This window comes from Lactuca virosa, chromosome 5 (genome assembly GCF_052849685.1).
Source record: "Lactuca virosa cultivar CGN04683 chromosome 5, Lactuca_virosa_CGN04683_v6, whole genome shotgun sequence".
Lineage (NCBI taxonomy): Eukaryota > Viridiplantae > Streptophyta > Magnoliopsida > Asterales > Asteraceae > Lactuca > Lactuca virosa.
In genome coordinates this window covers 436,494,232-436,566,320 of record NC_136430.1, presented here as the reverse complement: position 1 = coordinate 436,566,320, position 72,089 = coordinate 436,494,232, and the positions used below count along the sequence as shown (strand labels likewise).

At 36.5% G+C, this 72,089-nt stretch overlaps 2 protein-coding genes, 1 long non-coding RNA gene and 1 other non-coding gene across 4 annotated transcripts; 1 reads left to right on the top strand and 3 right to left on the bottom strand.

The window, feature by feature from the left end:
* Positions 1–5,546: 5,546 nt before the first annotated feature.
* LOC145113642 (uncharacterized) lies at positions 5,547–7,908 on the bottom strand. The gene is made up of 2 exons (XR_013710820.1): positions 7,578–7,908; positions 5,547–5,823 (listed from the first exon to the last, which is right to left on the bottom strand). It is a non-coding gene; the product is annotated as an uncharacterized LOC145113642 (long non-coding RNA).
* On the bottom strand, positions 7,741–7,843 carry LOC145118244 (U6 spliceosomal RNA). Its single transcript, XR_013713204.1, has one exon. It is a non-coding gene; the product is annotated as a U6 spliceosomal RNA (small nuclear RNA).
* Positions 7,909–10,953: 3,045 nt separating the features above from the next.
* On the bottom strand, positions 10,954–16,889 carry LOC145113641 (B3 domain-containing transcription repressor VAL2-like). The gene is made up of 13 exons (XM_079049709.1): positions 16,619–16,889; positions 16,251–16,418; positions 15,518–15,599; positions 15,325–15,435; positions 14,522–15,093; positions 13,894–13,996; positions 13,618–13,792; positions 13,376–13,515; positions 13,049–13,246; positions 12,621–12,670; positions 12,063–12,176; positions 11,922–11,983; positions 10,954–11,743 (listed from the first exon to the last, which is right to left on the bottom strand). Exons 2-13 carry the CDS (start codon positions 16,367–16,369, stop codon positions 11,142–11,144), a joined length of 2,328 nt encoding a protein of 775 aa, XP_078905835.1. The 5' UTR covers positions 16,370–16,418; positions 16,619–16,889; the 3' UTR covers positions 10,954–11,141.
* A 24,664-nt stretch (positions 16,890–41,553) lies between these two features.
* On the top strand, positions 41,554–42,873 carry LOC145113637 (small ribosomal subunit protein eS26y-like). Its single transcript, XM_079049707.1, has 5 exons — positions 41,554–41,694; positions 41,774–41,866; positions 42,206–42,290; positions 42,392–42,525; positions 42,661–42,873. The coding sequence occupies exons 1-5, from the start codon at positions 41,692–41,694 to the stop codon at positions 42,736–42,738; spliced, it is 393 nt and encodes a 130-aa protein (XP_078905833.1). The 5' UTR covers positions 41,554–41,691; the 3' UTR covers positions 42,739–42,873.
* Positions 42,874–72,089: the final 29,216 nt, after the last annotated feature.

Genomic DNA, 72,089 nt, shown 5'->3' with positions numbered 1-72,089 from the left:
TATTAATAAAAAACATTTCCATTTGAAAAAATCATCCCAATTAGAACATTGCACTTTTTAAGATTTTTTTTCTATTACAATATTTTTACTTTCAAATATTTTTTTATCAAGACATTTTATTAAAAATTCTTGTTAGCGCATTTTATTTCAAAAAAATTTCCATCTATATTATTGCACGTTTTTGCTATCAATGCATTTTATCGTATCAAGTCACTTTACTTGTAAAAATCTATCTAATTTTTTTACTTTGAAAAAATAATAATTCTTTTCTCATCAAGGCATGTTATTTTGAAATTTTCATTGAAATTTTTTTCGTATCTACAGATTTTATTTTGAAGAAACTATTTTTTTTTTCTTTCACAGCATTTTATAGCATTACATTTTGCAGTTTTCTTTTTGTTCAACATTAGTACTTTTATATTTTATTTTATCAAAGTCTAAAAGGTCTATCAACTTTTTTCTTATCACGAGATTTTATTTTAGACAATTTATCTTGGTTTTTTGCTCATCAAAGCACTTTATTTTTTTGAACAATCCATAATTACAACTTTTTACTTAGAAAAATCTACCAATTCCAAGTCTAAAAAGTCTTACCAAATCTTTTTACTCTAAAAGTCTTTATCAACTTTTCGCATTTTATTTTATCAAGTCTAAAAAGTCTTATCAAATCTTTTTACTTGAAAATTTTATCATTTTTTTATAAAGGAAATTTCCTTTGAAAAATCTATCAATTATAAGCACATGTCTCTTTGAAAAATCAACTCAATTGTTTTCTTTTAGTTACAACATTACAACTTTTTTTTTAATCTTATTAAATGTAACGCCCACAGATTCGGGCTAGTTAATTTAGAGACAATACGCGTCAAAAACGACTTTTTGATAGAAGATTATTTACAATAAATAATCTTAACTAAGTTATAGTATATGTCACAAGGATTCTGTACATATAAAGAACACTAAAATCCGAGTTATAACGAAGAAGTTATGACCTGACGAAATTTTACGGCAAAATCGGTACGACATCGGGAATTGTAAAAAGTGAGTTTACGATAAAGTACTTTTTAGCCTTAGTGATCTAAACGAAAGTTGTAGAGTACGTCTCCACCTACGTGTGGATATAAAGAACGTCAAACACGGAGTTCGTATGCAAAAGTTATGAGCTTCCGAAGATGTAGCTGTCTGAGGGCATGACACATGGCAGAAACCCTAGCCGCGTTAAGTCCACGACGTGAAACTAGTCAAGGACACTAATCGAGGCTAGAAAACACGTGGTAAGGCTACGGGATGACTCATGGAAGTTCACGACGTGAACATAGGTATTTCACGACGTGAATGGGCCAGAACAGCCTATAGATAGCAAGTTCGACCCTTTCATTCCTTACACCAAACCTTCTTTCTTTCTCTCATTTGCTGAAGCATTCCTTATCCTAAGCCCGACGATCACAAACCGCTGACCGTTTCTAGTTAGATTCTATCAAATCACGCTACTAAGGTGATTTCATAGTTACTTTCATCTTACACATAGATATGAAGTATTTAATATAAATTACGTGCTATGTGTGTATATTATGTGTTCTTGATATCTATGTTGGATGAACGATTTATACATGTTTTAAATGATTTAAACTGTATATGTATTTTATATCTACGAAAATGTTGGGTAAAACATGGGTAGATGAAATAGTTGATGTGTGATAAAATGATGAGAGGTCTCGATGTTTACGATGATCCAGTCATCTAGCGGAGTATAGATAACGACCACAGACTATTCTAGACAGTCCATTGGAGCGCTAGCAGGCTCGCAACCTGTAGGTGTTTTTGAACTAATTGTTCACCAGATGTACTCTAAATATCCTGGCAGCTGCGCCTAAAGGATAATATTGGCAGTTGTGCCTAACCTTTGAACTACGTGTTCACCAGTTGTAATTTAAAAAACCTGGCAGCTATGGATTTAGTGCCTGTTAGATAAACCCTGGCAGCGATGGACTTCGTGCTCATTTCCTTAGGAAGATCCTTAGGAATGAATGAATGAATGATAGATGATTCTTAGGGTAGATCCTTAATATTAAAGAAGACAATGGGGATGGGTAATTGGGTTGATTGTTTGATGATTAAACATAATAATTATATTATTATGGGTTGAAAACCCCATGTACTCACCAGGTTTCCCAACCTGACCCACTTAGTTTATTTGTTTATTTGTATCACAGGTATTGATACGAAGACACATTACACTGTAAGTTTAAAGGAGATGTAAATCACTAGTGTAAATGAATGTAAGGTCTGTTTATGCTTATGTTTCTGTATTGACGATGACATCCCAAAGTTTTAATATAATGAAAATACATTTTTTCGGAAATGCTTTGATAAAATATTTATCATATTTTTGGGAACAAATTCCGCAACCTTTTCTTTAAAATGATACTCTGATTTTCAAATAAAGCATAAACAAATCGGTTTTTTCTGGCCGTGAAATTGGGGATGTCACATTAAGTCATTTTACTTTAATCTATCAAATTTTTTTTATTATCAAGGCATTTTACTTTGAAAAATCTAACAATTATAGCATTGTATTTACAGTTTTTTTTCTTATAAGAACATTTACCCTTGAAAACTCAACTCATTTATAGCATTGCTTTTTTCTTAATGTTACAACATTAAAACATTCAAAAAATTTCATTATCAAGTCATTTTACTTTGAAAAATCTATCAGTTGTAGCATTGTACTTTCACTTTTCTTATTTTAAGCACATATCCTGTTGAAAAATCAACCCCATTTTAGCGTTGCACTTTCAATATGTTTCTTTTTACCACAACTTTGAAAAATCTATGAATTATTGCATTGCATTTTCAGTTTTATTATTATAAGTATATTTACCTTTGAAAAATCAACATGTTTATAGCATCGCACTTTTCAATTTTCTTTCTGTTATTGCATTGTAACTTGCATTTTTTTTTCTTATAATGTCATGTTACTTTGAAAAATCTATCAATTTTTTCTAATAAAGGCATGTTACTTGAAAAATCTACGATTTATAGCATTGCATTCTACATCATTTTATTTTGAAAAATCTTCTAATTAGACGTGGCAAAAACTGACACGACACAAAACCCGACACGAAATTGACACAAAATAAACGGGTTTGGGAAAGATATTTCAACCCGTTTAATTAAACGGGTTGACACGACACGACACGAAAAATAAACGGGTAAAGTTAGGGTTAAGAATTTCAACTCGAATATGACTCGAAAATGACCCGTTTATATGTAAGTTTTCTGAATATTTTAAATAAACTAGAATGACCAAAAACCAAAACAATATGTAAAAGAAAACATTTGGGTTGACTCGTTTTGTAACGTGGAATACACTTAACCGTCTTAGGCAAGGCTTTCATTTCAATTTTGCTGTTAGCGTCCAAATTACACAGTCCCCTTAACCATTCCCTCCTCCTCATGATCTCTTACTTCTCCTTCCAACTCATATTAATTCCATTTTGCTCACTAAACTTACCATAAATTTAGCCATTCTGCCTCCCAACTATTACATTTCCTTTCCACCTATCCAAATCATTTTCTTTCAATATGTTTAATGTTTTAATTTTACATGTCACGACATATTTTAAGGTATACCCCTAACCCGAAACCTGACACAAACTCGACACGAAAATAAATGGGTTGACACCAATGGCGGAGCCAAAACGAAATGTCATGGGTAGCACACGTAAATTTTTGGGGTAGCACATCGAAAAAACTGCACTACACCAAAAAAATCTCAAAAAAATTCCACTTTGCGTGAAAAATTGAGGGGTACCATGGGCTACAATGACGTCATTTTGGAGTCTGAAATGTTATGTTTCAAAGTTTTGCTCTACAATGACGTCATTTTTGTTTCTCTGCTTTTTATAATTTCATAAGACCTTATTGAGTCCCTCTCTTGGACAGTGGCGGAGCCAGAACGAAATGTCATGAGTAGCACCCGTAAATTTTCGAGGTAGCACATCAAAAAAACTGCACTACACCAAAAAAAATCTCAAAAATATTCATATGTGCCTGAAAATTTGAGGGGTACCATGGGCTACCCCTGGCACCTACATAGATCCTCCCCTGGTTAACACGACATGACACGTTAATTTCGGTTTTCTTTTTGTTACAACATTGTAAATGTCAAAAAAATTCTTACCATGGCATTTTAGTTTGAAAAATCTATCAAAGCACATTTCTTTTGAAAATTCATCCCATTTAAAGAGATTGCACCTTTTTAGTTTTTTTTTTTTTTCGTATTACAACAATTTTACATTCAAATAGTCTTTTATAGACATTTATACAAAAATCATCCCAATTAAAGCATTACATTTTTTTTAGTTTTTTTACTATTCAAACATTTTTAGTTTCAAATATTCTTTTGTCAATATATTTTTTACAAAAATCATCACATTTTTTAATTATCTAGGCATTTCACTTTAAATTTTCTTCTTAAAAGCACATTTGTTTTTTTAAAAAATCATCTCAATTAAAGCATTGCATTTTTTTTAGTTTTGTTTTACTATTACAATATTTTTACATTCAAATATTCTTTTATCAAGAAATTTTTTACCAAAATCTTTACATATTTTACTTATCTAGACATTTTACTTTGAAAAATTTACCAATTATAGAATTGTACTTTCAATTTTTCTTATTAAAAGAAAATTTCTTTTGAAAAATCATCTCAATTATGCTTTTTTTTTTCTTTTTTACGATTGCAGCCTTTTTGTTTTAAAATATTCTTTTATCAAGACATTATTTATAAATTTTTTTAAGAATTTTACTTTGAAAAATTTACCAATTAGAGCATTGTACTTTCAGTTTTCTTATTAAAAACACATTTGTTATGAAAAATTATCCTAACTAAAGCATTGCATTTTTATAGTTTTTTTTCTACTATTACCACAGTTTTACTTTAAAATATTTTTTTATAAAGACATCTTTTTACAGAAATATTTACATTTTTTACTTATCTAGGCATTTTCCTTTGAATAATTTACCAATTAGAACATTGTACTTTCAATTTCCTTATTAAAAGCAAATTTCTTTTGAAAATTCATCTCTATTAAAGCATATGTTATGGCAATCTTTCATGTTGTGGCTGCACTAAGAGTTCATTTGAAGGAAAAAAGTGGCCGAAGAATCTGCTCTCAACCCTAATGGTAACATCATGTTTCTTTTACTATATGCTGGAATTGGAATCAGAGATTTCGTTCTATGGCATTCGGTTTAATAAATTTTACTTTTGGATTAATTGGATGTTATGTTTATAAAATAAATAAACAAAATATACTAAAATGCATAAAAAAGAATTTTCTACAAAATAAGACCAACATCGATACATTTTTTGATAAATGACAATCTTTTTTAAAATGTTTTACAATCCATTCCAAAATTCAATTTTATGCTTTAAAAATAACTAAAAAAAATGTTTTTTTTTATTAGTATTTATTTTGGTTTTAATGAGTTTTTATTATGTTTAGCTTTTTATTTTGAAAAACAAATATTTCTTTAATCATATATTCACATAATAGTAGAGTTAACACTCTACATATATTTAAATATAACTTCAATTTTCCATTTAAAACTCAACAACTTGCATTTCTACATGCCAGCCAAATAGGATCATGGAATGTAATGAGTCGTTACATTATCTTTGCTCGTTTCATTACCGTGTCCATTCCATTCCATCCGATCAAAGCGATCATTAGATTCCAATTCCTTTGACAGATTTCATTCCTTCCAAACAACAACTTACGTTTCTATTTTTTATTTTTTACCAGGGTTGATTTTGGTTGCCTGCAAAGTCACATACACTTCTGTCAATGTGGAATTTAACAAGAATAGAAGTTAGACCTTGCAACATGTTGTCTTCCAAGCAATATGACTATTTTAGGAACCAATAATTCAAAAATCAACTATACTCTAATAAAATATTTCTTTTATTAATATAATCATAATTAAAGTTTGTAAAAAGTTTTAAAACCTCAGTTAAATAAGTTTTACCTTAGAAAGTTAACTAATTTCATCAGTTAAACTTGCTCGAATTACACATAAACATAGTTACATACCTACACACAAAGCAAACAATATATATAATGATACACATATTAAATTTAAAGCAAATTGACCAATATGCCCTTGCACTGTTTCTTTATGAAATTAAAGTTGCTCGAATTTTCTATAAACACATAGTTTCATGCGTACACATAGTTTCATGTGTACACATTAAAAAAAACAGCATGGAATGATGTCAAAACAGCATAGCAAATAGACGAATATGCCCCTGCACATATAAACGCAGTTACTGTGCTGCCATTATTGACCATCTGCACATAGCATGATGTCAAAACTGGAATGATAACTCTCCATGCTTTATGTATTTACATCCGTCTACTAAAGTTGTGAGTCTGGTGTCTGTTATGTTAGTGCAACCCTGTAGACCTAATTCTTCCAATTTGTGATAGCTTTTTGAGAGGGATTTTAGTAGGGTAGCAAGGTGTAACTAACAAAGGACTTCAATTTCAGCTAATCCTATCGTGTCATGCATAGTTTTCAAAAGAATCTATCTACTCACGACAAGGGCAGTTTCTTAATGAAACAATGTTTGTTTGGAATGAGTTCATAACTAACAGATTATGGACATTTATGCCCTTGGTTCCATTTTTCACAGATTCCAGACAAATTTATTATCATTATGGATCAAGCATATTTTGCATCAATTAATAGATTTTTAACTAATAGGTGGTATATTTTGAAATAACAATGTACTTTTCCCATCTGTTTTGTATGGTCTTGTTGAAGTCGTGAAAGAAGTCTTGTCAATTTTAAGAAGCGTTTCAGTGGGTAAGTAGTGGACACATGTGAAAAAGGGGAAACAAAAATACAAAGGTCAACAAAACATGCAGATTAAAGATGGAAACCATCATTACATCAAAACCATCAACAAAACTTCGCTAATTTACTCAATAACATTTAATTAAGCAATAAAATTAAGCACATTTAATTAAGCACATTTAATTAAGCAATAAAATTGAGTACATACATGATTGAACAACATCTAAACCTAATTATTCCTGTCATTATTTTGTTAACAACCAATATGAATGAACCCACAAATATAGACAAAAGGTTGCAGGAAAATGGAGTAAAACCCATCACTACAGAAAACATAAACCTATCAAATTCAAATGAAGGTATAATAGAACAAGCATTAACAAACTACGTTGAGGGTTAAGAGATCAATTACTTTTGCACTGATCAATCCATTAACAAACCCCCAAGATCAAGATTCAAGAACCAAACCAGATAATTTCAAGACCAATATATATGTAGTTACAGTAAAGCGAGAAGAATATCGAAGCAACAACAAAACACTAGACATGAAGTATAATGAAATATGCTAAATTCTTTCAAGCTGTGTCGACCAGATTCATGAAACAGCTTAAACTTAACAAAAGTAACATTATCATAACATGCAGTTTACTTGATAAAACAACTTCAAATACCCATAGTTTCCGAAGACTCGACTCGACTCGAATTTTGATGCGTACCTCATCAAATCCGTAAATGGCCGCTTCCCTGGTGTTTTCGTCAATACGATGTTGTAGTTCAACAAAAAGTAATCAGACAAAAACGTCCAAACCGCAAACTCCGGTTGAAATCACTGTCAGATTAGACTGGAAATTAGGGTTTCGGCGAAGAAGGGGTAGGAAAAAAAATTTGGACCATTTCTCGATTTGTGCGTGTCATCCTTGCGCAGGGGCCATGCTAATCTTCTCTGTATCGTTCCAATTTTATCGGATGTCCCCGAAGGGACGATAATGCTTGCAGAGCTTCACTATATAAACGACAATCAGGTTCTTCACCTGGTCGATATGGGATGACGCGAGTTCAAAACTAACTATAGATTATTACTATTCCTGCTTTTGTATTTTCACCGATCAAATAAAGTGTTACTTTTATATTTACAAATTTATATAATTACAAAATGAATAGCTTTTCTTAAATATATAAATATATCTTTAATTTTCTTTTTTAAATAACTTAAATTTTATTATTGAATTCTAACCTATATCTTTATTTTATTTTTGTTTTATATAATTTGTTAAATTTATGTTATTGAAATATTAAAACCATATTTTACAAAATATATAATTATAAATATTTTACTGACACATGGGTATTAAAAGTAACAGCATATATTTGTTAATTTATTATTAATATTCATTGATAATTAACACTAATAAAAATTTCAATTAATGTATTTTGTTAAATAATAAGAAGATATATATGACATGATATATACATAAACAACTCTTAGAAGCGATCTATCCATTTGTTGATACATAATTAAAGCATTCAACAAGAAATCTTTTAATATTATGATGAGAATAAAGTACAAAAATATAACCAACTTAAAAACTCAAATACGATAGACATAAATTAGGGATGTTAAAGATTAAGTTTGAAAATTGTTTATTGATTGTCATAATCTTTTTATTGGCTTTGACATAAACACGTCTTATATCACCCATCGTTATAATTTATTTATAACTTTCGACTTAAACCTATTTTAGAGGATTAATGTTCAACTCACTAGATGTAGGAACCAATGTGTTAAACATGAGATAGCATTGGTTTTGAATTACGATGTGTTTTATATTTACCTACTACTTGTTTTAATTAAATTAAAGATGCATAAAGTTCATGCTTGAAATAATGTACTTAGTTTTCAAATGATGTAAGAAATTTTATGGCATATTTACAAAAGTGGTCATTAGGAACGAAATCATGACCCAAAATGACCAAAATTTTCATGTTTGAAAAAGGACAGCGAATTTTGGAACATCTTGTTTTGGACTCTTTCTTTTTGTATCGACGGTGACATAAAATAATTTGGAAAATGACATGTCAGGTGAAGGTACATCATGAATTGTCCTTTATTTTGAATTAATATTTCACACAAATTAATTTATGCCAGATTTAAGGCATAATCATAAGTTGCATCTCAATATATCATTCTATTAATGAAAGAAAAAAAATCACCATTGGTCCATATGGAGTTACAACCAATACCAACCACTCCTTGAATGGTGACAGTGAACAACTTTGTCTAGGGTTTATAATAATATTTACGATGGTAAATCCAGATATATAAGTCTTAGACACGCTTGTATGAAACAAATAATTTCTGATGAAATTATTATTGTTGTTTATATACGCTCTTGTAGAAATTTAACAAATATGTTTACAAAAGGTCTTTTCAAAAAACATGATCTTTGGTACTACAAGATATATATATATATATATATATATATATATATATATATATATATATATATATATATATATATATATATATATATATATATATAAACCCATTTTTCACTTAGACTTATATCTATTTAAAGGTTCAATGTTGTAAACACAAGTTATTGATCACTAATTTGGACATTAGTTTGTAAACTAATGAGTAATCATTTGAGTGTAAGCTATATACTCTTAATGAAGTACTCATTTGGTAATTAAACGGGTTTCACCTATGGAGACACCAAGAGTGGTGTCGCTCTAGCATGAGCAAATGTTTACTTTGCTTTGGTAGGTGTCCATGAAATTGGGACTAAAGCATGACCATAAAAGTGCACCCTTGTTCATGAACATGGATTGACTAGTCATGTATGTTATTTCTTGGAATCTAACTTATAGAATCATTGCTTAAATGTTTTAAGCTACCATTGATTTTGTTAGGCTTCTTGAAAAGTATGCACTAGTTGATGTTCAAAGCGAAAGCTACCTTAATCTAAGCTTAATTAGTCGTATGCTGGTGATAAATCATAAGAGGGGGATATAGTATTTATCACATAATTTGAAGTGCGGTTGTTATCTTGTTTTATCAATGAGTTCCACATATGTATGTAAAGAAAGCTTTTGTGAGTTTTATTAGTTCAAGTCTCATTCAAATAGTTGAAAAGTAATTTTGTTCTAGAGTTTTTTTAAAGAAGAAAAAGGGAGGACATGAGAGAAAATGAGTGTTCTTGAATTGTTTTTTTAAGGAGGGGGAAGGGAAGGAAATGAGAGGAAATATGTGTTCTTGATTTGTTTAAGAAGGGGATGAGAATGAAAGGAAAGGAAAGAAAAGGAAGGATGTTCTCAAGTTTCATTTAAGAAAAGAAAGGGAAAGAAATAAAGAGATTGGGAAGGGCAGAAAAAACTTATTCTTTAAGATTTCTTTCATTTTATTTTTGGGATGATTGCAGGGAAATGGAGAGGAGGAAAAAAAAAGTTAGGAGAATGAAAGGAAAGGTTAGTATTCCTTCATTCCTTTCCTTTCTAAAAAAACTAGAGAAGAGGGTCTAAGGGTCTTGGCAATTGCTATATAGTTGTGGGATTATACTATTAATCAAAGACTAGCATTTAAAAAACTATTCATTTTTTGTCCTAGAATTTAACGGACAACTAATTTTCTATTAAATTTGGGTTGACAATTTTCCAGTTAGTTTTGGAGGGAAAACCGGATTGTGGTTTTTTTGGTTAACTATGAACCATTGCAACTTTTGGAACTTGTGCTATAAATACATGACTAATGCCTTCATTTTCGTTTATTATTGTTCCATCTTCTTCACAAATGAATGCATTTTGTCATGTTTATTAGAGAAGAGTGTAGGATCATTGCCTACATCTTCTAGATTCAAGGAGGTCCTTGGAGGGTTTTAGAACCTATCAACGAAATAATGGAAGCTAATTATCCTTAAGAACCCAACAACGATGTAGTGTAAGCTAATTATCCTTAAGGATAGTGTTTTTCACACGTCCTTGATTGTGTTTAGTTATTTCCAACTAATTGCATAAACGGGATAAACTAAATTTGCTTTTTTGTTTCCTTTTAAAAATAACCCGTAAAAAAATAAATTACAAGGCAACGAGCAATCAACTTAAAGAGAATATATATACTTATAAAGTGTTACGTCACTCATATAGAAGCAAGAAGAAAAGGGAAAAGCCAACTGATTCTTGTTTCATAAAAGCTCTAGATGTCCTACTACTGTAGGGTAAAATGGTAAAATAAACAAATATTTAGGAAAACCGATTTCAAAAACTAAACCCAAGAACCAGAATCAACTACCTTCAATGACCTTGTTGGTTGTTATAATAGGCTCCTCTTTCATGTCGGTTGTACCTTTGGGTACAAGTTTTGCAAGCATGTCATGCCACTCTGTTGGGATGTCAGAAGCACTGGCAGTAAAAGCTAGCATCATCTCTTCTTCCTTTGGGTCACAATTCAGATCCAATTCTTGACCTTTATTGCTACTCTCGCTAATCACCTCGGTTCCAATTCCAGTTCCGGTTCCAATTCCAATTCCAATCCCTTCGCCTGATTCCATTCCGATGTTAACCGGAACGGCTGATTTCCGGGCCTGATCGGATTCCTGTTCCAATAGGCGTTTCCGCTTACGTAACATTAGGGTTTTGAAACGCCGCCTTACTGTGGAACAGACATTGCAAATGCAGTTTGGTTTGTGGTTTCCTTTTCCACTTGGGGGTTGAATGCATACGATGCAACTGCAACCGGGTCGATGTCGCGGGTGTCTTGTGGTGGCGCACGCTTCATTAGGGTTTGCTCCTAATACTGCAACCGTGGCTAACGCGTCCAATCCGGTAGGCTCTACTTTCGGTTCTTGGGTCCCACAATTTTCCGCAACTTTTCGCTTCTTAGATTCTGTAAAAGAATAAGTAAAAATCAAAAGTTTCAAAGATTAGGATATAGTGTTTGTTATAAATAAGCTTTCTAGGGTTGTATTTGCAATTTTTGACCTATTTGGTCCGGTGCATGCCAAACACAGTACAATTTGTTTTGTCATGTCATGTACAGTGTAAAAGAGTAGTAGGATTTGTACCCTTGCCAAATCTCAAGATTCGGTTCAAATCTCCTCTCTCCTCAGGGGCTGAACAGGAACACCTGGAACACATATTATCCATTGTTGGAATCCATAGATGATATTTAAAAAATTAAAAGGACAAATAAGATAGATACATACCTGTTTGGATCAGAAACATTATCAGAGCATGTCCATTTGGAAGGAATAAGAACATCTGAAGGTAGCTTTCTCCATTTGGAGCAACTATCACACTGAACCCATTGTTCTTGTAGCCTAGAGAACGATTATGATTAATTAATTCCAAAAAGAAATATATATATATTATATACTTAAAAAGATGGGTAAATTGCTTATTTATGCAAGATGAAGTTAAACTTGTTAACCAATTTATTCAACAAAGTGGCTCTTATGCAACCATTTTTAATTTAATAACAATTTAAGCATTATTTTACCAATTTGGTTGTAAAAATTGGTAACAAGTAAAAATACATAAATTGGTCAGAAATCTACTCAGCTGCATAAACTGGTGAAAAAGGGTAACTTTGTTGCATAACTAATACACCATTCTTTACAGAAAAACTGTTAAATGTTGACTTTGGGAGTCAAATGTGTTACTTTGAACGTCAATTTTGACTTTGGGAGTCAAATGCTAACCATATTTTATACCATGCTTGTTAATAGTTTTCAACTGCTCTAAATAATAAAAGAACACGTTACCGGGATGCATTTGTTGTGAATATGGTCTTCTTGCCAAAAACTGGTGGCTCCTGAATGAAGCCACACACCATTAACCCAAAACATAAAACAGCTGAAAAATCTAAAAAGGTTAAAAGAAAGAAATAGCAACGTACTTTCATTGATTTGTTTATTACAGCATCATACTTTTATTTCTTCCTATTACAACTTTAAACTTTAAAAAAAATGCACCCGATTATAGCAATATCATCCAAATACAAGGCAATTTTCGCTCCTATAACTGGATAGATTTTTCAAAGCATAATGTCCTAACAAGAAAAAAAATGAAATACAATTTTCTAATAAAAATAAATGAAAGTAGAATGCTATAATACACAAATAAATGAAAGTACATTGCTATTTCTTGCATTTACCCCGATCTAAAATACGACTTTATGTGAAATACTTACATTGTATTCTTCCAATTCACAATTTTCTATCATGACAACTGTTGGGTTAATAGAAGGAGGTGGCCTGAGGAATTCCTGCATTTCTTCCCATGTAAACTTGAGCTCCATTGCATCTTCACAATGCATGTGCAGCCTCTTGCTTTTTGACCCTATATTTCGTGCCTTCTTTTTCTCATGAATCACTTCCTGCTCGATATTCTTTGCCAAAAAAAAAGGTAAATTTCAATAAGCAAAAGTGAAGTAAAACGAACAGAAAGATCCTTTTCAAATGAAAGTATGATGCTACAAGAGACCAAAAATGAAAAAAGGACTAGTGTAAGCACTTACTGTTGATAAGTTTTCATTCCCTGTAGATATAAGAGCTCCATCATTAACAGTATTAGGAATAGCTATTGATTCAGCATAAATTGGTGCCTTTCGAAATCCTATTATGAGTTTATCATCTGGTTCTAACCGACTAAATATCACTACAAAAAATTAAATTAAATTAATGAGAATAATGAATATCTGTAATTGCATAAAGATAATAATAAATTAACTATAGAATACAGATAACTGAAAAAGGATACCAGTGTCGCCAGCTTGCAATTGCATGTTTTGTATGCAGGGGGTTACGCCCTCTAAAACATACATTCGACTGTTGTTATTGGGCCAAAATCTGAACTGAAATGTCCACTCTTTCCCTTTTATATCCCGGATCTTTATCGGTAAACCTTCCGATTGATCTATAGCCGGAAAATACGCCTGCAACAACATTTCATTATCAGTAACTTTGAGCTTACAATACAATCAGATAATAGAAATTTAAGGAAAAATTAAAAGAAGAATCAAGAATGTAAACCCACTTCAGCACATGCTTTTGGTAGAACCAAGCGACCAATTCGACCAGCATCACTTGCACTCAGAACCTTCTCGAATAACGGAGTAACAGTGCAGTTTGAATTCAAGCTAACACAATCTCATTAAGGAAACAAAAAAATACTTCTTTTTTACATATCTCCACACAAGAATCTTCAGAGACCTCGTTTGTTACACTGGGATTGATGTCAATGGGACAAGAATTGCAATCTTTTTGTCCTCCCACCCGAAAAGGTTGAACGAGGTGAGACATAGACTTGCTCTCGATCTCTCGTTTGTCAAAAGACGAAAACGCCCTCCTCGTCCGCATCATCAAAAAAAAAACCCTAGAAAACTTGTCTAGTCCCGTTCCATCCCATCAATTTATGTGTAACAAACGCACTGCGTTTGTTACACATTTCATGATGGAACAGGACTGCACAGGCTTTCTAGGGCTTTTTTTATGATAGGGACGAGGAGGGTGTTTTCGTCTTTTGACAAATGAGAGATCGGGAGCGATTCTATCTCTCACCTCGTTCCACCTTTTTGGGTGGGGCAAAAAGATTGCAATTCTTGTCCCATTAACATCAATGCATGTATGTATGTGTGAATATTAAGAATATTAAGAAAGGATACTCTCCAGATATTTGCAAAAGTTCTTGGTCAGTGATCTTTGGCCAGTACCTCGGAAGCAACTGACCGCGTCCCCGTCCTTCAGCCGGTGGTCTAGCAACTAGATTATCCGCACCCATCCCCCCTTTGTTTGGCTGTGACTTTACACTAACCCCTGATTTTGATGGTTTTGGACGAGGTTTTTGCTCTTGTTTCACCAAACCAACTTTTTCTTGTACTGCAGCCCCATTATAAGTAGGGAGTATGGAACTAATGGAAGAACTCAAAGCAAACCCCAAAGATTGTTCATATGTCGATTTCAACCCTAAATTTGGTTTGTTGTTATCAGGTAATTGGGTTGGAAAGATGGAAGGCAAAGTTAATGGTTTCAGAAAGCTTGAGCCAACATCTTTACTAGAAGAGGGTGTCTTTTCATCTTGTCTAAATTGAAGACCAATGGTTGAAGTGGAAGATGTGTGTTGATGCTTCTCTAACCCTTCCCTTGTTAACTGTGTGAGCTTTCCTTTATCAAAGATGGAGGGTTGCCAGGTGGCAGAAAACCGAGCAAAGCCATTTGGAATCTCGTTAACAATCGACTGAAAGATTTGAGACATCAAGTACAAAACTTTAGATTTTCACAAATTGGGTTCATTTGGGTTAAATCGTATCTTCAAGGGGTCAAATAGGTAAACTTTAGAAACTTAAAGGTGTTTCAGATGTTTAGAGAACATCATATTGTTGCAAACTGGCAGAAGATGTTATTGTGTTTGATATTTATATAATGTGTATCAATGCATGATAATTTAGGTTGTTGAAGAAAAGATTACCTGCTTTATGGGTTGGATTGCCTTGGCTCTTAAGCATTTTATACACAATATCCCTCCCAAATCAAGGCATTCATGAAGATATTTTGAAACAACGCATCCACAATGAACAGGCTACAATGAAAGAATTGGTGAGTAGAACAGATAATCAGTATGTAGGCTTATAGATTTCAAGAATTGTGGAATCTGAAATTACCTTATCACAAGAATTGCATTCTCTCCAACCAGGTTCATTAAGGTGGAAACGTTCACAGTAGCGTACGTTATCATATGCAGTGCTGTACTCCACATAGATCACATCAAAGAAAAATATAATCCACAAACAATTGATGTAAACAAAACCAGATGTATAAATGAATAGACAAAGACCATAGGGACAACTTCTTGATACAAGATTAGACCATGTTATAAATCTCATGTCATTATATACCTTAACCCAAACAAAATCATTTTTTTATTATCTATAGAAATTATGATTGTATAAAGATAAAGATCAACAAGAACATAGTCTTGATCCAAAGTATTTGTCATAGGGCATCAATACAAGCAAGAAAAGATAAGAAAATGTCCACCTTCAGATATGAATCATGAACGTAAATACAATTATGAAAACTATATTGGGGTGATTTTCGGCGAAAATTATTGCAAAAATGAGTAATTTTGGACATTATTGAAAATGTGAATGCAGAAACAACAATCTTTTTGGCATCTTTTGTTAGAAATGGATTTCGTATCATTTTGCAAGAAAGATGATTTGTTTGCAACGTAGAACAAGTTCAATGCTTTGAAAAGTGAGCTCAGTTCTTTATTAGGGATTTTTAACATCTGAATTCCTTCATGACTGTGAATTATGTCAACACCTGTACATAACGCTGATCGTATAAATTTGGGAAAAGGTGAAGGGTAAAATTGGGATAAAAAGTGCATACCCGCAGGCGCAGCAGAGAGTAGCAAAACCGCCGGCTTTCATGGGCCAACCTCTCTTCCATTGAGAAGTCGTCGTTGCCCCGCACAATCCGTTCATGCAGATCCTCGCCGCCGACGACATTTGACCCTCAAATATCTCTAATCCAAATCTCCAGATCTTCTTCTAATATCTATCCATGCAAAAACCCCAATTTAAAACCCTAATAAAATTCATCAATCGGGAAAAAAATCCCAATTCCCTTGACAACAAATATATCACAAAAAGCACTGAAAACCATCGAAGTTCCAAAACCGGAGCTGATCGACTAAATAAAAATGCACCCTTTCATACACGCACACACATAATAGTAACAGATTCTGAAAGACCTACTGTGAATTTGACGGTTGCTTGATGAACTATAGAGAGAAACAATTTGAGTTGGTAGAGGCATGCACAAAATGCATGCACGACAGTTTGATGAAAGAAGGCTTGGGATGAACTTGATCAGGGGAAAAGACTTCTACAGTAATTTAAAATTGGGGGTTTGTTGTAATTGAATGTTCATGGCAATTCATGAAGTATTCAAATTCATGGCATGTTATTATTATAAGAGCAAGCGAGGATTTCGTGGATTTTTATGAAACTTTTCTTTTCCATCTTTCGTATTAATTTCATTTGATGAGTTAGAATAATAAATACATACAATCTATATTATAATAAAAGAATAGTTTTTTTTTTGTCACTCTGATACAAATTTTAATTAATATTAACTCTGATACAAATTTTAATTAATATTATGTCATGTGTCACTTTATTCTTTCTCAATTTTAAATTTGCCCCCAATAAATCAACAATAAATATAGCTGATGAAAGGGATAATGACTTAAAAGGGTAATATATTTTTCGATTTGTACACATTTGGTCACTGAGTTTTTTTTTCGTCTACATTTACCCCTTCAACTTGTTAAACTGTATACATTCAGTCCTTATGACCGGCTACTCCAGGTTACCCGGTAAAAATGACTTAATAGGGTAATATATTTCTCACTTTGTACACATTTAGTCATTAATATTTTTGTACACATTTAGTCTTCTTGTTTTTTTTTTTTTTTTGCAAAATAAGTCATTTTTTTGTACTCATTCAGTACTTATGAATGGTTTTTTAGTTTTTTCTCACAAAATCTTACGTGGGGCATTCATTAATGATGTGTATGGGGCTTTTGATGCTTATATCCATCGCGATCTCGACTACTTGGTTGCTTAGGTCATGTGTTCTGAACGTCATAACTTCTTCATATGATCTTAGATTTTAACGATCTTTATATCCATGTGTTCGTATTTTAGTCTGCTACAACTTTCATTTAGATTACTCCCATTAAAAAATAATATATTTTTACTTACGATTTTTATATCTATACGCGGTGGCGGATTTAGTATGGTCCCGGTGTTGCACCGACAACACCTTTTTTTCCGTTCGCAGTGGAAAATTTTTCGCTTTATTTTTTACGTTTATACCTATTTTCCATGTATCGGCAACACCTATTTCATCTCGGCAACACCTACTATGTATTACTGCGTCTTCCCCTGTCCATACGTTTTTTATGAATGCATGTATGTATGTTTTTTTTATAAAATCGTTAGTAAAAATATATTACATTTTAACGGGGATAATCTTAATGAAAGTTGTAGTAGACTCAAAAAATGAACACGTGGATAAAGATCCTTAAAATCTGATATCGTATGAAGAAGTTACGATGTTCAAAATACAAGACCTAAGCCAAACCACAAGACTTACGCAACCAAGCGGTCTAGATCACATTGGACATAAACATCAACAACCCCAAGCACCTCATCAATGATTGTCTCACGTAAGATGTCGTGAAAAAAACCTAAAGAAATCATTCATAAGTACTGAATGAGTACAAAAAAAGGACTTATTTTGAAACAAAAAAAAATGTTAAGGACTAAATATGTACAAAAATGTTAAGGACTAAATGTGTACAAAATGAAAAATATATTACCCTATCAAGTCATTTTTCCCGGCTAACCTGGAGTAACAGGTCATAAGGACTGAATGTGTACAGTTTAACAAGTTTAAGGGGTAAATGTGAACGAAAAAAAAAACTCAGTGACCAAATGTGTACAAATCGAATAATATGTTACCCTTTTAAGTCATTATCCCCTCACGAAATCATGTTATAATCCCATAAAATCAAGGGTTAATGACCTAGAAAGGTAACGAACTTTGGTCTTTGTCCACATTTAGATAACCATGTTTTTTTCGTTCACATTTGACCATTGAACTTGTTTGACCTGTTCAAAATAGGGTAATATGACCGGTAATTAGCGGTAACATTACCCTATTATGTACAGGTCAAACAAGTTTACTGGTCAATTGTGTACGAAAAAAATATGGTTACCTAAATATGGACAAAAACCAAAGTTCCTTACCTATTTTGGTAATATTAGGTTCTTTATGTTAAGTGCAAGTAGTCATAAGATCCATTGATGTGAAATAAAATTGGGTTGTCCGGTCTTGTGTATGAGGAGATGGTTAAGTCTTGGACCAACTCGGTTTAGGCCCAGCTAGTTAGGGGTTAGGTTGTATACGCTTAAGGGGTTAGGTTGTATGTGTTTTAAAGACCAAGCAACACAGCCTAGCTCATGACTAGCCAGGACTAAACTGGGTTAGACCAAGCCTAACCTAATTGTTCATTGACTGTCGGAGCCTGATCCCAGGGCACACAGTCCCTAAGATGGTTCTTGTCCAATATTACCAAGACGGGTAAGAAACTTTGGTTTTTGTTCGTATTTAGGTAACCATATTTTTTTCGTACACATTTGACCAATAAACTTGTTTGACTTGTTCATAATAGGGTAATATTACCGTAATTAACAGTCATATTACCCTATTTTGAACAGGTCAAACAAGTTCAATGGTCAAATGTGAACGAAAAAAACATGGTTACCTAAGTGTGGACAAAGACAAAAGTTCGTTACCTGTCTAGGTCATTAACCCTACAATCAACATTCCGTTCTCAAAATTCTATAAATAAACAACTGTTGAAAACCTAATCAAGTTAAATGCTTTAAATTATTAGATACGTACACTGTACAAATTATGTAAAAAAAATATTTGTTTGCATGATTAATGATTGTTATTCTTATAGTCTTTATGTTGTTTTATTAATGTCAACCAATCGTGTAGTACACTGGTTATCACCTAGTTATATAATATATTAAAATCCGTCTCGACTTATTAACAATATTTTTAAGCCGATTTTTATTTTTGTTTGTCACCTTTAGAGCTGGGCAAATTCCGTCCATGTAACAACACATGTGTTTCCTTAGTGCTTCATTGGAAAATGATTCATCATCTCCTAGTTTTTATCTTGACGACACACGTCTATCTTACATCGTTGAAAGTTTTTATTGTGTAAAGTACGTATTTCCCCAAATTCTCTCATGCTTCAATCCTTTCACCTATGTCAGTCGTGAGCCCTAAAACACCACCCTTCATCGGTTTTAGGGATGCAAAAGCTATCCGTCGCAGTATATTGATCACTAGGCGAATATTCGCGCGTTGCGCAGAATAGAATTATATAGTTAAGATTTTTATAATCATCTGTTATTGAAAATAAGATATAGTGCAAAATTTAAACGGATAGAAAACACCATATTATTATTTTTATTAACATAAGAAAGGTTCTGATACAATATAATGTTATACAATTAAGTATTTAATATTATTCATTTAATTGAGTAAAAGCAATTTAAGTATTTCAACCTTATATAATTGAGTACCATAAAAATGTCAAAAACTTTTAAATTCTAGCGATTAAATGCTAAAATAGGTGAATATTCGTACGTTGCACGAAATAAAATTATATAATTATTTTTTTGGTAATCATATGTTATTGAAAATATTTATGTCATTAATATTAACTATAAAATAATAATTATAACATTTAGTTGATGTAAAATTATAATTAATTTGAACAATTGATAAAATAACACTTATTAAAATCAAATCATTTAATGATCTCTACGCACGCTTTATTTGTGCATAAAATTAATTATATTTCTTAACTACTTTAATTACTTTTATGATTTATTAATTAAAAAAATTGATGATGTTTTTATTTCACCATTATGATTATTTAAATTATCAACCACAGTTTATATATAACATAATCGAACTTATAACTTTATGTTATTTTTAACTATTGTTATTATAAATTATTTTGAAAACAACTTAATTAAATTTTAGTTATTATAAAAAATAGTTTTTGGGCATCTTTTAGTTATTTCGACTTTCAGATTTAGGTTGTTTTACATTTATCGTATTTAACATTTTCCTTTTAACTATTTAAAAATATATATATTTAAAGCTTTTTTTGATATTATATTTTAAGTTTTAAATTTTACACTATATTTTAAATTTTATTTAGTATATTAGTATATGTTATGTGTTGCGCAAAATACAACAATATATTTGAAATATTTACAAATATACGTTTTTTACATATATCAATGATGTTGTTGTTAGCTCTTATATAATAAATCTTATATTAAGTTGGTATGAATATTATTTGTTTTGAATTATATGATAATATATATCTTTTAAAATTTTGTAATCTTAATGACCTCTATCTACAGGTTACTCATTATAAAACTAAATATTATATATGGTTTAATGATATTTATAGTTGTTGTTATGATTAACTAATTTTTTAAATTTTTTTGCTTAAAATTTTTAATTTCTATCATTGTCATTATTTAAAAAATTAAACATTGTTTTTGTTTTTAAAGGTAACAATATAATTTTTGTATATAATATTGCTTTTAAATGTTGTTGTTGTAAGTTATTTAAAAGAATGTATTTATAAACTCTTAATTATATTACTCTGGTTTCAGAAATTTAGCTTTTTAAAAATTTATTTGATGAATATTGTTAGTTTTTTTATTGTAATAATTTAAAACAACAAACATTGTTTTTATTTTTAAAGATAACATTATAATTTTTTTATATAATATTATTTTTAATGTAACAACATAATTTTTCAACCAAAAAGTTAATTTTTAATTTCATAAAAACACTGGTACCACTGCCTCCCGGGTTGTGGCGCGTACCCATCATGATGTCTCTGAAACACAACATAAAATCATCAAAGACTCGCTCGAGTATACTCACACTCGATCACTCGCCCCTACTTTCTCCTTAGCATCCTAAGGATTCTTACTTGGGCTGTTTACTGATCCGGTGCTTTCAGTAGTACTGGCCCAATACTACCTTCCACACTGCATCAACACCCACCCCAAGTCCTCCTCCTAGGATTCCATATTGCAATTACTCTATGCCTTTCCAGGCAAAGGCCACTCTCTAGTAGACCTCTCATAAGCTCCTCTATGCTACCTACTCGCACTCAAACAACTCACGGTAGCAGTAACTCCTAGGCTAAGGCATCACAAATCAGGCCACTCTAGACCTAAGATATGAAATACCTAGCCTACTCTCTAGCATTCATAATATCTCATAATCATCTCATAGATATTTCTTGACACATAAAGTAAGGGTATTTTGGGAAATCACCGTTCGGGCGCTGGCTGATTGTACACATTGCTCTTTTCAGCTTTTCTCTTAGAAACTCTTACTTGTTTTTAGAAAAATCGTTTTTCTTGAAAAAATTTCTCAAATCCTCAGTTTGAGTCTAGACATACCCGAAGGTGCATCCGAATCCCTCAAACCAAGGCTCTGATACCAACTTGTAACAACATAATTTTTCAACCAAAAACTTCATTTTTAATTTCATAAAAACACATGTCACATTATCAAAACTCCAATATCAGTCAACAACCTTTTCAAAAACATTATGTCAAATCCAGGATCCACAAACATAACTCCATCTCCACTGTGTGTGTACAATCATGCCGGTGCCTTCCCGCGATCCTCTGAAGTACCTGAAACAAATAACACATAACACGGTAAGCATGCATGCTTAGTGAGTTCCCCAAAATACCACACACAAATAATTAGCCACTCGAGGCTATAGCTCTGCAAGACCTTCCGGTCAATGTGTCTCAGTGGGACCTTCCCGTCCCACAACTCTGGTGGACCTTCCGGTCCTACCATGATGACCTTCCAGCCCTAACTATGTAGACCTTTCGGTCCTACTCTATTGACCTTCCGGTCCAAACTCTGATATTCAAGACATAGCATATACATATCACATAGATAACATACATCTCATAACCCTTATAACCACATAAGACCTTCCGGTCACACATAATTACCCCTCTAGGTAAGGTATAGTGAGAAAACTCACCTCGTAAGATAACTAGTAAGATCTCGTGCTCGGAAGTCCTCGTTCTAGCTTCCGCCTATGACAAGGATAACATTTCTAATTAATATTCTTCTTACACTCTTAGCCCTATAATTGGGTAAAAGACCATCATGCCCCTCACTGATCTCCCTTACTCATCTCGACCAGACTCTAAGGTCAACAAAAGTCAAACTATAGTCAACAGTCCAATTTGACCAGACTCGCCGAGTGCACTTGTGTGACTCGTCGAGTCCCATCGATTCTCAGTAACCTCAGGAAGATCCAACTCGTTAAGTTATCGCATGACTCAGCTAATCAGGAAAACCCTAGACTACTCGTCGAGTCAGCTACTCGACTCGGCGAGTCTATCCAGACTCATTTTCATTCAGACGATTTTAATGCAAGATGCTTTCCCAAACTCTAGATCCATACACTTATGGCTCATATATCACGTAAAGTCATGGACTTTACGTCCATGCATGGCACTTTGGGCAAGAAATGCCAAAAACACAACCTAATTGGGTTTTTCTCTCTAAGATTCCATTAAGGCTGGTTAAAGAAAGATCCATGAGGTATTAGGGACCTCCTAGGGTTCAGATCTGGAGTTCAAACCTCCTTATGAACGCTAAATCCTCAAAGTCCCAAAAATCTAAGGAAAATGAGCCCTAATCTTCCATAATAAGAGATATACTCAAACAAAAGGGAAACTTCGGACTTGATACCTCCAGTAGAAGCTCTTTGAGTGAATAATCACAGATCTAGAAACCTCATTGTGCCCTCTTGCTTGAAACCTTCTTCTTCCTTGCAAAATCACACTAACTTGTTCAAGATAACTCTCTATTACTCTCTTTATGCGTTCAAGACTCGCTTAGGGTTGCTCTCAGGAAGGGTAGCCGCAATAGGAGGCCATAAGTGCCTTTATATAGGCCACATGCCCATTAGATTAGGGTTTCTTTCAACAGCGCTGACTCGTCGAGTCGGCTCATTAATCCACGTCACCGATTCGCGACTCTACTCGACGAGTTGATGCACCAACTCGTCGAGTCACTCCATCAAATTCAAAATAAATAATTAAATAATGTACCTGGAAAACCGGATGTTATAATTCTCCCCCACTAGAATCAGACTTCACCCTCGAAGTCATGCTCCGCAAATAGCTCAGGATGCTGCTACCGCATCTCTGACTCCGGCTCCCAAGTCAAATCGGACCCCCTCCGATGTTGCCACTGGACCTAAACCAGGGTCACTTCCTTATTCCTCAGAACCTTCACCTTTCGATCTAAAATCGCAATCGGCATCTAAATATAATTCAGGCTCGCATCAACCTGAATGTCCTCCAGTGGTACTATTGTCGTCTCATCGGCCACACACTTCCTCAACTGAGACACGTGGAAGGTGTTATGGATCTGGCTCAACTCTGCAGGTAGATCCAACTGGTATGCTACCCTACCTACTCTGGCGGTCACCCTGAAAGGTCCGATGTATCAGGGTCCCAACTTGCCCCGCTTCCTGAACCAGATCACCCCTTTCCATGGGGAAACCTTCAGGAGTACAAAATCTCCGACCTGAAACTCTAGCTCGGATCGTCGCCTGTCCGCGTAACTCTTCTGGCGACTCTGGGCCGTCAGTAACCTCTGTCTGACTTGTTGAATCTGTTCGGTCGTCTTCAGCACTATCTCAGTGCCGCCCATAACTCTTTGCCCCACCTCTCCCCAACAGATGGGAGTACGACACCTCCTCCCGTACAGGATCTCGAAGGGAGGCATACCAATGCTCGAATGGTGGTTGTTGTTGTAAGAGAACTCAGCCAATGGTATGTAGGTGTCCCAACTTCCCCCGAAGTCCATGACACATGCACACAACATATCCTCGAGCGTCTGAATCGTCCGCTCGCTCTGTCTATTTGTCTGTAGTGTTGGATTAATGTCTAAGTCCATAACTATATTTGGTATGTACTTGACCCGACCCGGCATGGTCCATTTGGGTTGCACTTCACCGACACAATTTATATGGATAGTCTTTTGAGAATAGTATATTTATGATTTATATTAATATATTATAAGTTCTAATATATTAATATGGAATCATATTATTTAATTAGTATTGATCAAGAATTAATTTAGAATTAATTAAGTGATCAAAAAGAACTAATTAAATATGGACTCTTATATATATGGAATGAGCCAAGTTCATTTAGGTTGGGCTAAGCTTTCATGGATGGTCCATGGAGCTTTTAACCCATGGATCCTATGTAAATGAAAGGTCATGGGTATTAGGGTTTACATGGATGTAACCCTAATCCTCCATAATATATAAAGGGGTCATTGGCTCACAAAATTGGCACAAGTGTGTGAAAATAAGAGTGGGCCGATTTTAGTGTGCATACATATTCTCTCAAGTTCTTCCAAGGTGTTTTGGTGATTTGTGATTCCATTTGAGGCTTCCGCACTATTGGGGTTAAGCTCTTAAAGCTTGAAGACATCAAACTACATCAAAAGGTATGTCATCTAACTAGAACTTTGTAGTATAGGTGCTTCATAATATGCTAGTTAGGATGAAACCTTGGAATAGTTAATATTTGCATGTATAATAGAGAAAATATAGATCCAAGGTTTATAGGGTTGCATGTACACCATAGGAGTGTTAGAATGCTCAAAACCCAACAGTTGTATCAGAGCCATGGGTTGTTTTCTGTTATATTGATGCAAATGTTTTATTTTCAAGTTGAAAAAAAAAAGGAAAAAAACATGACGTTTGTCAAATTTTAAGATAATTACTTGTTTTATGAAAAACGAATTATTTGTAAAATTTGAATCATTTGTTATATGAGTTGAATTAGGTCAAATTTAGTAAAAGATAAAATGATATGATTATTTTATTAGTTTTAAAAGTTTGATCTAAATGTTTTAAGGAGTTACATATTTTGTCATAAAATTTTGGAGCTCAAAAGTTTTTTTTGAAGTTGTGATCTTAAGGGTTTTTGAAACTTCCATAAGTTATGGATATGAAAGTTTTTAAAAAAAAAATTGATTCAAAGTTTTTATGGAGTCACAAAATTTGGTGTTAATGTTTTAAATAATTCCATAACTTGTTCTTAAGTTATGGAACATGGAAAGTTTCATCATAAAACACCATTAATTCCATAAGTTATGGAATCCAAAGGTTTTCAAGAATTACAAAACTTGCCCTCAAGTTTTGGAATTTGAGAAAAGTTTTTTATGAAGAAAAGAATTGAATTCTAAAACTCTTGGGTTCATAACTTAAACAATTAATTAAATGGTTTTAATTTTGAGTTTAATAATTGGAATTATGATGTTTTGTTGAATAGTTCAAATTAACTCTTATGGACTTTATTAATAGTTAATTAAAGCGTTTAATTAAAAGAGTATTATTAATCCATAAATATATGGTTTGAGTTTAATTAAATTAAAAGTCTAGTTTAATTAATAGATTAAACCACCAAGTATTTTAAATGTTTAAAATACACCCTTATACTATTATAATATTAAAAGTTTAATATATTATATGTATAAGAGCAAGTCGTCTTACCATTAGTAGGTCTCACTCACGAAGCCGGTCTATAAGGGGGGTATAAGGTTACTGCCTATAAAATGGCAGTTTAATGGGTGTCCACTCTCACTCACCGCTTCCTTGACCGGTGGAGGGTCGTTAGCCGAACAGGTAGGACAAGGACTATAATTCTCCCTTCATTATAAGTATAATGATAAATACTAAGTAACTAAACACTTATAAATTCCCAATGTTAGTTACTTAAGAAAATGTGAATAAGGTGTTAATCCATGAAATTACACTTTGCACTTTGTTTAAGCTGTTAGTGGAGCGTGTGTGGTTAACCGGCATACTAACCTGGACTTAACAAGGTAGGCAAAGGGTAACTTAATGTTTATCATAGTATCATTGGAGCTTGTGTGGTTAACCGGCACATCGATTGAGGGGTAAATATTAAGGGTACCAAGTATATTTGCATGGTTACTTCACACCTTGTTTTGTGATCCTCGGCATCCCAGTCACAAAACCTGAAGGGCACACTCGAGATTGAAACATGCCATTGAAAAGTTCAATGAATCTCAAAAGAATCTAGGAGTTTCAAAACCAAATAAAACCTAATAATACATTTCGTTTATCTTGGTGGAAATTGGTGAATCGTCATTCACCTACCTTCAAATATTTTATAGCTCGGATTACGGCATCCCTCTTCCAAGTTATAAAATAGTTTGTTGGGTCCTAGCCTTAATATATCATATTGGGTGTTATATTAAGGACTTAAATCAACTTTACGTGAATTTCTCCCATTGTTGATGTCTGGTTTAGGCAACAATGATCTTCCCAAACCAAGCTTTCCTAATGAATATGACTTCCCGAGTTTGGCTCATGGAAGTCATACTTCTCTTTCTCCACCTCCTCCAATTATTCTCCCTAACCCACAAGTTCAAGGTCACTCAAGCCCTAATGGCAAGCAAGGTCTATGTGTGATCACATCTTAGAGATGAAGTCACATATTGACAAGCCGGGAGAGTTGGGTGTCAAAGTCTTGAGAAAGTTGGATGTTCAATCACTTTCTAAGTCACATAATGAGTTCCTTTGGGACTACTATGAAACAGACTATGACATGAACCTTAATGATCATATCTATTTGCTTGGTGGTGCTGAATCAGCAATGATTTGGAACGATAGTAAAGCAAATTTGATTAGAAGATCAACTTCCCAAAAACTTTATGGACAGTGACAATGGTGACACTGGAAATCCAGAAAAAGCATTCTCTTCACAATGGAAAGGGATTGGCCATAGTCAACCCGGTTGACCAAATGGTAAAGAGAAAGGCTAAGTCTGAGATAGTCCCATTACCAAAGGGTCCATATGTTTATTTTGCCAAAAGAAGGGGCGTTGATTGCAAAGCTGCTAAATTTACCTAAGGATGTTAAAGTCAATAAGTTTGACTCTACATCAGGTAGAGCCCATTATCTAACTCTGTTAAGTTCTATTCTGAGATCCTCATTACATGATGTGACTGGGTCACATGTTGATGTTTTAAGAATCAAAGAATAGAGAGAAATCTTAAAGGAAGTATATGCTGATTCTGATCGCGAAGGTGGATTTCGATCGCATCAGAATTTTGAGCAGTTGCTTAAGAAGTTATGATATATTGCTAAGGAATAGATAACAACAATTTTCCATGTGGATTGTAAGGATAAGTTTTCCCGCAAAGTTTTAAAATAAAAGAAAATTGTTTAATTTTATTTATTTCAAGTATCCTTACAATGGCATTTGTGGAAAATTGTTGCTTATATGATTCCACTGACAGCAATATTGGAAAATGGATTTGATTCTTTCATTTGTGGTAGTGTCTAAATTTACCAAATCAGGAAAGTTCCTCATCACCCAAGTTTCAATTGGACCGAAACTTGGAATCATGCAAGTTGAATAGTATGATGAATGAGAAATTTCAAGCATTGGAAAATCAAGACTAATTACTTGTTCACATGGATGTGTGAGTCAAGTAAAGGACTAAAGGGATCGAGTACACATTCTTGTGCACTGGTCATGTCCACCACAAAGCTCGTTAAGGCTATTTGATTTACTAAAGTTTAGTAAATATGGTTATACTTACAAGTTTAAGTATAATTCTGAAACATTGGAAAAGTCTCAATGTATGGCAGAACGAATAGGAAGAATCAAATTAGGCAGAAAGATAAAAGTTTCTCAAATCTGAAAAGATGGGAGAGTACTTTAGTATCATGTTTGTGATCATCTTAATGATTTAGAAATCATATCACAATTAGTCCTCTAAAGGTCATCTTAGTGCATTCTTATGACTAAGAAGAGGAGTCATGAATTGTTGAAATGGTTAAATCAAGAAGATGAGTCATACTTCGTTTCAAAACAAGTCTTAGAGTCATACTCCAAGACTATAAGTTGAGTGACATATCTTAAAGAAAGGTTTATAACACTTGTCAAATGTAAGAGTAAAAGTGTCCTACTCTTGTACATTTGAAATTGGTAAGTTGTGATGTTTTGGATAAAACAAAGACCAACTAAGGCCAATTGTGTGAAGTGTTTGTCTTGATAAAGAATCCGCACTATCTCTTGAATATTTGGCAAGATAGTCTTATATGTCAAGAGGATAGTGGGAGTTTTAAAGATCCTAAAAAGAATTTCAAGAACTAATCAAGAATAAAACATGAGGTTCTTCACTAGCACACGACTTGAGGTTTATAACCTATCGTGTTGACATATTATGTGCCCATTCCAGTTAAAGTTGGCTTTGCATAGGAGTTCTGAAAGTTCTCAATTGGTTGCATAACAACTTGGAAGCAATGGCAGGCCCTGTACTGCCAGGTGGCAAGAAGTTAAGATTGCATAAGTTCAGTCCATATGAGTTTGGATTTGTCATTATCCTTGTCTTGTGACTATGGTTTTGACGATTCACATGGATAAGAACACATACACCATAAAATCTAAGGGTCATAAGGTTTCTCTCCGATTCATGAAAATGATGGTGAGGAAACACTTCCACGAAGTAGATTTGAAGCAGATGGTAAAAGGTCAAAACAATTGAGACTATGATTACGACATCCCTTTTCATAGTTCTGAAATTGTTTAGACACACAGGCATGCTATCTAAGGAAAGGTGTATGATTTTGATAAAGTTTTATCAAAGCATCTCGTATCAAAAATCTGAACTTTGGTAAGAAAGTCAATAAAGTATTGATTTCTAGAAGTCCAACTGATTTCTGAGTACATGTCAAAGCTAGTGGGAGCATAAGTGTTATGCTAATAATCATCATGTTAGTGGGAGCATGATAATTATTGTTAGTGTTGCAAGTTAGCAATGTTAATTATAGAAAACAAAAGTTTCAATTCGTGAGGCTGCAGGGATTGAAAATTTTGTTTTGCTATAATTAAGGGAGAGGATATACTTCATTTCAGTTCTAAAGGCTTAGATTGAGACCTTAATCATCTTTAGTCAAGAATATATATATGAATTTCATGTTGGATTGGTTCAACTTAAGGAAATTCTATATATTGCGTTCTCAAAATTCGATTATGATTACGACATCCCTCTTCATAGTCAAATTTTGAAAACATGGCAAATAAAAATATTGTAGCAAAACACTGGTCTAGAATCATGTCTTTATGTGAGACATCATAAGTCGTGTACCATTTGCTTTGGGTACAGGATCGATTGCATGTGCTATAATATTTGTCATTTCTAAATTTTTCCAAATGCCCAGAGGCATTAAGAAGGGAAAAGGTCTAGAATTGGATATGACTAAAATGATTAAGCAATTGTCGAGGACAATCTGAGGTTTACCAAAGATTGGTTGCTCAGGGACAGTTGGAAGTATAGTGCTAATTTTGGAAGGACCATATTGACATATTCTGAAAAGAGGCATCCCTTATTCAGAAGTGATAGTCAAAATGAGAATATGGAGTTGTCTCCATAGGTGGAAGTTATCTGTGTAAGATTAGAAAACTTAATGCAAGAAGCATGTCCAAAGCAATGTACTTTGACTATGAGACTTAGTTTCCATGGAGTTGATCTCCATTGGAATACCTTATAATGACTGTTGACAAGTCTTTGTGACTTTGTACATATTCATTACAGGAGGGTTAGTGCATATAAGTTTAAAATCTAAACATATTTCGATAAATGATAGGAATTTGAAATTCTCACATTTTTCGATAAGGATTTGGGAGTGTGAAATTAGAATCATTGAAATTATGTTCAATTGGTTTATTTCACAAAGTAAGGATCATAGACAAACATAGAGTGCATACTTGGTGTATGGCAAAGCTATGGTTTAAGAAAAACATAGTGTACATGCCTGGAGCATGGGACAACTAGTGTTTTTAATTCAAGTATAAAGTTGATAAAACCGAAACAATGAATAATGAGTAATCAGTATGGTGATAAATAAAAGTGTTTATTTATATTCATAGGGTTTGATACCATATCTGATTCATTTATTCTTGTGTTTCACTTTGCATGTTTTGACTTCCAGAATAACTAAGTCGCTCTTCCTGAATGATTAAGTTATTCAAACCATCCACAGTCGGTCATATGTTGGAAGTAGATATGAATCAAGACTGTCATGGGTTGGTTTGTAGAGGTCCAAGTTGGTGGACAAAGTGGTGCTACAACACTCATGAGTGCTCATAAGTTCTGAGTATTGGATTTAACCCGCGCTCATTTGAATCACTTCATGGATTTTATCAAGAGTGATCATGAGACGATAATATCTTATATTCTTCAAACCTAGAGATATGAGTTGTTACTATGAGTTGGTTATATATTGATTGCACGAAAACGCATTTGGTAACTCGATGTTATAAAACGTGCCTTTGTGTATGATTCAACAAGTAGTAGAACAAGCCATATGAGTCGAAGTTTATCCATTCCTTTTACCTTCGGGATAAAAGCGATATTTATGGGCCCCTCGATGATTTAGCAATGACACATGTGAGTGCTTGGCCAAGCCAGGACTGATTTGATTTGTTTAATCAGTCAGTCATCATAAATCGAAAATCGGGAAACAACAAATGGACAGAGAGAATGATTATAATCCATGTCTCAGTCCATATGATATCTAGAATGGAGGAATATATGATCCCTTATCTAATGGACAAGTCATTGACAAGGTCAGAGTTCGACAGCGGCTTTAAGAGCTACGATTGCCAGTTAGGTTTTGAAGTCATACTCAATAATAGTTTTAGACTTATCCAAGTGGGAGACTGTTGTATTAATGTCTAAGTCCATAACTATATTTGGTATGTACTTGACCCGACCCGACATGGTCCATTTGGGTTGCACTTCACCGACACAATTTATATGGATAGTCTTTTGAGAATAATATATTTATGATTTATATTAATATATTATAAGTTCTAATATATTAATATGGAATCATATTATTTAATTAGTATTGATCAAGAATTAATTTAGAATTAATTAAGTGATCAAAAAGAACTAATTAAATATGGACTCTTATATATATGGAATGGGCCAAGTTCATTTAGGTTGGGCTAAGCTTTCATGGATGGTCCATGGAGCTTTTAACCCATGGATCCTATGTAAATGAAAGGTCATGGGTATTAGGGTTTACATGGATGTAACCCTAATCCTCCATAATATATAAAGGGGTCCTTGGCTCACAAAATTGGCACAAGTGTGTGAAAATAAGAGTGGGTCGATTTTAGTGTGCATACATATTCTCTCAAGTTCTTCCAAGATGTTTTGGTGATTTGTGATTCCATTTGAGGCTTCCACACTATTGGGGCTAAGCTCTTAAAGCTTGAAGACATCAAGCTACATCAAAAGGTATGTCATCTAACTAGAACTTTGTAGTATAGGTGCTTCATAATATGCTAGTTAGGATGAAACCTTGGAATAGTTAATATTTGCATGTATAATAGAGAAAATATAGATCCAAGGTTTATAGGGTTGCATGTACACCATAGGAGTGTTACAATGCTCAAAACCCAACAGAAAGGTCATAAGCCCTCGGCTATCCGTCACAAACTCGGATACCTGCCCAATCACCCGCTCCCTCTTGCGGTTCTCTAGTCTCACTACCTCCGCCTGGGCCTCTCGAATGGTACCCAAACCTGGAGTCATCACTGTCATCCTCATGCACACACCTCGAATCGGGGCACTCTCTGCCCTGCGGCTCAGGGCGTCGGCTACCACGTTAGCCTTGCCCGGATGATATAGAATCTCACAGTCATAATCTTTAACCACATCCAGCCACCTTCTCTGACGCATATTCAGGTTGGACTGATCCATAAGATACTTCAAACTCTTGTGGTTCGTGTATATAGTACACCAAACCCCGTACAAATAGTGGCGCCAGATCTTGAGGGCGAACACCACCGCCCCCAACTCTAAATCGTGGGTAGGTACCTCGTCTCATGAGGCTTTAGCTGCCTCGATGCATATGCTATCACGTGCCCTCTCTGCATAAGCACTGCACCCATCCCAGATATGGATGCATCGCAGTAAACCACAAAGTCCTCCAACCCCTCAGGAAGGGCTAACACCGGGGTTTCACACAATCTCCGACGAAGAGTCTCAAACGAGGTCTGCTGCTCGGGACCCCAAGTAAAAGTAACGCCCTTCCGAGTTAACCTGGTGAGGAGGACGACAATCTTGGAGAAATCTCTAATGAATCTCCGATAGTAGCCGGCCAAACCCAAAAAACTCCTGATCTCGGTAGGGGATCTCGGTACCTCCCATCTCATAACTGCCTCAATCTTGGCCGGATCGACTAATATTCCATTCTGGTTAACGAGGTGCCCCAAGAACTGGACCTCTCGTAACCAGAACACACTTGGAGAATTTGGCATAAAGCCTCTCCGATCTTAATACTCCAAGGATCTCTCTCAAATGCTCCTCATGCTGCTCTCTGGATCTCGATTACACCAAAATATCGTCGATGAACACGATCACCGATCGATCCAACATAGGCCTGCATACCCGGTTCATGAGATCCATGAACGCTGCTGGTGCATTGGTGAGCCCAAAAGGCATCACCACGAACTCGTAATGCCCATAACGAGTTCTAAATGTTGTCTTCTGAATATCTTCCTCGCACACCCTCATCTGATGATATCCAGATCTCAAGTCAATATTGGAAAACCAAGGCGCACCTTGCAACTGATTGAACATATCATCGATCCTCGGTAGTGGATAACGGTTCTTGACCGTTAGCTTGTTCAGCTCCCGGTAATCAACGCACATCCGGTGTGAACCATCCTTTTTCTTGACAAAAAGGATCGGCGCTCCTCACAGTGAGCTACTCGGTCGGATAAAACCCTTCCCCAACAACTCCTGGAGCTGTAAAGATAACTCCTGCATCTCTGGCGGCGCAAGGCGATATGGTGCCTTGGTGATAGGCGCCGCTCCCGGAACCAGATCAATACGGAACTCCACCTGCCTCTCGGGAGGCACACCCGACAACACCTCGGGGAAAACATCCGAGAACTCCCTCACTATCGGAACATCAGCGACAAAACTCGGTCTCTCAGTAGCAACTCCCGTATCCATCACATACGCTACAAAACCCCTACAACCCTGTTGTAGACTCTGTCTCGCTCTAGCAGCCGAGCAAAATGTTGATCCATATCGGGTACCCTCGCCATATACTGTAAGCACTCCCCAGCTAGGGTCTCGTATAGTCACCAACTGACGCTTGCAGTCTATAACAGCTCCGAATCGACTTAGCCAGTCAGTGCCTACAATGACACAGACATCCCCCATCGCGATTGGTACCAGATCTATCGGAAACTCAACACCAAAAATCTTGAGTATACATCCTCGAATCACATCAGTAGCAAATACCGCGCGCTCATCGGCTATGGAAACTCGTAGAGGTCGACTCAACGCCTATCGTCGGATGCTAATGTGATGGCTAAATGCTAACGACACGAAGGATCGACTCGCACCCGATTCAAATAACACCAGAGCAGGTACAAAACTCACAAGAAAAGTACCTACGCATATCACTATATAAGCACAACATATCTCAACAACATAATAAGTAAAAGAATACATACCAGCCACCACATCAGGTGCTGCGCGAACCTCCTCCGCAGTCAGCTGGAAGGCTCTCCCGCGAGCCCTTGGTACCTCGGCCTTTGCTGGCCAACTCTCAATAGCTCGTGCAGTAGCAGGGGAAGATCCATGTGCTGATCCCTGTAACAGTTGTGGACACTCGGCCTTTCGGTGGTCAGTTTGGTTGTAGTGAAAACAGATTATGAATCCCTTGGGGAAATCCTTGGCTATGTGCCCCTCCTTGCCATATTTGTAGCAATCGCCTGCTCGACATATCCCCTCATGTCCCTTGCCGAACTTCCCGCAAGTACGACCCTTCTGGCCTCCAGATCTCGAATCAGCGGGCTTTGCCCGCTTGGCTACCGGTTGCGACTGTGCCGGCCGCCGATCCCTCCCCTGAGACTTCGCCTCCTCCTTGGCCTGAGTCTCCAGCTCAATCCCCCTCTTTCGGGCATTTGCCTGAAGCTCAGCAAATGACCGATAAGTCGAGTTCGCCACGAACTCGCGGATATCCCTCCTCAATATGCTCAAATATCGGCTCATACGTGCCTGCTCGGTAGACACGTGCTCAGGGTAGAACAACGCCCTCTCATGGAACATCCTCGTAATCACTGTCACTGACTCTATCCTCTGCTTGAGGGACAGAAACTCATGGGCCAACCGTTCCCTCTCCACCGGAGGAACATACTCCTCTCGAAACATCGTGGTAAATCTCTCCCATTTCACTGCAGTGTGCTCTGCAGGAGTGAAACTGGCTGTCACAAACTTCCACCAGTCCTTCGCCCCCAAGCAAAGCTGGTTCAGCGCGAACCGTACCCTCAAATGTTCCGGACAGGAACAAGTGTAAAAACATCCCTCGATATCAGAGATCCATCTCATCGCAACAATCGGATCCTGAGTCCCATCAAACTTTGGTGGCTTCGTGTTGCTGAATTCCCGGTACAGTAACGAGTCACCTCCCTGTGGCCTGGCAGAGGTGACAGCTGCAGTGGCTGCAGCAACAGCCGTCTCGGTAAGAGCAGCATATCTCTCATCAAACGTCTCAATCAGGGTGGTCTTAATAGACCCAAACATCTCTTGTATCTCTGCTCGAATGGCTGCGGCCACCTCCTCGTGGATCATCCTGCGAATCTCCTCGTCACTCGTACCACTGGTACCACTGCCTCCCGGGTTGTGGCGCGTACCCACCATGATGTCTCTGAAACACAACATAAAGTCATCAGAGACTTGTTTGAGTATACTCACACTCGATCACTCGCCCCTACTTTCTTCTTAGCATCCTAAGGATTCTTACTTGGGCTGCTTACTGATCCGGTGCTTTCAGTAGTACGGGCCCAATACTACCTTCCACACTGCATCAACACCCACCCCAAGTCCTCCTCCTAGGATTCCAGATTGCAATTACTCTATGCCTTTCTAGGTACAAGCCACTCTCTAGTAGACCTCTCATAAGTTCCTCTCTGCTACATACTCGCACTCAAACAACTCACGGTAGCAGTAACTCCTAGGCTAAGGCATCACAAATCAGGCCACTCTAGTCCTAAGATATGAAATACCTAGACTACTCTTTAGCATTAATAATATCTCATAATCATCTCATAGATATTTCTTAACACATAAAGTAAGGGTATTTTGGGAAATCACCGTTTGGGCGCTGGCTGATTGTACACATTGCTCTTTTCAGCTTTTCTCTTAGAAACTCTTACTTATTTTTAGAAAAATCGTTTTTCTTGAAATTTTTTCTCAAATCCTCAGTTTGAGTCCAGACATACCCGAAGGTGCATCCGAATCCCTCAAACCAAGGCTCTGATACCAACTTGTAACAACATAATTTTTCAACCAAAAAGTTCATTTTTAATTTCATAAAATCACATGTCACATTATCAAAACTCCAATATCAGTCAACAACGTTTTCAAAAACATTATGTCAAATCCAGGATCCACAAACATAACTCCATCTCCACTGTGTGTGTACAATTATGTCGGTGCCTTCCCGCGATCCTCTGAAGTACCTGAAACACATAACACATAACACGGTAAGCACGCATGCTTAGTGAGTTCCCCAAAATACCACACACAAATAATTAGCCACTCGAGGCTATAGCTCTGCAAGACCTTCCGGTCAATGTGTCTTAGTGGGACCTTCCGGTCCCACAACTCTGGTAGACCTTCTGGTCCTACCATGATGACCTTCCGGCCCTAACTCCGTAGACCTTCCGGTCCAAACTCTGATACTCAGGACATAGCATATACATATCACATAGATAACATACATCTCATAACCCTTATAACCACATAAGACCTTCCGGTCACACATAATTACCCCTCTAGGTAAGGTATAGTGAGAAAACTCACCTCGTAAGATAACTAGTAAGATCTCGTGCTCGGAAGTCCTCGTTCTAGCTTCCGCCTATGACAAGGATAACATTTCTAATTAATATTCTTCTTACACTCTTAGCCCTAGAATTGGGTAAAAGACCATCATGCCCCTCACTGATCTCCCTTACTCATCTCGACCAGACTCTAAGGTCAACAGAAGTCAAACTATAGTCAATAGTCCAATTTGACCAGACTCGCCGAGTGCAATTGTGTGACTCGTCGAGTCCCATCGATTCTCAGTAACCTCAGGAAGATCCAACTCGTTGAGTTAACCCTTAACTCGTTGAGTTATCGCATGACTCAGCTAATCGGGAAAACCCTAGACTACTCGCCGAGTCAGCTACTCGACTCGGCGAGTCTATCCAGACTCATTTTCATTCAGACGATTTTAATGCAAGATGCTTTCCCAAACTCTAGATCCATACACTTATGGCTCATATATCACGTAAAGTCATGGACTTTATGTCCATGCATGGCACTTTGGGCAAGAAATGCCAAAACCACAACCTAATTGGGTTTTTCTCTCTAAGATTCCATTAAGGCTGGTTAAAGAAGGATCCATGAGGTATTAGGGACCTCCTAGGGTTCAGATCTGGAGTTCAAACCTCCTTATGAACCCCAAATCCTCAAAGTCCCAAAAATCTAAGGAAAATGAGCCCTAATCTTCCATAATAAGAGATCTACTCAAATAAAAGGGAAAGTTCGGACTTGATACCTCCAGTAGAAGCTCTTTGAGTGAATAATCACAGATCTAGCAACCTCCTTGTGCCCTCTTGCTTGAAACCTTCTTCTTCCTTGCAAAATCACACTAACTTGTTCAAGATAACTCTCTATTACTCTCTTTATGCGTTCAAAACTCGCTTAGGGTTGCTCTCAGGAAGGGTAGCCGCAATAGGAGGCCATAAGTGCCTTTATATAGGCCACATGCCCATTAGATTAGGGTTTCCTTCAACAGCGCTGACTCGCCGAGTCGGCTCATCGGTTCGTCGAGTCGGCTCATTAATCCACGTCACCGATTCGCGGCTTTACTCGACGAGTTGATGCACCAACTCGTCGAGTCACTCCATCAAATTCAAAATAAATAATTAAATAATGTACCTGGAAAACCGGATGTTACATTTAACTATTCTTACTGTAAGTTATTTTTAAGTTACTAATTTGAAAATTCTTAATGATTATGAAAAAATAGCTTCATGTTTTTTTATTGCTAATTTAGGATTACAATTTAGGTTTAAAACTATAATTTATAACTTTTAAGTTTTAACTATTTATAAAATAGTCTTTTGATTTATTTTAAATTTAACTGAAATTTTGATTTAAGTTAACCGTTTAACATTATACTGAAATTAATAATTTAACTATTTTGCATACAAAAGTTGTGACTTTAAAATGCCAATTTTCACATACAACAATATATCTAAACTAATTAGTTAATTATAACATGTTAAAAAGTTAAAATTATAATTTTATAAATAGAAGTAAAATATGATATTTTAATATTGTAGTTTAGTTAATTTATGATTAGAATTTAGTTTTTGCATTAATTTAACAATATCAACCAATTTATAATAATTATTAGAAAAAAATTAAAAAGTCATAGAAGTTTATAATGAATGCGGTGCAAATAAAAATGTCTCTTTTATAAGTATATATAAATATATAGATAGACATGAGTTTCTTGATTTGATAACAAATTTGAAAACTTCTAGTACATAAATTATTTTTTCTTTTTGTCGCTTGAGAATTATGCATATAAATGAAATTAGTATGGTTTTGTTTCAATGTATGTTGTTTTTAGATATAAACAAAGCTATGGTTAGATTTGGGTATAAATTGGTTTCATTGGGTTTGATTTTGATTTTCATCTTCTATTTTCCATCTATTTTTCCAACATATTCTATGATTTGATTTTGGGTTTAACTTTGGTTTCCCTCCTCGCTTTTTTTTATCTAGAATTAATGGTGGCATTGGAGCTGGTATTAAAGGCGTCTTATCACTCTCTTGCAATTTTCGCTCAATTACGGTATCAATGATCATCATCACTTGCTAAGTACATGATTTGAACTCTTATTTTCAGTTGTATCCGTGTATATATCATTGGACATCTTCAATTTCTACTTATGTACAATCATTGGAAAAACGATATGTAAGTTATCAATTAGAATAATTTTAACTTGAAATTTTATATAGGTTTTCTGTGACTCTCACAAATATTTTGAATCTGCTAACGAATACTACCGATAAAATTTAATTCATTATAAATTTTTGTAATTTTATGTGTGACAATTTACTGTTCATATAGAAAGTCCATTATGAACTGTGAATATGTCAAGAAAGCTATACTGCGACTTGGTAGATTAAACATGCACATATGAACATGGTTCTAAAAAACGTGTCATGGTGCAATACGTGGTGTAGCCGTTACGAAAACGTCCAATGCGGGTTTGTTAAGCGTGGCGCCCAAATAACGTATCAAAACGCGCCTTATCGCGATATGGCGCGAGTTTTTTTTGTTTTTTGATTTTTTTATCGGGCCTAAAATAATTGAGTTTTTGTTAACTTTTTATATTAAATACTAATATAACACTACTAAAAATTTGATATGCTTGATAAAAATCAATAATTATATGATTTATCTTTTTTAATATATATAAAATAGTCACGCCTTGAAAAACGCCATGGCTCGCCAAGGCTTGTCATGACTTAACTTTTACCTTGCCGCCAAGCCACGCCTCACGTTATTTAGAATCTTGAATATGAACATCAATATTTTTGAGGATTTTGTATCATACAAGAAATATCTAATTATGATTGGTTGGATTATGATTTCTAATAAGAGTTATGCAGTATTTTAACAACATATTACAGTGTGTTAGTTATATTTTTCGAAATTGAATAAGGGGTTTGAGTGTTTATACCAGTTTACATGTTGGATGTTTTTTATCTAGGAAGGTACACATGGATGGTCAAGATTTAATTTTAGCATTTAAAAGAAACACTCGAATATAGTTTATTCACTGGCACTTTTGTTGGGACATTTGTGTATGTTGATAAACTTATAGTTGCTTTAGTATGACTCTATATGCATTTCCATTTCCCCTTTTCCTTGTTTCTCATATTTCTAATATTCATTTTCATTTCTAATTTTCAATAATAACGTTTCAAAACAACAAGATTGAGGGCTTTATTGGCAGGAGCAATATGTGGACCTTCAATACTCCTACCATGATTTAATTAAAATCGAAAAAAATCGATCCAACCTGCCAACCCAACCTAACCCAAAATTAACAGGTTGGGTTGAGATTTTCAACAATTTAATAAGTTAAATGAGTCAACGTCAACTCATTCATAATAATATATTTAATAAATATTATTATAAATGATACAAAAAAATCAATAATTATCGGGAAGGAATGCAAATAATAAATACTAACCTAATGATGATGTGATGATGCAAAGACGTCCATGAAAAACATAACATGAATGTTTCAGGAAAAAAAAAGACAAAGCCGTCGATAATATTTATGGAGTATTAGGTTAAGATAGGGGTAAATAAATAATCAGGTTTTAAGCTTAAGGAGCTTTAAATAAGTAATGAGAAACTGACTTATTCAAAACTTCTTATCTAACTTCGTAAGTGATTATAATCTTTGTTTACACAAACACTAAAATTTGCTTATTACCAATATTGAACAAATATAAACAAATAAAACATAATCCCAAAAAATCCCCTAGTAAAAGTCCATGATCCATGTTTAAAAGGTTGTTTGGTAGAAATTAAAAGACTTAGGTGTTGTTTGTTTTTTGTCTGCAAATCTTTGTGACCTCTTCTGTCTGCGCCGCGCAGACCACGCGCAGACATTAGCCTTCGCAAACTGTTTGTTTTTTTGAAGACTGCAGACCTAAAAATGTCTGCGCGCCCTCTTCTTGACGCAAATTTGGACCAAAGTCTTCTAACATCTGCAAACATCTTCTAGCATAAAAAAACACATATATCTTTATTTTTTTAAAGTTTTTTTTAAATTATATTTATTCCAACTTTATTAATGATAAACTATTTGAAAAAAAAATTACAATACTTAAAAAAACGTTCGACGACACAAACATTATATTTTTGACAAATTTATAAATAAAGATTTAATACAATAATAATCGTTGAAGTTGTTTATATAAATATAAAAAAAATCATAATATATTCTTATACTTTTTGTGCAAAATTTTATAAAACATTATTTAATACAGTATCGTCAATTTATCGGGAAAATATTTATGGTACGTTTTTAATTGATTTAACTGAAAAAATCGAGATTTATTTCCATCCATTTATGTATCAAATTCTTTGATTTCTAATTACAATGTTTAGGTATAATTTTGCAACCAAAATTGTTGGTTTTTATCAAATATATTCGTTAATTCATACCATTTTTTATTTTCATTTTTTATACAATAATACATAAAAGTTGATCTAAATTTGTTAATTATTTATAACAAAGTTATAAAAATATTAAAAAATCACTTTGAAGTTTTAAAAAAAATCAGTTTATTTAGAATTTAATTATTTTAGTAGCCCGCAGATGTTAAAAAAACAAATAATCTTTTTTTTTTCAGACTGCAGACGTTTGGTCCACCTCTTCTACTGCAGATGTCTACAGATGTGGTCCGCAGACTGTAGACATTTTGCCTCAGAAAAAACAAGCAACACCTTAGTGTTGAAACATTAAGAAACATTAATGATTGGTAAAGTTGTTAAAGGGATCTTGGATCTATTGAATGAAAAAAAATTATTATTTTAACTTTATACAAATACAACTTCAAAAAACACATATTAGTAATTTATTTCACAAATTAATTAGTCAAACAAATAGAAAAAAAATATATATAAAAATCCCTGCAAAAAATCTCATTATGAATTATGATATTATCGTACAAGACTGCAAGGTACATAATTTATTTATTTTTTTGAACTGGGACCAAATTTGCATTTACTCATTGTCCGTCGTTGCATCATAAAACGGGCCAGCAGCAAAAGACGAAACGTCACGTTAATTTGGGTTCATTCGTAAATTCATGGCCCATGGGCCGAAGACTCTAAAAATATCAAAATTATTCCATTTGCTCAAAACCCTAGAGCCAGCCATCGGAGCAACGCAGCAGAAGCAGAAGATCTGCGCGAGGGGATTCTCACAAAATGGTTTGTTCGTCGATTCCGATTTCGCTATCCGTTGATCTGTCGTATGAATTCCGTTTAACACAATCTTTTGTCCCCGCAGACTTTCAAGAGAAGGAATGGTGGACGCAACAAGCACGGCCGTGGTCACGTCAAGTTCATTCGTTGCTCTAACTGTGGTAAATGCTGTCCTAAGGTAATTCCGATCTTTCGAGCATCTGTCACTGTTGTTAGATCTCTATCACCTATACATTGAAATTACTTATTTTCGAATCGATTAATTTCGATGTTTCTGTCTGTTATATTAGATTCAAACATGATTCTGTAATGCATCGGTTTGTAATTGACGCCAGATAGAAGTTATTATGATTACTAGGTTAAAGACCGAATCTGAGTTTGAAGATTTCGATTTAACCTCATATCATTGAATTCTTCTATCTGTTCTTTCATATGCTTGGGTTGCATCTACAATTGTGATTCATGATATAAACTATCAAAGTGTCCTTCCTGAATCTCTTTTCTTATGATATATCAGGACAAAGCTATCAAGAGATTTCTTGTGAGGAACATAGTTGAGCAGGCTGCTGTTAGGGATGTTCAAGAAGCTTGTGCTTTTGAGCGTAAGTGTAATTGTTTTTATGTACTTATAACTGTAACTGATGTAAATGAGATCATGAGAATAATGATTCTGATCTTTGTTTTTTTTTTTTTTTTTTTTCAGAATACACACTTCCCAAATTGTATGTAAAAATGCAATACTGTGTGTCTTGTGCAATTCACTCAAAGGTTGTTAGGGTTCGATCAAGAGTTGATAGGAGAAACCGTGAGCCCCCAAAGAGATTCACTCGCCCAAGGGTATGTCATCTACTTTTTTGTTCACTTTCATTACAATCTTGTAATATGTTTTGATTTATTTTTGTCATTCTAATACATTTAATTGAAGTTTATGAATTAAGGTATCTAATTTTATATTAACTTTTTGGTTTACAGGATGATCTTCCCAAGCCAGGTCAAGGTCAAGCACCCCGTGCAGGTGGAGCAGGTGGACCTCCTCCTGTCCGTACTTGAGAGTTATATTCTGATCACTGTAATATGAGCTCATTTTTGAATTGGTTATTATCATATGCTTTTATGTACCCTTGATATTGAATTCAACTTTGTACTAGATTCATGTTTTATTTTTGTATGTTTGGATTTTGCTCATTTGCATTTGATTTTAATTAGCTGCTTTTGTTACATGGGAATGATACTGGATAAGCTTTGTAGGGCTAAGGAATTGTCAATAATATACAATTTGTTCTGTTTTATCTAATATATGGTAACTTAGTGAAAATGTTAGCAAAATTGTAGCTTTTTTGTTGATATTGAAGTGTTTGATAAATACAACCTGTAAGTTTTGTAAATGATTTAGAAGTTTTCTTAGGTTTTTGTGGTCGATGTAATATGAAATGAAAAGAATTGTTTGTTTGTGTCGACTATCAATAAATTATAGGCCAAGTAAAAATAAGGTGAAAATTTACTCAGGCGAATATAAAGTCTCAATGAATAATTGTTTTTTGGCATGAAATTGTGATTTTATGTAACTTTGACGTGTGCTAATTTGCAATCACTTAGGTGCTGTTTGTTTTTTCTGAGGCAAAATGTCTGCAGTCTGCGGCGGACCACATCTGTAGCCCTCTGCAGTAGAAGAGGCGGATCAAACGTCTGCAGTCTGAAAAATGAAGACTGTTTGTTTTTTAACATCTGCGGACTACTAAAATAAACTGAAATCTAAATAATTTTTTTAAACTTCAAAGTGATTTTTTAATATTTTTATGACTTTGTTATAAATAATTAACGAATCTAGATCAACTTTTATGTATTATTGTATAAAAAATAAAAATAAAAATGATATGAATTAACGTATATATTTGATAAAAACCAACAACTTTTATTGCAAAGTTATAACTAAACATTACAATTAGTGATCGAAGAATTTGATACATAAATAGATGGAAATAAACTTCGATTTTTTCAATTATATCTATTAAAAACGTACCATAAATATTTTCTCGAGAAATTGACGATACTGTATTAAATAATGTTTTACAAAATTTGGCAAAAAAAATATAATAATATATTATGATTTTTTTTTCATATTTATATAAACACTTCAACGACTATTATATTGTAATAAATCTTTATTTATAAATTTGTCAAAAATATCATGTTTGTATCGTCGAACGTTTTTTTTTATGTTTTGTAATTTTTTTTTCAAATTGTTTATCATTAATAAAGTTGAAAAAAATATAAATTAAAAAAAAACTTAAAAAAAATAAAGATATATATGTTTTTTTAGGCTAGAAAATGTCTGAAAATGTTAGAAGACTCTGATCCACATCTGCGCCAAGAAGAGGGCGCACATACATTTTTAGGTCTGCAGTCTTCAAAAAAACAAACAGTCTGCGAAGGCTAATGTCTGCGCGTGGTCTGCACGGTGCAGACAGAAGAGACCACGCAGATCTGCAGACAAAAAACAAACCTACCTTATTTGGCAAGACAACAGCTTCCCGCGAGGGACTTTATACGTTTTTATCATAGAGTTTCAATTATTGGTAGCCAAAGGAGTTACCTTTACAACATTGTTTGCGAATGCAAGACAAGATGTTTCCATGTTTTCACCAAAACGGTGAACCACCTTGAAAGGAGCGTGTTTTAAATATAAATGTATTTTTTAAAAAGAAAAATTAAGAGTATATGCTAGTTCAACATTTGTGTGATTCCTCTGGCACAACACTTTCAAACCTTTTTGATTGTGATGGCGGTCCCAACACTAGAAAATATCACTTTACCATTCACACACAAAACTTGAGATACTAAATTGCCGGGTTTTGTATTATCGTATTATCTTCTTAAGTAATGTTTAACAACATTGTGTTTTTTAGAAGTAGTAAAATTATAAATATCTTTTTATACCAAAATATATTAAAGAATGGTGACGTACACATGGATGTTATAATTGTGAGTACGATCCTATGACTCAACCTAGGTAAATCGATTCTGACATTACTATAATTGTTTTTCGGTAAGATCTTGATAGGATAGTAGGATCGTTACTATTTTTAAAAAAAGTTCTAATATTTTTTCTTGAACTAACTAAATAGAATACCCATTTTGAATTGTTTATTGTTAAATTATGTATTGGATACATATTTTTTATGTTTTAAACTATTTATTGTTAACTGAATGGTTAACAAATTGATGAAAATGTATTTTTATGTTTTAAAATGTTTTTGGTAGGATCTTACGATCCAATTCAATCTTACAATTACAATATTGCAAAGCGGAAAATGATATGTCTTTGAGCTTAACGTCGGCTGTGGTGGTTTTGCCTGAGAATCACAGCAAAGAAAGAACCGACGTTCGTCGTCGTCCGGGAGGGTGTCCCGGAACGAGACTCCGACGGTCTAGTCAGTCGCTGAATGGGAGGATTAAGGTTTAGTTTTAGGTAGAGGGAGAGTCGATCCCTTCTTCTGGAGAAGAATGATCTCTTTTATACCTGTCGTCGAGGGAGCATGTACCCGACAATATCTTTTGTCTTGTCTGGATTGTCAGGACGTGGAGGTGTCCTATTGGCGGATAGTGCACAACTAGCAGTTATCTACTATTGGTGCAAAATTACCGAAGAGCAGCGCTTTGAGCGTTACACTTGTCGCTATGGGGAGTGGTTGGTATTGGTTTGGCATGTTATGGATCTTAACATTAGAATGTCGGGGCCTAAGTGCAAGGCCTCGAGGGCGAGGGCCCAAGCCTAACACTTAAGCTGAGTAGCGACCATTGAGCTAGGTCGTCCTTTGGATAACCGTCCTGTTATCTTTGACGTATTCCTAGAGGGATATATTAACAAGTCCCATAGGATAGTAAACGTCACCGTTAGCCTAGGGTAGCTGAGTTGTTCTAGCTTAGCCCTAAACACGTGTTCGGCTGGGATGGTTTTGACGTCCGCTGATGTGACGGAGTCGTCTGCGCAGACGGTTTCATCATTGTAACTGTTCGAATTTCCCACCTTGCATTTAAGACTTCCCTTATCAGGGACAGTTTCCTTTTCTTCGCTCTATTGCTCTTCAACTGTTTCTTCTGTTCTCTTCGCTTCCTTTCACTTTCGTCTTGCACTTGTTATCGATTAAACAATGGAAACGTCGAACACCGGAATCGAGCCTTCACCAAAGGAGTTTGAGGCTATGTAGGCCCGATTTGGCTTTCTTCCTGAGCACATGGCACAATATCCTCGAAGGGGGCGCATACTTCTCGACCGCTGGAAGGGAAGGTTGGAGTCCCAATCCCAATCTTCGAGGCAGGTCTCCGGATGCTGACAACGACTTTTTCGACGAGATCATGCGCCAGTATGGCTTCTCTGTTGAAGATCTGATCCCTAATGATATCAACAAGATAGTTGGTTTCGAGATGGTCTGTCGAGCTTTGGGCGTGCTCCCTCAATTCTGTGCTTTCAAGTACTTCTTCAACTCCTCTACTCAGTCCAGTGTGCATATGTTCTCTCAGCGACGGGGCGTCCATGCGTTTATTATAAACCATAAAGCTCCCAAGAAGAACTGGCAGGTAGGGGTGAGCGCGGTGCAGTTATTAGCCAAAACCTCACCACTAACCGCAAATGCGGTTAATCCATTTTTAAAACCGCTTGGTACGGTTATTTTTGCGGTGCGGTTAGGCGGTTATTTTTACGGTGCGGTTTTGTTTTTTTTGTGTTGCGGTTATTAACCGCATGGATTTGGTGCGGTTATTTTGTGTGGCTTTTAAGTTTTAACCACAGTTTATAGCTCAAACGGTTTTAAGAGTTCAAACATATTACTTGTAATAATAAAAAAAACCATAAGGTATAAGACAATTAACTTAAATCACAAACAACTAATATCTTAAAAACGTCAAATCAATAGTAATTAACAATAAATATCTTAAAATTGTCTAATTTCACCATTTTTCAATGTTAAACATAACAAAAAACCAGTACTTTGGTCTTCTAGTATTTTATCCATCTTTCATCCATGAAACTTGTCTTATTTTTAATATTTAATATATTAATAATTAATAAAAAAATTGTATATAATGTATGCGGTGCGGTGCGGTTTTTTTGCGGTTTTTGAAAACTAATAATCGCACCGCACCGCAAGTTTGCGGTTTTTGAAAAACAGAAAACCTCACCATTGGTTTTTATTGCGGTTGCGGTTTATCGGTTGCGGTTTTTGCGGTTAATTTTAGTTGCGGTGCGGTTTTTGCTTACCCCTACTGGCAGTACATATGGCTATGGGCGAACCGCGACTTGGTCAGTTTTGGCTATCCTCGCCGAACCACTTTCTCCGACCGGACACCTCAACTCTGGAGGGTTAGAGACACCGTGGCGAACACGTTGAAAAGCATTTCTTGCAATAGGAAGGATTGGGAGGATTATATGTTGGCTGCGGTTGGGATGAGCGCAGCCTGGAGGGCACGTGGGAGAAAGCCATTCGGGCGAAGTTGGAGCACACGAGGGGGCACGGGCACTCACGGGCAAAATACAACGTTTAGGGGTATATTGGCCCAACGTGTACAAAGACGTGGCGAAAGTCACAAGTAAATGCCCGGAATGCCAGGCATTCGCCCCGTTCCAAAACCAGCCAGCGACGACCATGACCAACATTAGTAGCCCATGGCCCTTCCACCAATGGGGCATCGATATCGTAGGACCATTCCCAACAGCCCCAGGGGGATTGAAGTTCCTACTGGTCACGGTCGATGTAACGCCCGTGTTTCTGGGCTAAGTACTAATGATGATGTAATAGTCTAGGTCAACCATTGTAACTCGTTTTAAAGTAATAAAGATGAATTACTTGAATATTATGTGAATTATGTGCTTTTGTGTGCTTATTACTTGTTTACCATAATATAATAAATAAAGGATAAAAATAAGCGTCAATAAAATGTTAGATAAACCCGATATCTACGAAGAAAGTTGTAGTGGTCTTGACAAGGATTTCGGAGATATAAAGAATGCTGAAATCCGAGTTATAACGAAGAAGTTATGGCATGTCGAAATTTCGCGACAGAACCGGCACGACACTGCTTGACGTAAATAGTGAATTTACGATAGAGGACTTTTAAGCCCTAGCGATCTAAACGAAAGTCGTAGCATACGTTAAACCGAGAGCGTGCATAAAAAGAACGCCCAAATCTGACTTCGTATGAGGAAGTTATGATTTTTCTAAGTTTCGGATCGGCAGTGCATCGCCCGAAGTTCGAATAATAGATCGGTCGATTATTGGCAGACACAACCTAAACGAGAATCGAAGATATCGTTAATAGTAGCGCAACGGTAAAAAGACAAACAAAAACGGACGTCGGATGAAGATGTTATGAAATTTTAAAGGCTTTATTGTCCCGGTTTGTTAAAGAATATAAATTTAAAATCGGTCGAAAATTAGCCGACGAAGTCAAGACGAAAGTCGTAGAGTACGGTCCCACTTATGCGTGGATATAAAGAACATCGAAAACGGAGCTCGTATGCAAAAGTTATGAATTTTAGAAGTCGGAGGGGCAAATTGTGAAGCTGGATGCGAGGCTACGCCCCGCGTAGACTTCGGACGCCTTGCGTAGACTTCGGATGCCTCGCGTACCAAGTACGCCCCGCGTACACCGAAGGTACGCTCAACGTTTTGACTTCTCCTGCGGTCCGAAATTAGCCATGATGCACCACCGAGACTCCGACACGTGTTGTACGAACGAGCCATTACACCCAGCGTACCGAGGCCTCGCATGCTATATAAAGGCAGCGAAGCTAGCCTCATTTCTCACAACTTTCAACCTTTTCTTTCTCTCTCTACACACTCTCTCTAGCCCCTAATCCACCCCGAAGCCTAGGAAACCTTTCTAGCTCTAGAAGAAAGCCTCGGAGAGCCCGAAGTCTCCGAGAAAAAGAGTTATTCGGTTTGAAACTCTGCTCGCGCAGAGCCCGGTTTTCAAGCAAACTTCTCGGTTTTGTCAAAGAAGATTATTTTAAGGAGCGAAGTGCTGTCCGAATCACTCCTTATTTTAAGGAGTGAAGTGCGGTCCGAAAGATGGCCACGTAGCCCCACCGAAGCCTCGCCACCTGTACCCCTATCCGATGTTATGCCCCGCGTAACCTGCTGAACGCGTAGCGTAGGTCCGAAGTCCAGCGCCTATAAATAGGCTGCGAACCTTTCCGAGTTTTTCGCACCAATTCTCTTTCTCTCTCTAATTTCTTTCTCTCTCTAGGGGTTTTAACCCCCCTAAAGCCTAGGTGAAAACCCTAGCACCCGAAGGAAGCCCCGAGGCTCCCGGAGTCCCGAGTAAAAGGGTCTTTCGGTTCGGAAACGCTGCTCCAAGCGAAGCCCGGTTTTCTACAAAACCCGCTGTAAGTGAGCTACGCCTACGCTATTTTTAATATAGCTTTTATTTAATTATAGTAACATTACTAGGACCTTAAAATAATTATTTGGGCTATTATTATGAGTTATATAGAGTGTTATTTAACGCTTATATAATAGTAATAATAGCTAGACTATTAATTAGTCGCGGTTAACGTTAAAACTAAACCCTAGTGGTATTGATACTAGGTTTTGGTCAAGGAAAAATTGTTTTGAGATAACGAAGTGCTGTTCGAGTACCAAGTCACCACCTAATCAGGTGAGTGCATAGTTACTTTCAGCTTACACATAGATATGAAGTATTTTATATAAATTACGTGCTGTGTGTGCATATTATCTGTATACTTGTTATCTATGCTGGATGAATGATTTTATACATGTTTTAAATGATTTAAACTGTATATGTATTTTATATCTAAAAAATGTGTTGGGTAAAACATGGGTAGATGTAATAGTGGCTGTGTGACAAAATAAAATAATGAGAGGCCTCGTTATAGATGTTATTGATGATCCAGTCATCTAGCGGAGTATAGATGACGACCACAGACTATTCTAGACAGTCCAGTGGAGCGCTAGCAGGCCCGCAACCTGTAGGTGTTTATTTGAACTGTGTGTTTACCAGCAGTACTCCATCCCCCACATGGTTGCCTTATTTGACATGAATTGCTGAGGAACCCCCGAAGCATGTGTTGTCACCCCGATGAAAGTCCTTAGACTAGGTCCCTTGTGTTAGATGTTTTAGGGACGTAAAGTGAGGATAACGGGAACGAGTAATCGGGTTTGTTTGGTTTGATAAAGTTAATAAACTTATTTATTGTGGGTTGAAAACCCTATGTGCTCACCAGGCTCCCAAGCCTGACCCACTCAGTTTCTGTATTACAGGTAGTGGCGCATGAGCATAGATGTTTGGATGAGAGATAAAGGATTATAGGCCTGTAAATACGAAATAATGTAGTAAGGCTTATGTTGTACTGTTTATGCTTTTGATCTGTATCGAACATGACATCCCGAGTCTTTTAATGAAATACATTTCTTTGGAAATGCTTTCGATAAATCTTTATCATATTTTGTTTTGGGACAAATTCCGCAACACTTTTATTTAAAATGATACTCTGATTTTCAAACAAGCATAAACAAAATCGGTCTTTTTTGGCCGTGAAAATGGGGATGTCACACAGTTGGTATCAGAGCATTAGTTTAAGCGAACTAGGAATTTGTAGGATTTCTAGACTTAAACTTAGAATGCTAAGCGATGATCGTGAGATGAGTGTCTTCCATATTTTAGACACGAGCACTAGCTTATTTTAGGAAAGATGCCTAAAATGCTTTTATGTGCTAAATGCTATATGTTTGCCGTATATGCTATTATTTGTTTGGATCTATGGTCTGTTGTTGACCGGATCTGGAAACCTTATGTGTTTAGGATTCTAAGCATTCGATTACGATATTAGAACTAGCATGTAACGTTTCGGAGTAATAAGGAGGATTTAAACGTCTATCGTGATTAATATCTAAATTCACCTAATTTGGTGTATAGATCGAAATGGCAAGAACCCGAAGTGGAGCTGGAAACGCAAATGGAAACAGGAATCAGTGACCTCAGCCCCAAGTGATTGAGCAGGTGCCGATAGTCGAAGTTGCACCTGAGCCAGTCACAATGGCTAGAGTTCAAGCCATGATGTGGGCTATGATGGCTAAACAGAGGGAAGAAATGAGACAACTATTGCTGAATAACAGGGATGAACCTTCAATGCTTGTTGAACAACCAGAACTGAATGACGGAGAGTCTGAAGAAGGGAATAACAGTCGCACTGTCAGTCAGGTGGAACCCCCAGTGATCAGAAGGAACAACCATGATGAAGGAGTCGAGAGGAAGGAATGCAAGTATAAGGACTTCACAACTTGCAAGCCATCAACTTTCACGGGGAAGGAGGATCCAATTGGGGTCATGGACTGGATATCGGAGATGAAATTGGCCTTCATAACATGTGCTTGAAAAGGCAAGCTACAAACCACATTTGCAGTGCATCAGTTCAGAGGTGGCGCTGTTCACTGGTGGAACACCCTGGGGAAGACCCTAAGCCCCAATGAGCCCCTACAACTGACTTGGGTAGAGTTTTTGGTACATTTTAAGCGCAGATACTGCTCGACCCAAAATCTTCTTGAGCTAGAGAACCAATTCCTGACATTGAAAAAGGGAAGTATGACCATTGATGAATACACCAATTCCTTCACTGACAAAATGGAGTTTCCTTTACGTATCGTTCCAGACGAGCTGACAAAACTTGATAAGTATGCAAAGGGACTTCCACGGGAGTACTCTGTGCCAGTCCGCCAGGCACCTACTCTGGAGGCAGCTATCTGGGCTGCCAAGTCTGTTGAGGAGATGATCAAGGGGAGAGCCGCCAGTAAGGTTGAGGTTGGCGAAAAGAGGAAGTTTGATAGGTCGTCAAAATCTAACAAGAAGAACAAGTCTGGTTCAAAGAAATCTGGAGGAGGAGGAAACGAAGCAAAATGGTGCGAGAAGTGCAAGAAGAAGCACTCGGGGAAATGTAGCGAGGAGGTGACTTGCTACAAATATGGAAGGACAGGGCATTACGCCAACGAGTGCACATCCAACAAGAGGGTGTGCTATGGATGCAATGAAGAAGGGCACATTGCTAAGGATTTCCCGAAGAAGAAGGAGGCAGCAAGGCCCAATGTCCCACCGAAGCCAAAAGCCATAGCTTTCCAAATGACCTTGGAAGCCGCAAAGGAAGCAGCGGACGTCGCTTCAGGTACCTTTCTTGTAAATGGATTGCCTGCCAATATATTGTTTGATTCTGGAGCAAATTACTCCTTTATATCACATAAATTTAATGGAAGACTTGCATTGCCTATAGAAAAACTTGATGATGCCCTAGTTGTAGAAATTGCCAGTGGCAAATTCATACCTGTTAGCGATTGCATTAGGAATATCGTCATCGACTTAAACGGAAACGAATTCCACGAGAAGCTGTTACCTATTGAGCTGAATGGTTTCGATATCGTTCTGGTAATGGATTGGCTTAGCGCCAACGATGCCAAGATACTATGCAAGAAGAAGATAGTAAGACTGAACCCGCCTGGGAAAGAGTCATTTGTGGTCTACGGGGACAAGCGTAGAGTGAATTCTGGAATCATTTCCCTAATGAAAGCCAAAAAATGTTTATCGAAAGGATGCACATCATACTTGGCATTCGTGATTGATGCAAAGAAAGAAAAGAAAGAGATACAACAAATACCAGTGATGTGTGACTATCCGGAAGTCTTTCCCGAAGATCTTCCTGGATTACCGCCTGATAGACAAGTGGAGTTTCGATAGACTTGTTACCAGGAACAACACCAATAGCAAAAGCACCATACCGATTAGCACCGACGGAGATGAAGGAGCTTATGACGCAACTTCAGGAGTTGTTGGACAACGGTTTCATTAGACCTATTTCATCACCCTGGGGAGCTCCGATGTTATTCGTGAAGAAGAAAGATGGAAGCATGAGGATGTGCATTGATTATAGAGAGCTGAACAAGGAAACAGTGAAGAACAAGTACCCATTGCCAAGGATTGATGACCTGTTCGATCAGCTGCAAGGTTCGAGCTATTTCTCGAAGATCGATCTTAGGTGAGGATATCATCAGCTGAAGGTGCGAGAACAAGATATTGAGAAAATCGCGTTCAGAACAAGATATGGACGCTATGAGTTCTTGGTTATGTCGTTTGGACTAACCAACGCTCCAACAACATTCATGGATTTGATGAACAGGGTTTGTAAACCGTTCCTTGATAAATCTGTGATAGTGTTCATATATGACATTCTGGTTTACTCAAAGAGCCAGCAGGAGCATGGCAAGCACCTGCCAGAAGTGTTAGAAGTTCTGAAGAAGGAGAAGATGTACGCAAAGGTCTCCAAGTGTGATTTTTGGATTCGAGAAGTCCAATTCTTGGGTCACGTGGTTAACCAAGAAGGGATCATGGTTGACCCAGCAAAGATTGAAGCTGTGATGAAGTGGGAACGACTGAAAAGTCCCACGGAGATCCGAAACTTTATAGGATTAGCTGGATATTACCGGAGGTTTATTCAAGGTTTTTCATCAATAGCTGCTCCATTGACAGCTTTGACCCATAAGGGAGCTACTTATACTTGGAGCGAGAAGCACGAAAAAGCATTCAAGAAGTAAAGAAGAAGATGTGTGAAGCACCGATTCTTTCTCTGCCCGAGGGAATTGAAGACTTCGCAGTTTATAGCGATGTATTTGGAGTTGGGTTAGGTTGCGTTCTGACCCAAAGAGATAAGGTGATAGCATACGCATCAAGACAATTGAAAGAACACGAAAAGAACTACCCCACTCATGATCTGGAGTTGGCAGCGGTAGTATTTGCACTAAAGATATGGAGGCATTATCTTTACGGCACGAAGTGCAAGCTTTTCACTGATCATAAGAGTATTCAGTATCTCTTTGATAAAAAAGAGTTGAACATGAGGCAACGACGCTGGCTAGAGTTGCTTAAAGATTACGATTGCGAGATACTTTACCACCTTGGTAAAGCAAATGTCGTAACTGATGCTTTGAGCCGAAAAGTGAGCCTTGAAAGGAAAAGGCCAAGAGCATTAAGAATTGAAGTTGTCTCAATGATTGTGGAAAGTATCAAGAAAGCTCAGGAAGAAGCTTCAGAAAAAGAATGACCGAAAGAAAGAGCGTTTGGGCAAAACGCTGGTGTTTGGTACGAATAATCAAGGATTGAAGGTATTCCAATATAGGATTTGGGTACCTAATACGGGAGGAATAAGAGATCTCCTGATGGAAGAATCCCACAAGACCATGTACTCGATTCATCCCGGCAGCACAAAAATGTATAGGGATCTGAAACCCTACTACTGGTGGCCGACGATGAAGCTCGATGTCGCGAAGTATGTGGCCGAGTGTGTGATATGTGCAAGAGTTAAGGCACAACATCAGAAACCATATGGGAGTTTGGAACCTTTACCTGTACCCATGGGTAAATGGGAAGACATTACCATGGATTTCGTCACTAAACTACCCAAAAAAAAGAACGGTCACGACATGATTTGGGTGGTCGTTGATCGGTTCACTAAGAGTGTACACTTCATAACAGCCAATGAGAGGTGGTATATGGATAAGCTTGCAAATGCTTATGTGAAGGAAGTAGTAAGACTTCACGGTGTACCTTTAACGATTGTATCAGGTCGTGATCGTCGTTTCATGTCAAGGTTTTGGAGGAGTCTACAAGAGGAATTGGGTACAAAATTGTGTTTAAGTACAGCTTACCATCTGCAGACCGATGGTCAGAGCGAAAGGACGATTCATACACTTGAAGATATGTTGAGGGCATGTACCCTGGAATTTCAAGGTAAGTGGGATGAACATTTACCTCTGGTAGAATTTTCCTACAACAATAGTTACCATTCGAGCATCAAGATGACACCTTATCAAGCTTTGTATGGACAAAAGTGTCGTACGCCGTCTTGTTGGCTTGAATCCGGAGAAAAACAGTTTATAGGCCCCAGAATAGTCCATCAGACTGCTGAAAAGTTGAAGGTGATTAGAGATAGGATGTTAGCAGCTCAAGATCGTCAAAAGAGCTATGCTGACAAGAAGAGACGACCGGTGACGTTCGAAGTTGGAGATTCGGTTTTGCTTAAAGTCTCACCGTGGAAGGGACTGATAAGATTTGGGAAAAGAGGAAAGTTAAGTCCAAGGTTTATTGGACCGTTCAAAGTTCTTCAGAGGATTGGGAACCAAGCTTACAAGCTGGAACTACCAGAAGAACTAGATGGTATCCATAACACATTCCATGTGTGTTATTTGAGGAATTTCACAGGAGAAGTTCCCGATATAATTCCAATTTCAGAGTTAAGGATGGATGAGAATAAGAGGCTAATCGAAGAGCCCGAGGCGATTGTGGACCGTAAGACGAAGAAGTTACGACGCAAGATGGTCGACTTAGTGTTTGTGCGATGGAAACATTCGAATGGGCCAAATCTCACCTGGGAAACGGAGAGTGACATGATGAATCGTTATCCGCATTTGTTTGCTGATACATCATTCCGGGACGGAATCATCCAAAGGGAGAGAGAATTGTAACGCCCGTGTTTCTGGGCTAAGCACTAATGATGATGTAATAGTCTAGGTCAACCATTGTAAATCGTTTTAAAGTAATAAAGATGAATTACTTGAATATTATGTGAATTATGTGCTTTTGTGTGCTTATTACTTGTTTACTATAATATAATAAATAAAGGATAAAAATAAGCGTCAAAAATAAAATGTTAGATAAACCCAATATCTATGAAGAAAGTTGTAGTGGTCGTGACAAGGATTCCGGAGATATAAAGAACGCCGAAATCCGAGTTATAACGAAGAAGTTATTGCCTGTCGAAGTTTCGCGACAGAATCGGCGCGACACTGCCTGACGTAAATAGTGAATTTACGATAGAGGACTTTTTAGCCCTAGTGATCTAAACAAAAATCGTATCATACGTTAAACCGAGAGCGTTCATAAAAAGAAAGCCCAAATCTGACTTCGTATGAGGAAGTTATGATTTTTCTAAGTTTCGGATCGGCAGTGCACAACCCGAAGTTCGAATAATAGATCGGTCGATTCTTGGCCGGCACAATCTAAATGAGAATTGAATATCTCGTTAATAGTAGCGCAACGGTAAAAAGACAGAGACAAAAACGGACGTCGGATGAAGAAGTTATGAAATTTTAAAGGCTTTATTGTCTCGGTCTGTTAAAGAATATAAATTTAAAATCGGTCGAGCATTAGCCGACGAATTCTAAACGAAAGTCGTAGATTACGGTCCCGTCTACACGTGGATATAAAGAACGTCGAAAACGGAGCTCGTATGCGAAAGTTATGAATTTTAGAAGTCGGAGGTGCAAATTGCGAAGCTGGATGCGAGGCTACGCCCCGCGTAGACTTCGGACGCCTCGTGTACCAAGTACGCCCCGCGTACACCGAAGGTATGCTCAGCATTTTGACTTCTCCTGCGGTCCGAAATTAGCCACAATGCACCACCGAGACTCCGACACGTGTTGTACGAACGAGCCATTACGCCCAGCGTAGGTCCGAGGTACGCGCAGCGTACCTAGGCCTCGCAGGCTATAAAAAGGCAACGAAGCCAGCCTCATTTCTCACAACTTTCAACCTTTTCTTTCTCTCTCTTCACTCTCTCTCTAGCCCCTAATCCACCCCGAAGCCTAGGAAACCTTTCTAGCTCTAGAAGAAAGCCTCGGAGAGCCCGGAGTCTCCGAGAAAAAGAGTTTTTCGGTTTGAAACTCTGCCCGCGTAGAGCCCGATTTTCAAGCAAACTTCCCGGTTTAATCAAAGAAGGTTATTTTAAGGAGCGAAGTGTTGTCCGAATCACTCCTCATTAGGTGAGTGTATAGTTACTTTCATCTTACACATAGATATGAAGTATTACGTGCTATGCGTATATATATATATATATATATATATATATATATATATATATATATATATATATATATATATATATATATATATATATGTTATCTGTTTAACTGAGATGTTTGTTGGATGAGAGATCTATACTTCTTTCTTTCAGATCTGAAACTTTTTCCTTCATATCTACACTTTCTCATCTCAGATCTAAACTCTTTTTCAGATCTAGACTGTATATGTATTTTATGATTTGAAAGTTATGACGGATGAAAGATGTAAACTTTGTTTTTCAGATCTAGACTGTATATGTATTTTATGCCTTGAAAGTTATGTTGGATGAAAGATGTAAACTTTGTTTTTCAGATCTGGACTGTGTATGTATTTTATATCTACAAATATGTTGGGTAGAACATGAGTAAATGAAATAGATGATGTGTGATAAAATGATGAGAGGCCTTGATGTTTACGATACCTCGAACATGGAATACGCGCAACATGGATCACTTTTATTCGTAAAACAACTGGCAAATGGTGTAACCAAAGGAAGGGAGTAGTGACGCCTGGACCTCCAACCTAAAAGCTACACCTTGGTCAAATATTGATATGAAGATCCTTAAGTTGTCTCCAAAACTGGCTGATTAATAAAGTTCGCAAGATAGTAGACTAATCTTACTAGTCAACATACACACATATGTATATAAACATAAATACAAACACACAGAACAAAAACAAAGAAAAAGGGGTGCGCGAATTTTCCAAACGACAATACGGGCTGATCGCCCACATCGTTTGAGCAAAGCAAAACGTCAGCATGCAGCCACAAAGATGACCTCTCTATGAACATGTCAGTCCGCAAACAATAAAGCCTCCAGGCTCTCGAAACAGACGTACTCAAAGGGTTCGAAGGATCATAACCTTCCCCTGAAAACTTAACACACACAAGTCCAGGGAGTCTCGAGGTGACGATCTCGGCTCACCTTAAGCGACCACAAAAGAGAGGCAATTGGTCACTCAACTAAGGACTAAAAGCAAGGCCTATAAAATACTTTTCGAGGAGACACCTCCCCAAACAAAAGGAGAAGCTCGCGAGAACGGGCAAACACTAACGGTGAAGACCCTGCAAGGTCGAATACAATAATGTTCCAGAAAGTGCATACGAAAAACAAACAATAAACATCCAAAAGCACACAACAAAAATCAACCCTGACGAGGTTGAGTTGAGGCAGCGCCCTCAACACCACCATCTGAGACGAGTTCCTCATCTTCAGAGCATAGTTGGAGAAGATCAGCAAGGCCGAGCTCGCCCAAATAGAGATAGGACACGAAGTCCGTCTCGGCAAAGACCTGATGGCAGCATGCATTGCATCAACAGATTATGCCGCAACATCCGGATCGGACGAGCCAGGCCCGCCGCCAGCCAGACACACTCGTTCCATCTGCTTCCCCCTCTCTATACCGGCAACTACACACGTTGCCTTCACACGATGAATCCCAAGCGCAAACTTGCTACTCTCGACAACACGGCTAACCACACGAACTACCCCCTTCTGAAGAACCCAAGCTAAATCAGCCTCCAAGACTTTCCTCCTCGAGACCTTAGCGGCAAACTGATCGTCTCGCAGTGCCAAATGCTCCACCAATGCTTCTTTCTCCGAGACCAAATTCTGGACCTGCTGGGATAAGAGATTAACCTCCCCATCCATAGTCGCCACCTGAGCTTCTACAACATTCTTCTCCCCAGACAACATGAGGTAGCGTTCATCAAACTTGCGTCGCACCTCTTCGAGAAGCCAAACCTTCTTCGCAAGCTTGTCATGCTCTGATTTAACAACAACCAACTCCGCTAAATCGGCCCCTATGTAACGAAGATGACCAACAGCCGCCACCAAGTAAGGAGCAACCTGAGCAGCGACATACTGAAGATCGTTCGCCATGTGAGAATAAGAAAGAGAATCGAGAGCCTCCATGGTAGCCGAAGGAAACGCATGTCGGCACCACTGTAACGCCCGCAGATTCGGGCTAGTCAATTTAGAGACAATAAGCGTTAAAAATGACTTTTTGATGGAAGATTATTTAGAGTAAATAATCTTAACCAAGTTATAGTATATGTCACAAGGGTTCCGTACATATAAAGAACGCCGAAATCCGAGTTATAACGGAGAGTTATGACCCGTCGAAGTTTTACGGCAAAACCGAATTTTTGATAAATTACTTTTTAGCCTTAGCGATATAAACGAAAGTCATAATATACATTAAACAGAGAACGTGCATAAAAAGAACGTCCAAATCTGACTTCATATGAGGAAGTTATGATTTTTCTAAGATTTAGCATAGTAGTGCACAACCCGGAATTCGAATTTTAGATCGATTGATTTTTAGCCAACACAACCTAAATGAGAATTGAAGATCTCATTAATAGGAGATCAACGATAAAAAGACAGCCGAAAACGGAGTCCGTGTGTAGAAGTTATGAATTTTACACGGTCGTTAACAGTGTAATTTCTCATACTAGTAAATTTAAAATCGGTCGAGAACTAGCATATGGAGTCAAAATGAGAGTTATAGATCTTGTCAATACCTACGTGTGGATATAAAGAACGTCAAAAACAGAGCTTGTATGCAAACGTTACGGACTTTAGAAGTCAGAAGGGTGCTGCTGCGAAAGGGGTGACATGGCTTAATCTGGACCATTGCTTTCTCCCCACGCCATGCCACCAGATGGTGACATGTGGCACCAACTCGATGAGTTGGAGGCTCAAACTCTACGATTTTGGCCATTTTCCAGCCTATAAATAGGATGCGAGAGCACCCTATTTTCTTCACACCAAAATCCTTTCTTTATTTCTTTTTTTTTCTCTTTCTTTCTCTCTAACTTCTCTCTAAGCCCTCCCAAAGCCCTAGTAACTCCTAATTGCTAGAGGAAATACCTGGAGCGCTAGAAGGCTCCGAGAAGAAGAGCTTTCGGCTCGGAAGTTCTCCCTCCGCAGAGCCCGGTTCCTAGCCAAACCTCCCGGTAAGTGAGTTATGCTTACCCTACTTCAAGTATAACTTATGTTTAAGTTCAATAGCGTTATTATGAACTTATAAACAATAAATATATTATAAAATATAATATACAAAGTGTTATTATAATATCTTTTAACTACTCGCGGTACGGGGAATCTGGTTTGAAGGGTCGCATATGGTTGTTGGATTTCAGTAGTGCTATAATGCCAAAATGGTCCTGCCCTCCGGTGTTTCATGTTTGGTCCCTGTCTGTACATAGTGGTTGAAAAGTATTGTTTAAAACTTATAAAACAATATCTCTCGTAAATAATCGCTATAAATATTAGACTAAAATCTAGCGGTAATGATACTAGGTTTCGTCGAAGGAAAATATAATTGTTAGAAGCGAAGCGCTGCCTGAGTTTGGAATCATCACTTTAACAAGTGAGTGCATAGTTAATTTCAACTTACACACACGCACACACACACACACACATATATATATATATATATATATATATATATACATATATGAAGTATTTAATATAAATTACGTGCTATGTGTGCATATTATATGTGTTATTGATATCTATGCTATATGAACGATTTATACATGTTTTAAATGATTTATACTGTATATGTATTTTATATCTACGAATATGTTGGGTAGAACATGGGTAGATGAATGATGAGGGGTGAAAGATGATATAGATGAATATTGGGAGCCGCGCCACAACCTGTAGATGTTTTTGAACTACGATGTACTCTAAACATCCTAGCAGCTACGCCTAAAGGATAATATCGGCAGCTGAGCCTAATAGAGAACATCATAATCATGGCAGCTGCGCCTAAATAATAATATCAGAAGCTGCGCCTAATAGAGAATGTCAGAATCCTAGCAGCTGCGCCTAAATAATAATATTGGCAGCTCTGCCTAATAGATAACATTGGTAGCTGTGCCATAGGCAACGATGGACTTCATGCCTATTCCTTAGGGTAATCCTTAGGAATGAATGAATGAAGGATAACTAATTCTTAGGGTAGATCCTTAAGAATAAAGAAGATAATAGGGATGGTAATTGGGTTGATTGTTTGATGATTAAACATAATAATTATATTTGTAACATCCATAAAATACGGTCCAAAAAATTTCGTTTTAAATCATTAAGTTAAACAATAGTTATCAAACCATTTCATCAAAATTAGTCAAAGTATTTCAAAACATTATTATTAGAGTTTCCAAATCAAAACATCAGAGGAAACACCCCAAGCTAAACATCATGGTGTGTACAATGCAATCATTCCGAACTCTTCCCTTTGCAACTGGAAGTACCTGAAACCAAAACTGAAAACTATAAGCACGAAGTTTAGTGAGTTCCTCATACTACCACATACCATACACATAACACATATACTGGCCCCGCCCGGCATCAGGATCTGCCTGGCATCGAGCCCCGCTCGGTATACGAATCTGTTTCTTCAAGGCCCTACCTGTCTCTGGGCCTCGCCCGCTATACACTACAAACAATATCATATAATCATACTAGCACATAAAGAATCATACACAGTACTATATGTTCCAGTCCTAAGGTCTCGCCTATCATGATGAGATATGGAACCCCGTCCATACTCAGCTAGTGATGAGATACGGGACCCCGTCCACACTCACTTCCCTACCAGGCACATACAAGTATCACGCAGACAACAAGTATAATCTAACATGCACTGTGACGCCCGTAGATCCGGGCTAGTCAATTTAGAGATAATAGGGGTCGAAAACGACTTTTCGGCAAAATATTATTTAGAATAAATAGTCTTAACCAAGTTGTAGAATACGTCTCAAGGGTTCCGTACATATAAAGAACGCTGAAATCCGAGTTATAACGAAGAAGTTATGGTCCGTCGAAGTTTTACGGCAAAACCGACACGACACCGGGAGACGTAAATAGTGAATTTATGATGGATGACTTTTTAGCCTTAGAAATCTAAGAAAAAGTTGTAGTATACGTTAAACTGAGAACATACAAAAAAAGAACGCCCAAATCTGACTTCGTATGAGGAAGTTATGAATTTTCTAAGATTTGGCTTAGCAGTGCACAGCCCGAAACTCGAATTTTAGATCGAACGGTTTTTGGCCTACGCGACCTAAATGAGAATTGAAGATCTCATTAATAGGAACTCAACGGTAAAAAGACAGACGAAAACAGAGTCCGTATGTAGAAGTTATGAATTTTACGCGGACATTTAACAGTATAATCTCCTCGTACTGTTAAATTTAAGATCGGTCGAGAATTAGCCGACGGAGTCAAAATGAAAGTTGTAGATCTTATTTTTACCTACTCGTGGATATAAAGAACGTAAAAAACGGAGCTCGTATGTGAAAGTTACGGATTTTAGAAGTCGGAAGTGTGTTGTGCGAAAATGGGTGACGTGGCACAATCTTGGCCATTGCTTTCTCCCCAAGTCTTGCCACCAGATGGTGACATGTGGCACCAAGTTCAGCCATATTTCACCCTATAAATAGAACCTCTTCCACCCTCATTTTCTTCACACCTTTCCCATTCTTTCTTCTCTTTACTCTCTCTCTAGAACCTCTCTCTAGCCCCGAAACCCCCCGAAAAGCCTAGGGAACCTCCCTAGCACGAGGCGGAAGCCCCAGAGTGCTCGACGGCTCCGAGAAGAAGATCTTTTCGGCTCGGGAATGCTGCTCCAAGCAAAGCCCGGTTTTCTATAAAACCCGCTGTAAGTGAGCTACGCCTACGCTATTTTTAATATAGCTTTTATTTAATTATAGTAACGTTATTAGAAACTTATAATAAGTACTTGGCTATTATTATGGGTATTGTTTAATGCTTATATAATAGTAATAATAGCTAGACTATTAATTAGTCTCGGCGAATAATAGACTAAACTCTAGTGGTAATAATACTAGGTTTCGTCGAAGGAAATTATTTTTAAGAAGCGAAGCTTTGTCTGAGTTCGGAATCACCACCTTTTCAAGTGAGTGCATGGTCCCTTTCATCTTACACATAGATATGAAGTATTTAATATAAATTACGTGCTATGTGTGCATATTGTCTGAATACTTGCTGTCTATGCTGGGTGAAATATTTTTATACACGTTTTAAATGATTTAAACTGTATATGTATTTTATATCTACAAAATGTGTTGGGTAAAACATGGGTAGATGTAATAGTTGCTGTGTGACCAAATAAAATAATGAGAGGCCTCGATATAGATGTTATTGATGATCCAGTCATCTAGCGGAGTATATATGACGACCACACACTATTCTAGACAGTCCAGTGGAATGCTAGCAGGCTCGCAACCTGTAGGTGTTTATTTGAACTGTGTGCTCACCAGCAGTACTCCATCCCCCACATGGTTGCCTTATTTGACATGAATTGCTGAGGAACCCCCGAAGCATGCGTTGTCACCCCGATGAAAGTCCTTAGACTAGGTCCCTTGTGTTAGATGTTTTAGGGACGTAAAGTGAGGATAACGGGAACGGGTAATCGGGTTTGTTTGGTTTGATAAAGTTAATAAACTTATTTATTGTGGGTTGAAAACCTTATGTACTCACCAGGTTTCCCAACCTGACCCACTCAGTTTATTTATATCACAGGTGTTGATATGAAGTCACATTACACTGAGAGATTAAGGAGATATAAATCACTAGTGATAATGAATGTAAGTTCTGTTTATGCTTACGTTTCTGTATTGACGATGACATGAATGTTTTAAAATGAATAAAAATACTTTTCTTCGGAAATGCTTTGATAACGTATTTATCATGTTTTATTGGGAACAAATTCCGCAACATTTTTATTAAAAGCGGTACTCTGATTTTTATAAAGCATAAACAAAATCGGTTTTTTCTGGCCGTGAAAATGGGATGTCACAGTTGGTATCAGAGCATTAGTTTAAGCGAACTAGGAATATGGATTTATTTCTAGACTTAAACTTAGAATGCTAAGCACGGATTGTGAGGAGTGTGTCTAATAAAATTTAGGTAAAGCACCTGAATAGACACAAGCACTAGCTAATTTAGGGAAAATGCCTAACATGCTTTTATGTGCTAAATGATTTATGATATGCATTGTATGATCGGATCTATGGTCTGTTGGCGACCGGATCTGGAAACTTTATGTGTTCAGATTTCTAAACGTTTAATTACGGTATTAGAACTGGCATATAACTTTTCGGAGAAATAGGGAGAATTACACGTCGATCGTAAATAAAATCTTTCCTATCTTAATTCTCGTCATTGCACACCGAACGTCTGATTTGGTATATAGATCGAAATGGCAAGAACCCGTAGTGGAGTCGGGAATGCAAATGGGAACATGAATCAACCACCATTGATTGAACATATACCTGTTATAGCAGATGCTCCTGAGCCAATTACAATGGCCAGAGTACAAGCCATGATACATGCTATGTTGGCTGAACAACGGGAAAAGATGAGGCAGATGTTGCATGAAAATAGGGACGAACCTACTGTTGGATTAATGTCTAAGTCCATAACTATAATTGGTAAGACTTGACCCGACCCGGCATGGTCCATTTGGGTTGCATGGCATCATGCATTTGGATAGACTATAATGAGAGAAATAACACTTAAGGTTGGTTAATATATTATAAGTTCTAATATATTAATAAGGTTATTTAATTAGTATTGATCAAGAATTAATTTGGAATTAATTAAGTGATCAAAAGGAGACTAATTAAATATATGGGTTGATTGTGTAAATCATTCATTCTTATATATGTGGGCTTGTGATCCAAGATTCCTTATGTTGGACTAAGTCCATGGGGTGACCCATGGATACTCCATGGAGGTTAAAATCCATGGAGCATAAGGAATGGGTAAAGTTATGAGTTACATGGTGTAACCCTAATAGCCACCATATAAAAGAATCCCATGGCTCAAGAAATCGCGCACTAATGTGTGAATATGAGGGCTAGACGATTTCAAGGAGTGTTCCATTTCTCTCAAGTCGTTCCATGTGCATTTGGTGTTGTGTGAACCATTTGAGGTGTCACACTTGGGGCACTAGGCACTCAAGCTTCATGGAGACAAGCTACATCAAACAAAGGTATGTATTCTATCCATTTGATTACCCAAGTATCAAGTATTGTATGCTAGATAGGGTAATACCTTGGAAAGTTCATAATTGCATGTATAATAGAGAAAACATAGATCCAAGGTATTTAGGGTTGCATGTACACTTAGGAGTGTTAGAATGCTCAAAACACATCGGTGGTATCAGAGCCAAGGCTTGTTTTCTTGTTATACTTGCAAAATTAGCTGAAAAATCGAATTGTATTAGTTTAAAAGTTATGCTAATTACTTGAAAAAAATTTGATGTGAATTATCTTTGTTCATATGAGTTTATTAGATTAATAGAAAAGTTAATTGATTATGTGTTTTCAATCCATTTTAATCTAAGAGTTGATTCTAAAATGTGTTTTTGTAACTTGTCCTCAAGTTATATGAAAAGTCACATTTAAGTTTCATAAAACTCATAAAAAGTTGGCAATGGTTACAAAAATGAAGAGTCTTGTCCCCATTAAATGGTTTTATGACTCCATAACTTGTCCTCAAGTTATGGAGGTTCAGGAGTCACTTCATTAAATGATAAAATGTGTAACCTTAATTAGTTCCATAAGTTACAAAAATAAAGAAAAGTTACATTCTTTTATTAGTTTAAAGTCTTCCATAACTTGTCCTCAAGTTATGGAACTTGAAGAGTTTTTTTTTAATTAAAACTACTTTAAACACATAAGTTATGGAATTAATTAGTTTTGAATATTTTCAAAACTTGCCCTCAAGTTTTGGAATTTGTAAAGTTTTCCCCATGAATACTTTAATTCCAAGTTACCCTTAGAATTTTAAAAGTTAAAATTCAACCCTTATACTTTATAGTATTATAAGTTAATAATAAATATATGTATAAGAGCAAGTCAGTCTTACTGTTAGTAGGCCTCATTCACGAAGCCGGTCTATAAGGGGGGTATAAGGTTACTGCCTATAAAATGGCAGTTTAATGGGTGTCCACTCTCACCCACCGCTTCCTTGACTGGTGGAGGGTCGTTAGCCGAACGGGTAGGACAAGGACTATAATTCTCCCTTCATTAAAAGTATTAATGATAAATACTAAGTAACTAAACACTTATAAATTCCCAATCTTAGTTACTTAGGAAAATGTGAATAAGGTGCTAATCCATGAAATTACACTTTGCACTTTGTTTAAACCGTTAGTGGAGCGTGTGTGGTTAACCGGCACACTAACCTGGATTTTACAAAGTAGGCAAAGGGTAACTTAATATTTATCATAGTATCGGTGGAGCTCGTGTGGTTAACCGGCACATCGATTGAGGGGTAAATATTAAGGGTACCAAGTATATTTGCATGGTTACTTCACACCTTGTTTTGTGATCCTCGGCATCCCAGTCACAAAACCTGAAGGGCACACTCGAGATTGAAACATGCCATTGAAAAGTTCAATGAATCTCAAAAGATCTAGGAGTTTCAAATCCAATTAAAAACCTAATTACATTATTTCGTTTTTCATGGTGGAAATTGGTAAATCGTCATTTACCTACCTTCAACTATTTTATAACTCGGATTACGGCATCCCTCTTCCAGTTATAAATAGGTTGTTGGATCCTAGCCTTAATATTTCATATTGGGTGTTATATTAAGGACTTTAGATCAACTATCTTGAATATCTCCCAAAAGATGTCTAGTTCAGACATCTATGATCTTCCCAAATCTCTTGGAACTTTACTTCCTCCACCTCCTCCAATTATTCTCCCTAACCCACAAGTTCAAGGTCACTCAAGCCCTAATGGCAAGCTAGGTTTATGTGTGATCACATCTTAGAGATGAAGTCACATATTGACAAGCTGGGAGAGTTGGGTGTCAAAGTCTTGAGAAAGTTGGATGTTCAATCACTTTCTAAGTCACATAGTGAGTTCCTTTGGGACTACTATGAAACAGACTTTGACATGAACCTTAATGATCATATCTATTTGCTTGGTGCTGCTGAATCAGCAATGATTTGGAACGATAGTAAATCAAATTTGATTAGAAGATTAACTTCCCAAAAACTTTATGGACAGTGACAATGGTGACACTGGAAATCCAGAAAAAGCATTCTCTTCCCAATGGAAAGGGATTGGCCATTGTCAACCCGGTTGACCAAATGGTAAGGAGAAAGGCTAAGTCTGAGATAGTCCCATTACCAAAGAGTCCATATGTTTATTTTGCCAAAGGAAGGGGCATTGATTGCAAAGCTGCCAAGTTTACCTAAGGATGTTAAAGTCAATAAGTCTGACTCTACTTCAGGTAGAGCCCATTATCTAACTCTGTTAAGTTTCTATTCTAAGATCCTCATTACATGATGTGACTGGGTCACATGTTGATGTTTTAAGAATCAAAGAATAGAGAGAAAGCTTAAAGGAAGTATATGCTGATTCTGATCGCGTAGGTGGATTTCGATCGCATCAGAATTTTGAAGCTGTTACTTAGGAGTTATGATATATTGCTTAGGAATAGATAACAACAAGTTTTTCCGTATGCATTTGCACTATAAGGATAAGTTTTTTCTGCAAAGTTTTGAAATAAAATAAAAGTTTTTAATTTTATATTTATTTTATTTATCCTTACAAGTGGCATTTGTGAAAAATGGTTGTTTATATGATTCCACTGATAGCAATATTTGAAAAAAAAATGGACTTGATTTTTTCGTTTGTGGTAGTGTCATAATTTACCAAATAAGGAAAGATTCTCATTCCCAAGGCTTCAGTTGGATAGAAACTTGGAATCATGCAAGTTGAATAGTATGATGAATGAGAACTTTCAAGCATTGGAAAATTAAGACTTGTTCACATGGATGTGTGAGTCAAGTTAAGGACTAAAGGGATCGAGTACACATTCTTGTGCACTGGTCAAGTCCACCACAAAGCTCGTTAAGACTATTCGTCATGATTTACTAAATTTTAGTAAATATGGTTATACTTACAAATTTAAGTATAATTCTGAAACATTGGAAAAGTCTCAATGTATGGCAGAACGAATGGGAAGAATCAAATTAGGCAGACAGATAAAAGTTTCTCAAATCTGAAAAGATGGGAGAGTACTTTAGTATCATGTTTTGTGATCATCTTAATGATTAAAGAACCACATCACAATTGGTCTTCTAAGGACATCTTAGTGCATTCTTATGACTAAGAAGAGGAGTCATGAATTGTTGAAATGGTTAAATCAAGAAGATGAGTCATACTTCGTTTCAAAACAAGTCTTAGAGTCATACTCCAAGACTATAAGTTGAGTGACATATCTTAAAGAAAGGTTTATAACACTTGTCAAATGTAAGAGTAAAAGTGTCCTACTCTTGTATATTTGAAGTTGGTAAGTTGTGATGTTTTGGATTAAACAAAGACCAACTAAGGCCAATTGTGTGAAGTGTTTGTCTTGATAAAGAATCCGCACTATCTCTTGAATATTTGGCAAGATAGTCTTATATGTCAAGAGGACAGTGGGAGTCTTAAAGATCCTAAAAAGAATTTCAAGAACTAATCAAGAATAAAACCTGAGGTTCTTCACTAGCACACGACTTGAGGTTTATAACCTATGATGTTGACATATTCTATGCCCATTCCAGTTAAAGTTGGCTTTGCATAGGAGTTCTGAAAGTTCTCAATTGGTTGCATAACAACTTGGAAGCAATGGCAGGCCCTGTACTGCCAGGTGGCAAGAAGTTAAGATTGCATAAGTTCAGTCCATATGAGTTTGGATTTGTCATTATCCTTGTCTTGTGACTATGGTTTTGACGATTCACATGGATAAGAACACATACACCATAAAATCTAAGGGTCATAAGGTTTCTCTCCGATTCATGAAAATGATGGTGAGGAAACACTTCCACCAAGTAGATTTGAAGCAGATGGCAAAAGGTCTAAACAATTGAGACTATGATTACGGCATCCCTTTTCATAGTTCTGAAATTGTTTAGACACACATGCATGCTATCTAAGGAAAGGTGTATGATTTTGATAAAGTTTTATCAAAGCATCTCGTATCAGAAATCTGAACTTTGGTAAGAAAGTCAATAAAGTATTGATTTCTAGAAGTCCAGCTGATTTCTGAGTACATGTCAAAGCTAGTGGGAGCATAAGTGTTATGCTAATAATCATCATGTTAGTGGGAGCATGATAATTATTGTTAGTGTTGAAAGTTAGCAATGTTAATTATAGAAAACAAAAGTTTCAATTTGTGAGGCTGCAGGGATTGAAAAAGTTGTTTTGCTATAATTAAGGGAGAGGATATACTTCATTTCAGTTCTAAAGGCTTAGATTGAGACCTTAATCATCTTTAGACAAGAATATATATATGAATTTCATGTTGGATTGGTTCAACTTAAGGAAATTCTATATATTGCGTTCTCAAAATTTGATTATGATTACGGCATCCCTCTTCATAGTCAAATTTTGAAAACATGGCAAATAAAAATATTGTAGCAAAAGACTGGTCTAGAATCATGTCTTTATGTGAGACATCATAAATCGTGTACCATTTGCTTTGGGTACAAGATCGATTGCATGTGCTATAATATTTGTCATTTCTAAATTTTTCCAAATGCCCAGAGGCATTAAGAAGGGAAAAGGTCTAGAATTGAATATGACTAAAATGATTAAGCAATTGTCGAGGACAATCTGAGGTTTACCAAAGATTGGTTGCTCAGGGACAGTTGGAAGTATAGTGATAATTTTGGAAGGACCATATTGACATATTCTGAAAAGAGGCATCTCTTATTCAGAAGTGATAGTCAAAATGAGAATATGGAGTTGTCTCCATAGGTGGAAGTTATCTGTGTAAGATTAGAAAACTTAATGCAAGAAGCATGTCGAAAGCAATGTACTTTGAATATGAGACTTAGTTTCCATGGAGTTGATCTCCATTGGAATACCTTATAATGACTGTTGACAAGTCTTTGTGACTTTGTACATATTCATTACAGGAGGGTCAGTGCATATAAGTTTAAAATCTAAACATATTTCGATAAATGATAGGAATTTGAAATTCTCACATTTTTCGATAAGGATTTGGGAGTGTGAAATTAGAATCATTGAAATTATGTTCAATTGGTTTATTTCACAAAGTAAGGATCATAGACAAACATAGAGTGCATACTTGGTGTATGGCAAAGCTATGGTTTAAGAAAAACATAGTGTACATGCCTGGAGCATGGGACAACTAGTGTTTTTAATTCAAGTATAAAGTTGATAAAACTGAAACAATGAATAATGAGTAATCAGTATGGTGATAAATAAAAGTGTTTATTTATATTCATAGGATTTGATACCATATTTGATTCATTTATTCTTGTGTTTCACTTTGCATGTTTTGACTTCCAGAATAACTAAGTCGCTCTTCCTGAATGATTAAGTTATTCAAACCATCCACAGTCGGTCATATGTTGGAAGTAGATATGAATCAAGACTGTCATGGGTTGGTTTGTAGAGGTCCAAGTTGGTGGACAAAGTTGTGCTACAACACTCATGAGTGCTCATAAGTTCTGAGTATTGGATTCAACCCACGCTCATTTGAATCACTTCATGGATTTTATCACGAGTGATCATGAGACGATAATATCTTATATTCTTCAAACCTAGAGATATGAGTTGTTACTATAAGTTGGTTGTACATTGATTGCACGAAAACGCATTCGGTTACTCGGTGTTATAAAACGTGCCTTTGTGTATGATTCAACAAGTAGTAGAACAAGCCATATGAGTCGAAGTTTATCCATTTCTTTTACCTTCGGGATAAAAGCGATATCTGTGGGCCCCTCGATGATTTGATGATGACAAATGGAAGTGCTCGGCCGAGCCAGGACTGATTTGATTTGTTCAATTAGTCAGTCGTCATAAATCGGAAATCGGGAAACAACAAATGGACAGAGAGAATGATTATAATCCATGTCTCAGTCCATATGATATCTAGAATGGAGGAATATATGATCCCTTATCTAATGGACAAGTTATTGACAAAGGTCAGAGTTCATCTACAAGGTCAGAGTTCGACAGCGGCTTTTGAGAGCTACGATTGCCAGTTGGTTCCTGAAGTCATACGCAATAATAGTTTTAGACTTATCCAAGTGGGAGACTGTTGGATTAGTGTCTAAGTCCATAACTATAATTGGTAAGACTTGACCCGACCCGGCATGGTCCATTTGGGTTGCATGGCATCATGCATTTGGATAGACTATAATGAGAGAAATAACACTTAAGGTTGGTTAATATATTATAAGTTCTAATATATTAATAAGGTTATTTAATTAGTATTGATCAAGAATTGATTTGGAATTAATTAAGTGATCAAAAGGAGACTAATTAAATATATGGTTTGATTGTGTAAATCATTCATTCTTATATATGTGGGCTTGTGATCCAAGATTCCTTATGTTGGACTAAGTCCATGGGGTGACCCATGGATACTCCATGGAGGTTAAAATCCATGGAGCATAAGGAATGGGTAAAGTTATGAGTTACATGGTGTAACCCTAATAGCCACCATATAAAAGAATCCCATGGCTCAAGAAATCGAGCACTAATGTGTGAATATGAGGGCTAGACGATTTCAAGGAGTGTTCCATTTCTCTCAAGTCATTCCATGTGCATTTGGTGTTGTGTGAACCATTTGAGGTGTCACACTTGGGGCACTAGGCACTCAAGCTTCATGGAGACAAGCTACATCAAACAAAGGTATGTATTCTATCCATTTGATTACCCAAGTATCAAGTATTGTATGCTAGATAGGGTAATACCTTGGAAAGTTCATAATTGCATGTATAATAGAGAAAACATAGATCCAAGGTATTTAGGGTTGCATGTACACTTAGGAGTGTTAGAATGCTCAAAACCCATCACCTACAATGGCAGTTGAACAGCCCGAATTGAACGATGGGCAGTCAGAAGGAGGGAACTACAGTGGGACCGTTGGTCAAGCCAACCCACCAATAGTTCGACAAAACAACCAGTATGACGGAGTCGAGAGGAATGGATGCAAGTACAAGGATTTTCTGACTTGCAACCCATCAACTTTCACTGGAAAGGAAGATCCAATCGGAGTCATGGATTGGATCTCGGAGATGGAGTTAGCTTTCATGACGTGTGGTTGCAGAGGCAAGTTACAGACCACCTTTGCAGTACGTCAATTCCGAGGAGGTGTTGTGCGCTGGTGGAATACCCTGGGGAAGACTCTGAGCCCCAATGAGCCCCTGCAACTGACATGGGCAGAGTTTTTGGTGCAGTTCAAACGTAAGTACTGCTCAGCCCAAAACCTGCTCGAGCTACAGAACCAGTTCCTGACCTTGAAGAAAGGAAGCATGTAAATTGATGAATACACCAACAACTTCACACAGAAGATGGAGTTCGCCTTGCATCTTGTTCCGGATGAGCTGACGAAAATCGACAAGTACGCAAAGGGACTTCCATGGGAGTACGCGGTGCCAGTGCGTCAGGTACCTACTCTGGAGGCAGCTATCTGGGCTGCCAAGTC

Bases quoted from the DNA above. Each gene is read 5' to 3' on its own strand.
- LOC145113641 (XM_079049709.1), bottom strand. From the start codon at position 16,369: ATGTCGTCGGCGGCGAGGATCTGCATGAACGGATTGTGCGGGGCAACG. The intron at 15,436-15,517 runs GTAATTTCAGAT...CTTTCATTGTAG, and splicing joins AATGCAATTCTTGTGATAAG to CCTGTTCATTGTGGATGCGT. The intron at 13,247-13,375 runs GTAAGTGCTTAC...TTTTTGGCAAAG, and splicing joins GGAATGAAAACTTATCAACA to AATATCGAGCAGGAAGTGAT.
- LOC145113637 (XM_079049707.1), top strand. The intron at 41,867-42,205 runs GTAATTCCGATC...ATGATATATCAG, and splicing joins GTGGTAAATGCTGTCCTAAG to GACAAAGCTATCAAGAGATT. The intron at 42,526-42,660 runs GTATGTCATCTA...TTTGGTTTACAG, and splicing joins AGAGATTCACTCGCCCAAGG to GATGATCTTCCCAAGCCAGG.